The sequence below is a fragment of the Dreissena polymorpha genome, chromosome 2 (genome assembly GCF_020536995.1).
Source record: "Dreissena polymorpha isolate Duluth1 chromosome 2, UMN_Dpol_1.0, whole genome shotgun sequence".
Classification (NCBI taxonomy): Eukaryota; Metazoa; Mollusca; class Bivalvia; order Myida; family Dreissenidae; genus Dreissena; species Dreissena polymorpha.
In genome coordinates this window covers 72,483,361-72,544,308 of record NC_068356.1, presented here as the reverse complement: position 1 = coordinate 72,544,308, position 60,948 = coordinate 72,483,361, and the positions used below count along the sequence as shown (strand labels likewise).

Here is a 60,948-nt window from a genome sequence, read left to right as displayed (position 1 = left end):
ACATACATTTGAACACAAAATTCATTGTTCCGCGTTTAATGGATGTTTATTGATGCATTATTTTAACTGTATATATATATATATATATATATATATATATATATATATATATATATATATATATATATATATATATATATATATATATATATATATAATTGGCAAGCTTCATATTTTTTTTACATTGAAACAAATTCCTGATATCAGATTGCATTTCTTTAATTTATGGTAATGAAATACATAATAGAACCTTGGCAATTATTTTTTGCAAAAAATCTGAATAACAATTATGTTTTTTACCTTCTGTTCACTAAACCTAAATATAATTTTTAAATAGAAGTATTAGTAAATAGTAAATACGCCTCCGAATGTCTCTCAAAAGGCAAAGTATTAGTAGTTAGACCGGTATTCACAACGCTACCCGGAAAATCTTAAGTTGCACTTTAAGTGAAAATTTCCGATCTCATCGATCAGATGTTAAACAATCTGTTTTCAAAAGTATATAATTATAATCATTTTACTTAAAAGTTACTTTTATAGAAATGCAAATGCAATAAGACCTTAAAATGGACCAGCAGGATATTAGGGAATTATATAATATATATTATATTTAACACCCTGGTTGTCTTCACCAAGTCATCTTTGGAATGAAAAGAACTTAGACTATAAAAACCGCATTAGGGCGCACTTCGCTAGTGCCGACATCATCTTCATCATTCATTTTGCTGTCGGAGAGAAACGAGTAACGATGTCACAGAGATCGTCCGCCAGTCAAGTCCATTGAGAAGCACTGCGCTGCTGACGTTTAAGTTATGTTCTTGTTTGACTTTAACCAGCCCTTTGTCCATGTTGAATCCTAGCAGAGCCTACAATAGGTCACCAATCCACACATAGTCGATATAATTCTTAAAGTCAATGAGGTTTTTGAAGAGCTCACGTTGGTGTTGAATGACATCATGCATTAATGAACTGCTATATTTGAATTTTGAACAGAAATTTATGTAAAACAAACTATGGACGCTTAGAAAGATGAATACACCACTTTGAACGAGAATAATACAGAGATTTCATCAAATCTAAAGATAATAACCTGCTTCATGATTAGTTGAGTCGCTGCCAGATATCATTCTATACATAGATGGAGACGTCACTACGTTAGTGTCACCTCTATGTTAAGACGCATCACACACCTCCACTTTTGAAATTAATATAAATGTAAATTTTCCATTTTTCAATTCACCAATTGACCCTATTTAATTGGATTAAAAACAACAAATAACTAGTTCCACAACCCAGCCAAAGTTTACTTAAACTGAAATAATTCATCAATTGATCCTATTTAATTGGATTTAAAGCAACAACATGTATAAGATACCCAGTAAGATTTTGAGAATATTCCATTTATTCCACTAGTTCACCAACGTGCACTTACTAATGATTTACATGCATTCCTTAAACAGTTTAACACAATAAAATGAATTATTAATCCAAAGAAAACAACAAAGAAGCTGCATCATAGATAAAGTTAATTAAAGATTTCATAAGCAAAATAATCATTTTTATAATAAATCAAGATTATACTTATCAACCAAACAATTATAAATTTATTTGGGGGGGGGGACGTCAGCACTAAAACTAAAATGGGGGAGGGGAACGTCTGTGGAGGAAACGTCGTGGGGGGGGGGGAATGTCTGGGGAGGAAACATCTTGGGGGGGGGACGTCAGGAATTCCTGCTAAGGTCGAAAGTGATGTTAATGTGCCTTCAGAAGAAATAATTGAAGGAAAGTACTCATTGGTGTATGCCCATACAGAAGCATTTCTGAGCACAACAATTGGAACAGCAATATTAAGAGCATTTGAAAGAGATAAAACTGTTTCGTGCATTTCTGTTGATGAAGCCCACATGATCCTTGAATGGTAACTTTCCCAATATTATACTTAGTTTATACTCTATAAACTAGCTCTTTTGTCATAAAATGAGAGGTTGTATTATCCAGCAGGTTTCGTGTTTGAACTTACACATTTTCTTATACCCAAGTACCATCATATAATCATCAGCACAATCAGCAGCAGCATTATCATATTCATCATCATCATCATCATTAGCAGCTGCATCATTGTGTTGTATGACCAGAATTCAATACAAATACAAATAAAAACACAACCATTACAACTACTACTACTGCTACTACAACTAATTATTTAACTACTACTACAACAAGAATAACAAAAACAGCAACTACTACTAAGACTTCTACTACTACAACTACTACTACTTGGAACACCAGTACTTGGTGTCCATGGAGAAGAGAATGAGAACACTCCCAGAGTATGGATCGAACCCACGCATTCCCATTTGCAAGGCGGACAACATCCTCTACACCACAGCGACCATAAATTAATATGTTGATGTTACGATTAGCACATTTAGCATTTTCAGAATCTTCTGATAAATAAATATACGAAAGTGCCAAAATAATCCAAGATACCATGACGTCCTCCTTCAAATGTAAAATCCTTCGAACTCCATTTTATTTCATCCCTGAATAATCCTCTCACACATTACATGTAAGATTCATTGCAATGTTCCCAGCGTTTATTTTGAATCGTTGACGTCCTCAAAATTCAGCAGGTATTAAATTATAAATGTTTATTTATGATTTCGATTTATGTATTATTTCGAAGATAACAGTCATTGCAACGTGTTAAGTGAATATTACAACAATAGACTGGCATGAATAGTGGCTCTTTTTGAAGCACATACTGCATCCAAGAATATATTATAGCTGACCCGGTTTGATGGGGCCTGTTTTTGATAATAATTAATTACCATTTTTCACTTCCGTGTTTATTATGTTTACCAGCGCCATGCTGGAAATAGTCTGTTTCCCACAATGCTTAGCGCCCATTTACACAGATCTGAAAGATCGTTTGTTGACACATTGTGCCAGAAATAGCTTAAACTTTACCAAAAAGCATCGCGACAAAATGGCTGCAACTGAATCAGAAATGTGAGTGATCTGACAATAACATACGAAAAATGTACTAATGTATGAATATTAAAATAGACATGTAGCTAATAGGAAAAGGTATAGTCACTAAACGTTATAAGAAGCGTACAGTGTGCACAAACATCGTAACATGAAATTGAAGTTAAAACACCGTAAGAACAACAACACCAACGAATTTCAAAGTGGAATTTGCAATTGATGTTCGCAATGTTTTTAAACGGCTTTGTCTTTTGTTTGTATGATGTTCTGTGAAATTAACAAGTTCGCGTGCAAATGAAATCATGGCTGTTTAAATAGTGAATCAATGAGTTGTAATGAAACAGGTAAGTACATTTTCAATCACAGCCAAATTACAGATCTTTTAATGTTTCTATATGCAGGGCATATCAATATAATATAAATAATGCAATATAGTTAATGTCAAAAATATTTCTTTTATATTAAATGTATAATGTGATTTAATAATGAATTATTACAATTTTAATATGCCTTATTCTACGTTGCACTTAGAAGATTATAACAATTTAACTAAGCAATATATGTTGATGGTAATTTTCTGTTCATGCAAATGATACCAGAATATTACAACCAATTTTAACACATGTGTTTGGTTTAATATGTTTGTTTAAATGTAATTATATTTATATGTTTGTCCTTATGTTTGCTTTTACATATTTAAACTACACAATATTATTTGTATTTTTAAATAAATGTTTATTTGAGGTATGTTTAATTAATGATTCATATTCATGTTTAACATTGCAAATAAATACTTATTGTTTTTTTCTGGAAATAATATAGCTCAATTCCCCAAAATGAAACGTCCCTATCCTCTACAGCAAGGACAAGAGTTCAGGTATGTTACTTTTTTACATCTTATTAGTTCGACTCTTCATCAATTTTTCGTCCTCCACCACTATAGTGGGGGACATATTGGGTTTGCCCTGTCTGTTGGTCTGTTGGTTGGTCTGTTTGCGCCAACTTCAACATTTTGCCATAACGTTTGCTATATTGAAGATAACAACTTCATATTTGGCATGCATGTGTATCTCATAGAGCTGCATATTTTGAGTGGTAAAAGGTCAAGGTAATCCTTTAAGGTCAAAGGCCAAAAAAACTAAAAAAACTAAATCAAAACCGCACAGAAGGGGACATAGTGTTTCTGACAAACATATTTCTTGTTTAACGTTAAGACTATTCAGCTAAGAAAACCCGAGGTATTGTCTTAGCCATCTCGTCATTGTCTTGTCGTTGTTGTGCCGTGTGGTCCACTGGCGTCGTGCTAAACCTTAACATTTTGCTCAAAAATCAAAATGCTTCTACCTACATGTACAACTTTGAAACTTCATATGTAGATGCACCTTGATGAGTTCTGCATACCACACCAATTTTGGGGTCACTAGGTCAAAGGTCACTGTCACCTCCAAAGAAATAATCAAAACATCTGACAAGCTTTCTCAGCCGAGCGTGCAACCCGTTGTGCGGTGCTCTTGTTTCCCTTCTTTATAAAGTACCCGTAAAAGGTACTTTCCTAATTGAAAAAAGCTACATTATTCCCAATCTTTCTGAATATTTCCCTAAGAGAAGAAAAATTTCGTGCAAAATGCCATTTTATTTCTAAAGTGCATTATCCGCAAGTTAATAAATAAAATAAGCACTAACACTGAACATTTCAAGCCAAAATGAATGGAAATCGAAATTTGAGTTGATTTATGCTATGGATACCAAGCAATTAAAATAGTAAAAAATTCCCATTTGGAAGGTTTCATGACGCGAATTTTCCCAATTTTAGTTTTTTTTAACGCTAATTGTCCAAATTGGTATGGTAAAGGTATTTTTACCGATTGAGAATGAAAAATCACTGTGATCAGTCCATATGTGAAACGTCTTGGCTATTCTACTTGCCCTATCATCAACATTACAATGTATACTGCTCATGTTGCATATTGTCAACGTTTTCTCACCAGTTTTGTCATTATGAAAATACTTTGTTCTATTTCATTCCTTTTAAACAGCCTAAATAAATTCAAACAAGTAATTAGGTATTTAAATAAGTAACTTGTATGGAAACGTGTTTATTTGATTAAGCCCCTATTTTCGTATAAGTACTTAGTGACATAGTACATCACAAACACAATTTTTATGTCCCTCACTCAGTCTACTGGGGGACATTGTTTTTGCCCTGTCTGTCTGTTGGTTTGTGTAAAACTGTAACATTGGCTATAACTTTTGCAATATTGAAAACAGCAATTTGATACTTGGCATCCATGTTTATGTAATGGAGCTGCACATTTTGAGTGGTGAAAGGTCATGGTCATACTTCAATGTCAAATATATGGGTCAAAATTGCTAATTTTATGTAAACTTCAATTTTTTCGCAAGTTCAGGGTTTAAAACACGCGATATTCTGCGTTACATACACTTAAAATGCCAGTCAGAACCTGTCATATTTGCATCCCATGGAATGCACAATGATTTAAACGCATAAGTTCTCTTCATATCGACACGAAACTTTGAAAGAAAAGTGCAGTAAATAATTTTCTACAAGGATGTACTAGTTGTCTCGTTTGTTGATTTATCTACCGATAGATAGATCTACGACACCTGCTGTTTCTAGATGCAGAATCCCGAATTGAGGTTACATTGCATTAATGTGAGCTATTTATGTCGCTATGAAAGAAAAGTTCCCTGAAGTTATGATAGCTTATAATCTGGCAAGCAAGATTAAAACTATCAATAAATTTATACAATCTTTACTTTAAACAAATAAATACATTTTTTAATAATTTTATAGGTTTTGTGCTATAGTTTACGTAAATAATATATAACTTTACTTTTAGCTAATTGACTTTGACACAGCCAGCATATTAAGCATGCATTCACTGCTTGTAACTCAAATGGCGTGCATTTAAATATCCCCCTTTTTCGTTTGCACAAATGTCAAAACCAGGTCACCTTCTAGCATTCTTTCAAACAAGTTTACAGATTATTTCTTGTTTATTTATATATATATATATCTGTAGTATTCACACATTAAACAGTATCATGTTTCAAATGTAGTATGCTGAAAACAACAAATTCAGTATTCACAGCAAAAACGATCGAACAATACTTGCCATGAATAATATGCCATGCAAGTGTCAATGACGGGAGTGCTATACTACTAAAATATCACCGAATTGTATTGGGACACCCGTTTTAATTGACCGGACCCCTGAGAATTACTAACTAGAGTCTTAGGAATCCCTAAAATTTGACGTGACTGTTAAACCCTGTAAGTTCTTTCATAAATTTCATATTTGCTATACATATGTATCTCATGCATCTGAATGTTTGAAATATTGAATAGACCCTTTTCACAATAGGCCGAAATTGATAAGAGTGTGAAGTCACGTGACTCGCAGAATTCAAGAACGAGGCGAAACGTGATGCCATTTCTGATAGTGTCAGACGACGCCGCATCGGATTTCGACCCTTCACGCTTTTGAAGGCGATAATTCGGCGACGTAACGATATTGTCAACACAAATCGACATCGTCAGAATTAGCAGTAAATATTTACTTCCCATTTTCAGTCGTTCATTTCCTGTCAATAGTTTATACTATATCTAAAATTAACAAAGACGCGGAAGTTATGATTTAGTAAGGAAAAAATAGTGTACGAATTCGGAAATTAATTGTGTGTGGATTGAGTCATCAAAAAGCGTATTAGGTAAACATTTATGTGTTTATTTGATATGTGCATAACCCTGGACAAATGTTTTCGTTTTGTTAGTCCAATTGAGTTAAACCTGAAATGTCAACTGAATTTTTCTTCGTCTTCTTCATATAAGGTGCCAGTCTAATGATATGTATCATATTGGTTAACTGTTTTCTTCCTTAAGTTCAACTTTATGCATTTAATTGCAACTACTGTTAAACCATATAAGGCCCATTAATATTAGAATATTTATGTCCATTTAAATTTAGAAAGTAAAAATCGAACTAGATCTATCTAACATATTACTTACTTAAGGTTTTTTTCTTCAGAACATGGCTCAGTCAAGAAGAAGAGGCCAGATGTGTTGTGTCTACGGATGTGTAAATTGCCGCTATGACAAGGAGAATGCATTGTCTGATAATCATTTTTTTAACATTCCAAAACATGTTCTAGAAAACAGAAAACAAAAGCAACGTTGGTGCGCATTAATAAAAAGACAAGATGGGCTTGATGGGTTCAACATGACTCCAAGAACTGTGATTTGCCACGAACATTTTCTTGAGTCAGATTTTAAGAAAGCCTTAGGTAGTAAGCGATGGACTTTAGAACCTGGATTAGAGCCATCAGTTTTCAACTGGTCAAAAGTCAGTGAACGAAAGCCTCCAAAGAACCGCCTGCCATTGTCGCCCAGCAAGGACCAAGCAAATCTGATGGTGGATGCACCTGTGTCGCCAGACAATCATCCAGAGTTTGTAAGTTAACAAATAACATAACGTTAAATAAGTCTTTTGGTGATTATATTTGCTTTCCAATTCTTGCACTTCCTGCTTCTGAGCTTTGCTTAATAAACTTGTTCAACGCGAACCTAGTATTCTCTTTATTAGTCTGTATTATCTTGAGTGGTTAACCAGAAATAAATTCCATAACATGTCCGTTTTATATGGGCATGGCACGCAACAAGACTCAGTTAAGTAATTACCTTAAATAGGGTCACATGTCCAGTTTAAAGGCAAAGCAGTAAACAAAACCTTTTCAAAAAAATTAAGAGGATATTTTTTGGATTCGGTGGAATATCGATTTTATTTCACGAGTGATCATAAAAAATATAATGTTCACGCGTGGCGCAGCCACGAGTGAATATATATTGTTTCTATGATCACGAGTGAATTAAAATCGATATTCCAACAAATCCAACACATTTTCTTTTTATATTGTGCTTTTTTCACATTGTTAAGAGTTTAATGGGAGACTTTTGCTGGAATAATGACATCATTTCGTCCAAAAATGCAGCCATTTCGTAAAAAATGACGTCATTTTACAGTAAAACAGTGAAAAAAATATCGATATTTTCACTGTTATTTTTCACTATTTCAAACGGTGAAATATCAGTTTTATTTCACTGATAATTCTCTATAAACCACCGGAAAGAATAATAATAAGATAGTATAACTGTTACAGATATGTAGTATTCTGTTGTATTTAATTGTGCCTTTTCTATTCTTCAGACAGCAGTCAAGTTGCCTCAAATGGCAGATAAAGCATGCAAAACGGAAACAGAAGATTTAATTGCAGAGGTTAGTGTGCAACCAGTATCATCTACACACTGTGACCATGAATATTCCACATTGAAGTCGTTCACAGACGTGGAACTTCTTAGCGAACAGTTAAAAGCGTGTCAGGCAAAGTGTGATTATTTGGAAAAGACAATTGATGAATTAAATGCAACCATCAGTGAATTTGAAGCCAATAGGTTTTCCTTAGAAAAAATAAGTGATGACAAGCATGCAGTGATGTTCTACACAGGCTTTCCAAACATTGAAACATTTAATGCTTTTTTTAAATATTTAGAGACAAAAAGTGAGAAACTTAATTATTGGAGAGGGCGCAGTGAGTCAGGGGAAGATGCTCCAAAACACCAAACACACAGTACAAGCAGACCTGGGAAAAAACGGGCATTATCAACAAAAGAAGAATTGTTTATGGTGCTTGTAAGGTTAAAGGTTGGGTTGTTTGTAAGGGACATTTCTGAACGTTTTGGCATTTCTCAAGGACATTTTTCAAAAATCTTCACGACTTGGATTATTTTCTTGTCTCATGAACTTCCGGACTTATTTCCATTTCTTTCCCAGAAGTCTGTCAGAAAAAATATGCCGTTAGAATTCAACCAGTACCCAACAACACGAATCATCATTGATTGTACAGGAATCTTTATTGAAGTTTCAAGCGTAATGGCAACCCAAAGTCAAACATGGTCGAACTACAAGCACCATAACACTTTGAAAGTGTTAGTGGGAGTAAGTCCAAATGGTACCTTAACTTTTATATCCGGTTTGTGGGGTGGAAAAATCTCAGACAAGGCAATTACCCCAAAATCAGGTCTTCTTGATCTTTTTGAAAAGGGAGACAACATCATGGCTGATAGAGGGTTCGACATTAAGGACATCCTTCCGGAAGGAGTTGGCCTCAACATTCCGCCATTTCTAAATTGACGAAGCCAATTGTCAGCCAGTGTTGTACGTGAAACCATGGACATTGCTTCTGTGCGAATACATGTTGAACGTGAGATTGGGAGAATCAAGAACTACCACATAATTGATGGGCTGATGCCACTGAGTTTAAGCCACATTGCTGAGCACATTGTGAAGGTGGTTGCTTATTTAACCAACTTTTTGCCACCTTTACTTCCACCAGCTCACAAAATTATGAAGTAACCAGTTACCTGGCTGTTAAATGTTCTTACTTGACTTGATTATCTATCTGCATTGTGATGGTGTTTAAGATGTATTCTATGTTTTAAATGTTACATATTTTGTGTTTTGTGTATTTTTATTGTATGCTCATTAAATTTATTCTATTGGACATGGTGTTTTCTTTACTTTGAGTGATATATGGAATCCCTTTATGTAATTTACAGATGAGGATTATTTCAAAATGAACTTATTTTTAAGCATGTATGCATCAATGGTTTGGCAACAAAAAAAAAGTTATTTTAATCCTCTTATTTACTTATTATTAAGAACTAATGTGTGAATCAGGAAAAAGCTATAAAAAGTACAAATATATTTCAACTTATAAATAACTTAGGCTTTAGCCTGGATCACCAAAATAATAATATTGTGTGCTTGTCAACTTCTAAGCAATTTTGAGAAATTAAATGTGCTGCTCAAAAATAAATATGTAAAATTACTTATACTAATATTAAAACCAAATAATATGAATTCTGTTTGCTAACACCATAAAGTATGTTATATTGAACTATTAATTGCAATATTAATATGCTAAGGGTATTGTGCATGGGTCATAATTATAAGTATTGATTTCATGCATGAACAATGAACACCTTGGCATTTCTTGGTAATCCTATTTGGATTCAATTTTACGAATGTCACAAAGAGGATAGCTTTCTTATTTTCTTAATTGTCACAAATATCCAAGGAAACCAGCCAAGAAGATCTCAAATTGACACCAGTTCTGTGTATTACTTAACGCAGATATGCCAACTGTGTCATGCACTTTATGGCAATTTGGGTGGTGTCTTATCAGTGGATATTATCTCAGGGTGATTATGGCAGACACAGTATGGTACCAGATTAGACACTAGTACCCCCCAATTAAACTTTGCATCATAAACATTTATTACTATGACTTTTGTATTAATAAGCATGACCTTTCTACTTTAAAAAATAGTATTCCATAATGTGAACAATGGGCATTAAAAGAAAGATGGCAATGTAATATCCATTATCCTTATTGGTATATGCACTTCCAAATAAATAAAAACTCCTGTATCCAGTTGCTCAAAATAATATACCTTGGCATTTAGATATAATGATGAAACGTATTGAATGATAATATAAAAAATCATTTATTTTGCTCATTAAACATCACAAGACCCTAATCCCTTTCTGAGCATCTAGGGCCAGAAGTATTGATTTGTGTACATAACAAGAAAAATTCAGAGTTTCATCATTTTATTAAGCACTTAAAACATGTAACAAAAAGGTACCATAATACTGCATATTCATTTAATATAAGCTATTAACCTTTATAAAATTAAGAAATGCGTATGATGTTATTACTGTTAAAAAATAAAGCAAGCAGCTCTTCTTAGTTTCTTTTTAAATATCAATATAATTAAAAATAAATATCAATATAATAACAAGAGCACATAATTAATTCATAAGTACATATATATACACTAGAAGTGACTTTAAATTCAGATGTTATTACTCAATGAAACAGTAAGATGGAAATTCTTAACAAATTAAACATAACATATAATAACAAGAATACTGTTTAACCCTTTGCATGCTGGGAAATTTGTCGTCTGCTAAAATGTCGTCTGCTGAATTTCTAAATTTAGCATTTTCTTCGATTTTTTTCAAAAAATACTATCAGACTAGCAAACAGTTTGGATCCTGATGAGACGCCACGTTTTGTGGCGTCTCATCTGGATCCAAACTGTTTGCACAGGCCGGCTTTCAAAATCTGGTTCCTGCACTGAAAGGATTAACATAAATGCTTGATATTTGCAGTTCATGAATATATACATTTTTACATATATACAAGAGATGGAAGCTATTTCTCAACAATACGGCTTACATGTAGTTATTAACTAAGTCGTGAACTCGTCTAGTGAACATCTCAGGCACAAAAACTGTCTTGTAAAATGTTTGCAAGGCTGGCAGCCATCGAGAATCCCAGGAAGCTTGGTCAAACTGGATGCGCTCGATAAATACTACACCATTTCCAATTCACACAACAAAGTCAGTCCATGAAAGCCCAGTTACAAACATTTGCCCTTGAACTTGAAAGTAATAGTCATGATTTCTACTCAACTTGACGTCACCTCTGTCAGTTTTTCTAAGACAAAATGGCTGCTTTTCAACCGCTTCGTTCACACTTAAGCCGCCACGCGACATGGGGCATTTTACTTCAAGACATCCGAAGCTATCTTAAGTGGTGTCATGTATTATCCCATCGACTGAAGCACCCAGCCACGTATATTGCTTATGCAGTAATAGTCCCATTTTTGTAACGACCACATTTGTTCCACTTGTCGCCATTTTGTTCATGTACTCCTTCACCGCAATATCTTCATTTTTCCTCCCATATTCTGTTGCTTTCGAAGTAAAGTTGGAGTAAAGCATCTGCTTCAACAAACCATCAGGGTTCTTCTTGCGCTTAATAATTTTGCCAAAATTTGAAGCAGTTAACTTGCACTTGCGCACATTGTTCCACAAGTCTGAATCACTTTGTGCCTTGGTTCGTCCTTCCAATGTGTTGATTATTTCAGGATCAACATGATCGTTATCAATGTATTGTGACACTGCTGACTGAATTTCACAGTGGTTTCCGGAGTAATCAATGTCCTGCATGTTCACAGTACAAAGTTTAAACACATTTATGTCCGATAATTCACTGCTTTTATCAATATTGCGTCTAACTTCATTGATGGAAGTGTTCACCTCAACTTGGTCAGCAACATGAAAGCTTTCATCAAGCAGAACCTCAACCTCCTCACTACCGGTATTGGTTTCCGAAAGGTCTTCATGAAACAAAAAAAATCCAGAAGCAGGCATACACTTTTCCAAGTCGGTGTACAGTGTTCCCAACGCTGCAAAATCCACACATCTGTCAGCAGGAGCGCGAGGATCATAATTAGTGGAAATTGGGGATTGATCATGAAGTTTTCCATGAGCTACCTTACGAATTTTTAGTTTAGCAAGGGAAGCAGAGTCCATTTTGAGATCTCGTGGAACATTCCAGTTGCTTAGCCTTGATGTGCAGGTCACAACTTCTGGTGCCTTCGGCATGTCATTCCGTGCGAAGTCCTCCACACAGAACAACAGTCCTCCAACATGGTTACACTTGCCTTCTCCTCAAGGACCGAGTCTGAAATTCATCATAAGAGAAATATAGAGACAATAAGAAACAATTTTAAAAGTAGTGCTTGTATTCTTACACTGCAAACTTTGTAAATAAACAAACTATTATTCATTTTAATTGACAATATTCCCGCATTATTATCCAGCTCTCTTGTAAACAAGAACAACTAAAATTTCTAAAAAAACAAACTGTAATAGCATCACTTTGTAATGAAAAGATAAGTTTCAAGAAATACATGTTGCTGGTGTTTACAGTAATTTATATTATCTACTTTCCAAAGACCCGTGTGATTCTTGTGTACATATATACATACATAATTGTACATACATGTTCATAATGTACTGTACATATTGATTAAATGATATTTCAATAAACAATTATATGGATACATGGCTGTTGTGTAGCAAACTAAACAAATCATGGTTATGTGCAGTGCCAATGAAAAGAAATGAAAAGTAAGACATGCACCAATTAATTACAATAAAGATAACTATGTAATTATCCGGCTGGACAGTCACAGGCAGCATACATCACATCCCCATTGTTCTTCAAGACAACTACAACCTTGTATTTCATTTTTTTCATGGAGGCAATTACTTTAGCTCTGACTAGGGTCAAGTTTTCGTTAACAGCAACTTTAATGTCATTAATATGACGCTATACGCTCTTTCTTTCTTAAACACAGTGCCTTTCATGATTTGATCACCGTATTTTCTTGTCCTTTCTACCAGATACTGGTACAACTGGTGAAAGTTCACATTTGGTAGCAATCGCAGGTCATTAGTCCACCCTGCTTCGTCGGCAAGAACGATTAAATCGTCGAACGTACATTGTTCAGGAATAGTAATGTCCACTGTTAGTGTTAATCCTTGGTTTATGTCTAGATTTTCCTGTTTCTGTGCGTTTACACGACAAATGTACGCATACAGACGAGACACTAATGAAGCTTTCTTGCCAGTAACTTGTTCAGACACATTTTTTAACACTTGCTTCAAATGATTCACAGTCAAAGTCTCTAAATTCTCCACAGAGTAACACAAATATTCGTCGATGCTCTCCGCCATTTTCAATACAAATGAAGAGAAAGTTGTCACGTTTCGCCTCGTTCCGAAATTCTACGCACCACGTGATATCTAAAAATAGCAGCAGTGGTAGTATTGTGAAACTGGTCAATTGGTAAGGTCAAGGTCCCCAATTAAGGTCTAAGCTTAAGCTCTTCTAAAAGCTCAAATACTTCAACATTGACCAAAACTTTTCAACCATTTAAGATAGCAAATGTATATTTGGCATGCATGTGTATCTCATGGAACTGAACATTTTTATTGGTGGCAGATTACGGTCATCCTTCACGGTCAAAGGTTAATTATTTTAGCATAAGCCATAACTTTTGAACTAATGCAAATAGCACCTTGATATTTGGTTTGTATGTGTAACTCGTGGAGCTGCACACTCCTTAAAATGTTATGTTAAAGGTCATCATGAAAGGTCAAAGGTCAAAATGTGTTATTTCAAATGTGCCAAAACGTTTGTACCACTTGATACAGATACTTTTTATTTAAGATGCATTTGTAACTCATACAGCTGAAGCATTTATCTATGACATTTTTATCAGGTTGAAATTGTTTTTAGGAAAATACAACAACATTAAATAATCAATTAATGGCAAAATAAAAGAGATATTGAAGAAAAATCACACAATCTGAGTGAGGGTGAAGTATTAGTTGTATCAAACTATAACTGCTTTTATGTCACACCATAAAAACAAGGCGTCATTTAATTAAAAGTAAGACAAGCATTTTCTTTCACATATTTAGGAATCAGATGCTCCCTTACAAGAGACGCGGATTGTTGTGATCGGGGTCAGTCTGGAAGGCGGAATTGCAGACTTGCTGCTAGATAATGAAAAGATTGTGACAGTGCCCGCTGAACTCTTGATACTTGCACTGCCTAGTGAGACACATGACGTGGATCAGTTGACGGTAGGTGGTCCGGTCATATTTAACCTCAAGCAGACAGGGAGTGAAATCACCAGTGTGTCTCTTGCTGAGTGATGAGACAGGACAAACTTACCAAAATCTTGTAGAACCAGTATAACAAGATTCCTATAGCCATTTTACTATTTTCTTTAAACCCCCAAAAACAAAGTTTAGGAGGTATATAGGAGTTAGCTTGTCGGTTGGTCTGTCAGTCAGTCTGTCTGTTTGTCCGTATTCAGTGTTCGCTCTCTAATTCAAGTAGTTTTCATCTGTTCTTCACCAAACTTGGTTAGATGTTGTATCTAAATGATATCTAGGTCAAGTTCGTATATTAGTAATGTCGGGTTTAAAACTAGGTCACGGGGTCACTAAGTGCGTTTTAAACATTGAGCTTGTCCACTCTTTAATTCAAGTAGTTTTAATCCGATCTTCACCAAACTTGGTTAGATCTTGTATCTAGATGATGTCTAGGTAAAGTGTGAATATTTGTCATATCGAGTCAAAAAAAAGGTCACAGGGTCACTTAGTGCGTGTTAAACATTGAGCATGGTGTCCGTTCTCTTATTCAAGTAGTTTACATCCGATCTGCCCCGCAATTGGTCAAAAGTTGTATATAGATGTGTAGGTCATGTTCGAACATGGGCCATTTTCGGTCGAAAACAAGGTCACGGGGTCACTTAGTGCATTTTAAAAATTGAGCATGATGTCAACTGTTTTTGTAAAAACATGCAAAATATTCTGTGTCAATGCAGCATGTGGGGGTATTCGTCACCTCTGCTACAAAGCTCTAGTTTATGTAAGGTGAGGCTTTCACAATTAATTTGTTGTTACTTTTGGAAGTAAATGCAAAGTAATTTAAACTCTGTTTACAAAAAAAATACTTTTGTTTTGAGTTTCAAATTATTACTTAAGCATGCAATTTCCTATGTATGCATTATTTGTGTCTTACTAAGCAAATGCTCTTCTCAGTACTGTTCGTATGCATTACATGCCTTCCATGTGTATTCATTTTTAGCTCACCTGAACACTGTGCTCATGGAAAGCTTTTGTGATCGCCTTGTGTCTGTCGCCCATCATGCATAAACATTTGCCTTGTTAATACTCTATAGAGGCAACTTTTTTTGTTCAATCTTCATGACCTTTGGTCAGAAGATTGGTTTCAATGATATCTTGGATGAGTTCGAAAATAATTATGTTTGCTTGAAAAACATGGCTGAAAAGGGGCGGAGCATTTTTCCTTTTATGGCTGTAGTAAAATCTTGTTAACACTCTAGAGGCAACAATTATTGTCCAAACTTCATGAAACTTGTTCAGAAGATTCAACACTATAATATATCGGACGAGTTTGAAGATGGTGCCGGTTGGTTGAAAAACATGGCCGCAAGGGGCGGGGCATTTTTTCTTATATGCCTATAGTTAAACCTTGTTAACACTCTAGAGGCCACTTTTATTTTCTGATCTTCATCTCGGATGAGTACGAAAATGGTTTTGCTTTAAAAACATGGCCACCAGGGGGCAGGGCATTTTTATGTCCCCCACTATAGTAGTGGGGGACATATTATTTTTGCCCTGTCTGTTGGTTGGTTTGCGCCAACTTTAACATTTTGCAATAACTTTTGGTATATTGAAGATAACAACTTTATATTAGGCATGCATGTGTATCTCATGAAGCTTCACATTTTGAGTCGTAAAATGTCAAGGTCATTCTTCAAGGTCAAAGGTTAAATATATGTGTCAAAATCTCTCATTTTATTGTATACTTTTGCAATATTGAAGATAGCTTCTTGACATTTGGCATGCATTTGTATCTTATAGTGCTGCACGTGTTGAGTGGTAAAAGGTCAAGGTCATCCTTTAAGGTCAGAGGTCAAATATATGTGGCCAAAATCGCTTATTTATGAATTCTTGTGCAACATTGAAGATAGCAACTTGATATTTGGCATGCATTTATATCTCATGGAGCTGCACATTTTGAGTGGTGAAAGGTCAAGGTCATCCTTCAAGGTAAAATATTTGGGTCAAAATTGCTCATGTAATGTCACTGCTGCAATATTGAAGCTATCAATTTTATATTTGACATGCATGTGTATCTCATGGAGCTGCACATTTTGAGTGTTGAATCTTAAATCGCAGTTGTGGCTTTTAATTATTTGCTACTAAAAATAGAGATTTTTGGAGACAAGTACTTTCAAGGGTAGTAATTTATTTAATTATAAATCTCATAATATATATTTCCTTACCAAGAATTGAAGTTCTTTTCACCATTACTGTACAGATTTATTATTTAAAATATTTATAACTCAAATGATTGATTTGTCAAAAAGTTTTTTTTAAATGATATTATTAACATGTCTTTGATGTTCATTACATACCTATGGACTTGTGTCCATAGATACATGATCAACTCTGGCTATGATCTCTTTTAAACCACAGGCCTTGGTTGTCAGTGATGTCTGACATGGATATAATTGACTGTGAGACCCCCCCCCACCCCCTCAGGTTGGATTGGGTAAAATTCAAGGGAAGTAATACGCTTTTAAGGGAGATGATTTGTATACCTGACAAATGATAAATAGAAAATTTATTGCAAAGCGGCGTAGTAGGGGGCATTGTGTTTCTGACAAACACATCTCTTGTTGAGTAACTAGGTCAAAGGTCAAGGTCACTGTGACCTCTTCGCAGCCGAGCACGGCACCCGTTATGCGGTGCTCTTGTTTTGATCAACATTGTTGTTTTTATGTCACCGGATGGAAAATTTGCTATCATTTTATTTATACGTACATGTTTCTATAGCCATTTTACCATTGACTATTATTATTAAGTGAAGCTTTCACAATTTTGATGCTAGTTCTGAAAGTAAATGCAAAGTAATCACAACTCTGTTCACAAAAAGTTAACTTTTGTCTCGAGTTTCAAATTAAAACATGCAATTTCCAACTTTTGCATATTGTGTGTTTTACTTAGCAAATGCCCTTCTCAGTACTGTTCTTATGCATTACCTGCCTTCCATATGTGTTCATTTTTCGCTAACCTGAGCACAACTTGCTCATGGTGAGCTTTTGTGATCGCTTTTTATCTGTTGTGCGGCCTCAACATTTGCCTTGTTAATTCTCTAGAGTCCACAATCATTTCGAATCTTCTTGAAATTTGGTCAGAAGATTGATCTCAATGATTTCCTGGATGAGTTCGAAAATGGTTAAATTTCATGATAAACATGGCTGCCAAGGGGCGGGGCATTTTTCCTTATATGACTATAGTAAAATCTTGTTAACAATCTAGAGGCCACATTTATTGTCCAATCATCATGAAACTTGGTCGACCCAATAATATCTTAGATGAGTTAAAAAAATGATGCCGGTTGGTTGAAAAACATGGCCGCCAGGGAGGGGGGGGGGTGGGGCATTTTTTCCTTTTATGGCTTTAGTAAAACCTTGTTAACACTCTAGAGGCCACATTTATTGTCCAATCTTGATGAACTATGGTCAGAAGATTAGTCTTAATGACATCTTGGATGAGTTCCAAAATGGTTGTTTGCTTGGAAAACATGGCTGCCAATGGGCGGGGCGGGGCATTTTTCCTAATATGGCTATACAATGCTATAGTAAAATCTTGTTAACACTCTGACGGCCACATTTATAGTCCAATCTTCATGAAACTCGATCAAAAGATTCATCCCAATAATATCTTAGACGTGTTAAAAAATTATGCCGGTTTGTTGAAATACATGGCCACCACGGGGGCAGGGCTATTTTCCTAATATGGCTTCAATAAAACTTTGTTAACACTCTTGATGTCACATTTATTTTCCGATCATCATGATACTTGGTCAGAAGATATGTCCCAATGATATCTTGGATGAGTTCGAAAATGGTTTTGGTTGCTTTAAAAACATGGCCACCCGGGGTGGGGAATTTTTTTTATGGCAAAAGTTAAACCTTGTTAACACTCTAGCAGCCACATTTATTTTCCGATCTTCATGAAACTTGGTCAATTTTGTTCCAAAATATCTTGTCATCAAAGGTGAGCAACCATGGGCCTTTCAGGCCCTATTGTTTGATTGTTTTAGTCTGACCAAAGAAACATAAGTATTTTGGTTTAGATGTTGAGGTCGATTTTGATGCATTTATGTTGTTCCATTTTCATGTGTGTTCAGTTTGAGATTTTTGTTCATTATAATACAGTATACGTGATATATTATTATACCCCACAAACGAAGTTTAGGGGGTCTATAGGAATGAGCTTTTCTGTCGGTCCGTATTTAGTGTCCACTCTCTTATTCAAGTTGTTTTCATCCTTTCTCCATTGAACTTGGTCAGATGTTTTATCTACATGATGTCTAGGTCAAGTTGGAATATGGGTCATACCAGGTCAAAAACTAGGTCATGGGGTCACTTGGTGTGTTTTTAACATTGTGCATGGTGTCCCCTCTCTTATTCAAGTAGTTTCATACGAGCTTTACCAAAATTGGTCAGAAGTTGTATCTAGACTTTTTGTGTAGATAACATGCAAAAATATTGTGTCTCAATGCGGCATGTGGGGGTGTTTGTCATATCTGTGACAAAGATCGAGTGTTTTTATTTATAGGTTGTTTTATTTTCTTAGCATGGTAGCTCTTATTTTTAAAAAAAGGTTATGGCATAATATTTGATAAGTTGCTGTTCTGTTTGCATCAAGATAGAGTGGTCAATATGAGCCATTGACATAACAGACAATCTTCTTTCATTGTTTTCATTTAATACTACCAGTCACATTGAGTATTCACGTCCATGCAATTATATTAAAGAAATAACCAATATGAGAAGCCTTGTATAACTCGACATGCATGACTGTGTTTCTGAAAATATCTGTCAACTGCCATTACATGCATGTTCCTGTGATAAATGCCATAACGCATACCAGTATTTAAAGATTCATTGTTTTGATCAACACTGTTATTTCTAATGTCACTTGAATGAAAGTTTGCAATCTTTATATATATATATATATATATATATATATATATATATATATATATATATATATATATATATATATATATATATAATATATATACATGTTTCTGTAGCAATTTTACATTTGAATATTAATGAAAGTTTAGATTTCACTTTTTTTAAATGCGTGTTCAGAAGGTAAATGCTAAGTTACCAAAACTCTGTTTACACAGTATATCCCTTGTGTTTATTTTCTTATTGTTTGTATGTTAGTTGAATAATCTCATCTAAATTCATTGTTGATAATCTGAGATAGAAAATCAGTGAGCCAAGCACCTTCCTGATCTTAACATTAGTTTCTTTAAAACTTGCTCAGTGCACTTTTTTGGCCCTCTTATAGTTGACCTTAAACGGACTTGTCACTGGAGTATTATATTTTCATCCTTGAATGATGGTCAACACAGTTTTATCTATCAATTCCAGCAATGTTTGCATGCGCATTTAAAGAAATGACAAGCTCTAGCAGCTCAGGGCATTGTCAACATCCACGACTGACTTTATGAACTCAGTCATGTGCTGGAAGAGCAAAGAAACTTCGTACTTGTCAGCAAGAATTAGTAATGGATGAACGTTGGACTGGGTAACTTCAGCGTCATTCAAGTAAAACAACCTTAAATATATGTATATACATTGATTATTATTCATGGTGAAAATAGTATTTTTATCCCTTCTAGTTTCAGTGTTGATAATCTGAGATAGTAAATCGGTGAGCCAAGCACCTTCCCGATGTTAACACCAGTTTCATTCAAACCTTGCCCAGTGCACTTTTTTTTGGCCCTCTTATAGGTGACCTCAAACGGATTTGTCCCTAGAGCATTAAATGTTTATCCTTGAATGATGGTCAACACAGTTCTCTGATTCAGCCTAAGAAATGCATCAGAATTCAATAGCATTCTGCATTGATATCTATCAATTCCAGCAGTGTTTTCATGCACAAATTTGCATTTAAAGTAATGACAAGCTCCAGCAGCTCAGGGAATTGTCAACACCCATGTCACAAAGCCTGACAAAGGTATAAGATGAGAGTAGCTTTGCTAGTTTAGCATAGTATTGCACTTAGGGCAAGTTGGGTCAAGGTCGTTATTACTAAAATAGAAAAAAATAATACAAACACTTGTTTGGAAAGAGGTTAATTCCCGTTACACAAAATTTATCTTTAAACTCGTTGTTTGCTGTTCAGTTTAAAAATTCAATATCACATAACCTACAGTGAAATGCATGACCTGCAGTGAAAAATAATTGTTACAACACACGGGGGAAGTCGTTTCATTACCCACTTATGTACATTTTGAAAATAGATTAATTTTTTCCTCACAAACTGTTTATTAAGTTATCATATTTTGCTGGTATGATCTAAAGCAATTGTTTCTGTTACGTATTGTCCGCAATGTTCTTATAAGAGAACCCCCCAAAAAATATTGTTGGTTGTATTGCTCGTTTGGTTTGCAGATAGCTATCCCCGTTGATTCCTGGAACATACCGTTCCACAACCTTTTACAAGAGCGACTGTTGTTATTGTTATGCCCCAAAGGAGGGCACATAGTCAGTCTGTCTGTCTCTCCGTCACACTTTGCATTTAGGTTTCGTATTTACATATCAAAAATTGCTTATAACTTCTATATCACTAAACATAGCAACTTCATGTTTGGCATGTCTGTGTATCTAATGAAGCTGCACATTTTGAGTAATGTAAGGTCAAGGTCAAATATATGGCTTCAAAAGGGCGCAGAAGGGGGCATTGTGTTTCTGACAAACATCTCTTCGTTGAGTTTTTTTAAAGCGAAGTCAACTATTAAGTCATGCTTATGCTACATGTTTGTGGTTCATGATTGAGTCTTCTTCGAGTTGAATTATATCATTAATCTTGAATTGTTTATGATAAGCATAGCGGTTCTGTGTTTGAAAAAGAAATCAACTTCAGGTGACAAAATAACAAAAAGCTTCTGTTAAATATACCATAAAGACAGAATAACTTAAGTCTTCGCTGTTGTGTTTAATGTATGGTTACTATATAAGCCTCTTCCCAATGTTTCTGTTCAAAAGCCTGCATATCTATTATTGTTCCAATTTTGATCTCACAATTCTATACATTCTTTATCCTGTTATATATGTTATTTAAATAAGTTGGACATGTTTCTTAAAAATAGTTATAAAAATTAAGAACTGTTTGTGCATGACTTGTCTTCATTATAATCAAATCATTACATCAAGGAATGTCAGAAATTCTTGTTTTGAATATCATTTCCTGTTAATTAGTCCCCTACCGGTTTCACCGGAGGGGACTTACGGATTTCGCTTCGTCTGTCATTCAGTCTGTCACACTTTTCTAGATCCTGCGATAACTTTTAAAGTTCTTAATGTTTTTTCATGTAATTTGAAACCTGCATAGATGACAATATGGACCTTATGCACGTCATTTCAGTTCGTTCCTTCGTCAAACATGATGGTTGCTATGGCATCAAATAGACTAGAAATACTGCTTAAAATGGTGGTTTTCTTGATCTTGCGATTACTTTTGAAAGTTCTTATCATTATTTCATGAAACTTTGTTCCTACGTCAAAAATTATGGTTGCTATTGCAACAAATATATTTTAAAACATTATGTAAACAGTGGAATTATGACAATGGTGGAGCCGGTAGGGGAATTATATTGCTTGGCTTCGAGAATAATCATGAAAGTATTGCCATACTTAATGAACAAACATGCCTATGCGTATTCAACTTAAATTAAAGGGGCCGTCCAACAGATTTTGGCATGTATCAAAGATTTAAATGCTTTATATTGATAAATTTAAACATTTGAACTAAAAATCTCCAGTAAAATTAATAATACAATTTAAAAAAAAGAAGAAAAAACGTTAACCTCCACAGGGCTCGAACCACTGACCCCTAGAGTCATGGAAGCTTGGAGTAAAATGTCTCCCAACTCTACCACTCGACCATCCACGCTCACGTCAAATGCGGAGGGTTTTTTTAGCTATATAAGGAATCCTCGTAGTTTCCCAAAATATCGATTCGCGTCGAACGACGCTTTAATCTGTTGGACAGTCCCTTTAACAAACAATATTCAATCCATGTCCATGGACATGTCAAATCACGTTCGTACATATAACATTATTAAATAAAGCACGTAAACAACGACATTAAGGTAGGGTATAATGTGCATGTGTTATACTTTTAATAAACCACAAACATTTTATTGTTATAGAAAGTTTTTACGAAAAGTGGTACAGAAAAATACCCAAATTGTGTTTCGTTCCCAAAATGTTCGTACCAAAATACACAATTGCGGTGATATAGATAAACTTAAATTCATGTTTTATATCCGACCTCTTCAAAAGCATCGTCATACCAGTACTGTCAGTACTTTGATTGTATCATACTCTCTATCAAAAGCCGGAACGTATGGTGACTTAATCAGCCATATCGTTCTGCATGAAAGAAAAACGGGTTAAGCAGTGAACATTAGCGATGATATTCGCTGTTAGTGTTCACGGGTTGAAGGTTCTCCACATTTTTTATAAAAATCACAGAAATTTTTTTTCAAAAATATTATATTTTTTCCGGATAATTAGCTATTTTAATTCACGAGTTAAGTTTTTTTCATTTGATATGACAACGATAGGAAAAAAAGTCTACATAGTATATGCTTTTTCACCATTTGTTCACATTTTGTGTGTTCAACTTGAGCATTGTTCGAACATAATAAGGTCGTAACGCTACAAAATGACGACACTACACGTGTCGTTTTATAAAGCGTAATTATTCGGAAACCAGAACTATGAAAACATGAATATATCGATAGTTTTCCCATTTTTGCAGATTTATTTCAAACAGTGATCTACCCGTTTAAAATCACTAATTACCCATTTCCATATAAAATATACGAAAGCATATTATGAATGGCATGTTCACAACAAGTATATATTTTTTTATGAGATTCCTTGAAATGACACTGAAATGTGAACAAAACAGAAATGACAAAATTGATCCGGATATATTTTCCACTATTGTAGTGGTCAATTTAACGTTACTACGATATATTAAAAAATGTTAAAACAAAACCATTCGTAAGTACATCAAACAATATTCATATCTGAGTCCGATCACATTAGATACATACGCATATTTGAACATGTCAGATAATGTAACATAAGATCAATATACACACTGGAACTAATTCTTTCGTGAGTTTACTTAACACTAGATTTGTGACAATATCCCAGAATTAAATAAGATAAAAATTAATTTTACGGAATACCGGGTGTGCTTAGAAACCTTGGCTTGAATTCACCAAATTTTTAAACTGAATTATAGACGAAGACTAAAGAAAAGAATCGAAATATCGTTTTATCCATAATTCTTGTTATAAAACAATCACATTTAATATAAAGAGAACTGCACACTGATCACATTTAATTCATTCAAAATTATTTGATATCTCTAACAAAATATTTTTTAAATTTGGAAATATAAGTCTGAATTTATAGTCTGGATTTAGATTTAAATCGTTTGTGAACACATTCCCTGAATTGTAGCAGCTTCTTTGCGTCATAAATATTTCCCAAGCATTTCCCAACAGTGTGCGGACGCATTCAGTGAATTCAGTAAAAAGGAGGCCAGCAGAGCATATGTAATTACTATTTCTGAGACCAATTGGAAATATGTTTGCTTCCGCATATTTAGGAAGTGTATTGTTAAACGAGTATACGATGTATTTTCAATAGGATAATTATACTTAAACACTCGTTTCTTCTTAAATAAAAGCACAGCAATTGTCCTCTTATTAAAAGTGTCCATATCCGTTTTATAAATGTTCGAAGTATTACTATTAAACAAAGACATTCATATGTCAGTGGAAAGCCAACATCTAAGTACAATACTTATCATAGCGTTATATTACTTACGAATATTTTGTAAATTCTAAGTGATCTGGAACAAACTATTTTAGTATTTTTGTACCTTGGTTGTTTGAAATAAAACACCATTTTGTGGACGTAAACAGATGCGATTATTATTCAAAGTTATTTAAGGGAATACAAAATACAAGCTATGTGGACACCAGTTCCTGTTGTGTATATAATCTGTATTCTTCGGGTGGCTCCTTCAGCTAGTGGTAAGCAAAATGTGTACATTGTTTACATAAGTATTAACATATTTACTCTGACTGTCCGAATTCGAAAACGCAGACACGTACATGCTCAAATGTTTTATGTTCACGTCAAGCGTTCGGTAACAAACGCCCGTCTTTACTTTCCCCTTATTTCTTGTACGGAGTAAAGCTCAAAATGGATTGAAGTGACTCAAACGATAATTTGTCTATTGACATATTTCTTTGAGACCGAGTGCAGAGTACAACGACTCTCTTTTAGATGTTTACGGTGCTATTCCATTGTATACATAGAGGTATGATGAAAATCATTTCGTCGATTAACCATTATTTTTGGCTGAATGTACACACGCTTCAATAGAGTCAACTAAGTTATTCTTAAAATAGATATGAACTATGGTTTTATATTAACTTAAAGTGATATTAGACGCATTTTTCACTGTTGAATTGAGCTGAAAAGAATTAACAGGTCAAAAGAGTTAGTTAAAATGTGGTAACTGACTAATTATCTGCAACTCATTTTGTTTATTAAGATATATTTTATAATCGATATTTTACATAACTCACCTAGTCCTCTAAGCCGTAAAACAAAATTGTGTCTTTGTGTCGTATGAACGAATCTGCACTAAAACTAAATTTAGGTTCACATCGTACATGCATGATCAGTTGTCAAACGAAAGTACGGTTGATATTCAAATGCATTATTTTTCACTTTCCGGGATATTGTTTTAGTATGTTGATGCTGCATTAACAAATATACGTGTATATGAAGTGAAAACACCACAAATAAACAACGGTTGCGATAGACACTTATTAACATAGCAGTTGCGTATAATACAACTTTTCAAAACTAGAACAGTGTGTATTTTTATGTTAGTGCAATAAAATATGTGTACCTGTGTGGTCATGTTGTTGAACGTTCACTTCTTACTTCGTATACAAGCTTACATGTCGCGCTGAAAATGTTTGTTTATTTAAAACATTCCTGCGAATATGCCTCTTTAAATGAGTTACATGAATTAAATGATGCACATTCTAAATCCATGTATAAAGATTCGTCATATACGACATAATAACGTGTTTTTATGTAAATGTTTACTGGAAGCGTCTCGTGCAAAAATACTGAAAATGAAAAAAGTAATTACCATCATACCCAGCGCCAATTAACACAGGTTATTAGAGAGGCAATCTGATTGTACACAATGGAGTATTTGCCCTTATGTTACTGTTCGTGTGTAGAGCACACGCCCATTAATATCTAAGTAGATTACAAAACAAACAGGGTATATCAATAAATAGATACATACTAGATAGAAAGAGAAAAAAACTGCAGTGTCAAAGAACTTTTTTTATTGTTAATATGTCTGAAGATATCACCCATGGATTACCGTTTTGTGCAGTATTTGAATAATAAATTGCATGTTATCGTGAGAAGCATATTTTGAACAATATCGAACAGATACATGCTGCTGGATGGCTTTAAGTCGCGGTTCAATGTTCATAAATCTGCCCCCAATATGTGCGAGTTCATCACCTTTTTTAAATGTTCTTGTGCGGAGAATAACTTCAACCATATTGAAGAGATTTAAAATTGACAGAGCTATTTTAGGGAAAGTGCAGAGGTAAGCCATCATAAATGTATCTTCAATACTTCAGAGTGTTTGCTCATGGCCTATTTCTCGTATGCAAATCTGAACTATAGGGAGCAATTTTTAAGCGAAGAGTACGGTAGAGTTCTGTAGCGATTCGTATACTACTTCATGTTAGTATATTGAGCTGAGATAATGTGTTTTTTCAAGGTTATTTTCAAGGAATGATAAAAGTTTGTTTAAACATAGTGGAAACCACTGGATAATGCCTTTAACTGAATTGTTAGAGATTATTCAATCCAGACTTGAAGTCTGTCATAAAATAATATAAAGATATTCGAAATTCTATATTATTTTGTTTTGTTTGCATCTGTTGTATGCATGTTTTTTGAATTCTACAACAAGTTGATAGCAAATTACACGATTAAGTAAAAAAAACAACTACCATCGGCGGCTTCGTCAATTTCAGTCAAATAAAAGTTTTGATGCTGTTATTGATATTAAGTTAAAATGCTTGATTAATTACTTGATTTTTTGGATCATTTGCAGTTTCATTCACTTAAGGAACGACGTTGTTAGAATTATTATTTTCACAATTATGCAATATTGCATTGTGGATTTTACGTTTCGCGAAAAGATGATTTTTTTATGAGTATATCACATGCATTTTGTTTTTTAAATGATTATCATATAACTTTCAGTTTGTGTTTATGATTCTTACAGAAAATAATCTTCATGATCATGGCTGTACTAACAACAACTACAATTGGCCGTTTTGTAATATGACCTGTCCCGAAACATGCTATAAGCCGATTTATACCAGTTTGACCACGGAGAGAACGTGTGACGTATCCAATGGCTCGTGCTCCCAAGGCTGTGCTAACAGCAGACACTATGGGCTTTTTTGTAATATGACGTGTCCAATAACATGCAAAGAGCCGATGTTAAGCCTAGGCAGAAGGTGTGACGAATTCAATGGCACGTGTTCCAACGGCTGTGCTAACAACACCATCTTTGGGCCTTTTTGTAATATGACGTGTCCCAAAACATGCAAAAGGCCGAGGTTTGGCATAGGCAGATGGTGTGACGTCTTCAATGGCTCGTGTTCTAACGGCTGTGCTGACAGCAATACCTATGGGCCTTTTTGTAATATGACATGTCCGGGTACATGCTACACGCCAGTTTTGCCATTATCTGATAGATTATGCGACGTCTTCAATGGCTCGTGCCCCAACGGTTGCACTAGCAACAGTTACTATGGGCCTTTTTGTAATTTGACGTGTCCACATACATGTAATAAGGCGAATGGCAGAGTATGTGACGTTATAGATGGCTCGTGTTACAACGGCTGTGATAACAACAGCTACTATGTACCTTTTTGTAATATGACGTGTCCGAATACATGCCTCAATGCGACTGAAAGAGTATGTGACGTCTTCAACGGCTCGTGTTCTCAAGGCTGCGCGCAGGGTTTTTATGGCTCTCATTGCGATATGATATGCCCGAACAATTGCAGAAACATTGTGGATATGCCGTCGTGTCATTTTGTAAATGGAACTTGCTTGGCGGTAAATATCAATGTCTGCATGACCTGTCTACACTGACCGGTTATACGTATGTCTTGGTACAGACTTGCTTACATATTTTGGAATTGGAACGTGACAGTATGCGTATAATAACAAGATCATTATAACTGAACAGAAATTAAAAAAAATAAAGTAACCATAGTGATTCAAACTTATATAGTATCATGTTTCATGTTTCATTAAAAGGTTATAGACAACCCATATTGTTATATTTCGAAATGCATTTTAAACTTAATATAAGTAATTGATGTGCTGTTCACAAGCTTAACGAAAACAACTGAAACATTCCGAAGTATTCATTTGTTTAATGTTTATAAAGCTACACAATTTATCAACTCCAAATTATATAAATGCACTTTCAGTTTCTGTCTTTGTGCTAAGTGTGTGTCTTTGCTAACTGGAGTAGAGAGTTCTTTCATATTTTAATATCTGATAAAAAGCTGGAAAATAGATTTTTTGTTAATATTTGAACAAACCCTTCTTTCTTTTATTTAACCTTTTAAAGCCCAAGAACACTCAAAATCAACGAATATTTCGTATCGTCGAGTATCCCAACATCGTGGGAGTTCTAACATCGTGGTATCCATTATTCTCGTGACCTCTGGTCGATTGCGTTATGCTTCCGCGTGCGACTTATATCAAAAGTGACAGCGGTTTGTTTACACAACGTCCGAGAAAAAATTTAACGAAAATGCGATTCTAACAGGTAAATAAGAATAAATGTATTACCACCTTTCTAAAAAATATTTTACTATTCAATTTTCATAGCACGTGAAAAATGACCGATATAACGCCCCAAAGTGTTGCCCCCATTTTTTTTCGTTTACAGAGCAGACGACGTGACCTTTCCAGGGGCACGTATGCAAATGAGTATGTCATTTTTAGGCCAAGCAAATTTTATTTTTCGGTAAAAGTGACTTGATATTTTAGCTGTTTTCTACATTTATTCAATGGTCTGCATACCTTGCAGTCAAGGAGGAAAAATTTGAGTGTCTATAAAGCCTCCAAAGTGTATAAAATACCGGAGCAAACACTTCGTGATCGAATGATAGGCAGAATCAACATCGATACAACAACCACTGGTCGCTTTCCTGTCCTTTCACTTGATGAAGAAGAAAAGTGAGCGTCCCATCTTCAAGTTATGGCCAAATATGGTTATGGATATATAAGACAGGAGGTATGTGACATTGCTACCGACTATGCCATCCAGCTTGGGAAAAGGACAAAGGAGAATCCTTTCACTCTAAATTGGTTCAACAAGTTTATCAAGCGATTGCCCCAACTGAAAGTATTGAAACCAAGAGGTTTAGAAAAAGTATGAGCTAAATGAGCCTCCAATTCTGTTGTCGCTGACTACTTTAAGGAACTTGAAGCCATAATAAATAAATATGATCTTAGCGACAAACCACATCTGATATACAACATCGACGAGAAAGGAGTTATGCAAAACCATACTCCACCTGCTATTGTTGCTGGCACTGACTTTCATCCCCCATCAGTTGTTTTCCAAAAGGGACAGACAACTACAATTATTGGATTTTGTTCTGCAAGTGGTGTAGCTGTTCCACCCTTTTTTGTCATTGCTGGTAAACGATGTATTCCAGATCTCATGAAGGGTGCATCACCAGGAACTGACTGCATGATGTCTGACTCAGGGTTGGTGAATGCAGATGTATTCAGATACCATATGCAGCAGCATCTGACAAAATTTCTACCACAAAGAGAAAATGAACAACACCTTCTACTAATTTTGGATGGTCATAAGTCCCATATATCGCTTGACCTTGTAGAATGGGCAAAGAAGCAAAACATCATTCTCTTCATTTTACCAGTTCATTGCTCCAACATTCTCCAGCCTCTTGACGTTGGCTGCTATGGACCGTTCCAGAGGATGTATAATTCCACCTGCCATAAGTTCATGCGAGAGACATCTGCAAGTATTACCAGATACAACATATGTGAGCTTTCATGTAAAGTTTATTCTAAAGCTCTTTCAGCGGAGAACTTGCACTCTGCATTTAAGAAGACTGGGATATATCCTTTAGATAGCACAACAATAAACAAAGAAAGTTTAATACCTGCTGAAGTATTTTGTGCTACAAGTGAAACTGAAAGTGACAAAGAAGATTTCAATGCAAAGGATGAAAACCATATGCCTGCTTCTTCAGATAGGCAGGTAAATGAAGATGCAGATGGTGATTGGGATGAGGATATTTCCGCGTCAAAAGTGAAGGATTTATTTGAAATCAAAGGGAGAAAGGATGAGAATATAAGAAAAAGGAGAAATGTGAGTGATATAATAGCAGGGAAACCCATCACAGAAAGCCCACTTCAATCAAAATTGATTACTTATAAAGAGCATCCAACATCAACACAAAAAAGAGAAAATGTCAAAAGAAGGAAAGTGCCTTGTGCCACAAATAAAGGGAAAGCTCCAAAATCAAGCCAAAAGCCTAGGTCGGCCTCATCTCAGAACAAATCTATTACAACAAGGACTCCAGCTCATGACCCACAAAGGCCTGGTACATCTCATGAATACATAAGTGAAAGTTCCCAAAGTGAATTTGATGAAGAGATGCCCGAATCTGAAAAGTGTGGCGTCTGCAAGCGATTCCAGCCTAAAGAATTGGTCAATTGTGTATCCTTTGTTTTTACCAAGTGGGTTAAGTGTACAGTTTGCTCTCATTGGGTGCACCTAATATACTGCAGTGACAAAAGAGTTGTAAGGATTGGGGATCCCTTTTACTGCATCCATTGCTCCCCTGGTTCCGAGGAATAAGTTCTGTTTTAATGAGACATGTAGATAGTGTTTTTGTTGTTTTCAGTGTTCAAAAGTTAGAACTTGTTAATCCCACATAAAAAAATTATCAGCTAAATGAAAGTTAATTAGTTACAGTAAACAATTGTTTTGATTGGCCTAATGCAAAAAAATAACATTTTGAAACCTGAAGTTGATCAATTTCAACCTGGAAGGTTTACCACGAACTTAGGATACACAGGGACCGAGACGCTGAGCAATGGGTTTGAAATGAAAAGGTTAATTATGTAATATTTTGCTGCATATTTTTTGTTTTATCTACCGTAGTTAACATTAACCGATAACCGACGTAATATTTAAGTGTTGAACCGCCAAGATCTCCTGACAATTTACGTCGCGCGAGGCCGACTTTCGTTATTACCACGATGTTAGGATACTCGAGGATATGATATTTCAAAAAACGTGAAGACATAAAAAAAATCAATGTTCCTTGTGGCAATAGCCAAAATTTCAACGCTAGATGTGGTCTTGTAACATAACTATAACGCGATACAAAAGCTCGTTTTATTTTTTTTTCTTATACAAATTGCATATGAATTTCAGGCTAGATATTCAAACAATTACGAGCGATCGCGAAATTGACTTCGGGCAGCAGCTGAAGCACTACGCTGTTCTCATGAAGACGTCGTTCTGCCGACGCTGCCTGATGCCAGTCTCGCGTTTGCTTTTAAATGTTTGGAACTCGTGGCGGAAAATTAACATGGAGTATATTGTGTTACCATACCACATCTCGCGTTGAAATTTTGGCTATTGCTATAAGGAATGATGTTTTATGAGGGCTAACTTTATTTTACAAAATATTTTGCGAAATATTCATTGATTTTGAGTATTTATGTTGTTTTAACATAAATATGTTATGTGACTTTAATTTTGCGCTTCTAGCGTTTATTTTGTTGACAGCATAGAGTTAGCAATAATAGGTTAGTAATAAATGCAGATAATTTATTTTAGCGACGTACAAACAAGCCGGACAGAGTATTTTATATACTTAGTACCTAATAATGATTGCTCTTTATTTTGTAAACAAACAAAAGAGAATTGCTGAAACAAAACACCGTTACTAGAACAAAGTGTTAAGGTCATAAACGTGTGTTGTTTGTTGTTGTGAATGTTGCAGGGATGTCTGGATGGATTCTATGGACAAAAATGCTTAGACGTGTGCGATTATTGTGTAAATAATACATGTAACCAAGAAGACGGTGTCTGCATTCAAGGATGCGCTGAGGGACACAGACATGACGGTGAAGTTTTAAAGTGCTTACATGGTAATGTATTGCTATGTTATTGCTTTATTATTACCGGAAAAGTGTTGTTTCAGTGATCACTAACGGAGCGTTATCTCGATCGTTAATGTAATGTTATGTCTTCTATTATGGAATTATTGTTGTGTATTGTATTTTCGCACATGTCAACAAACATTGCTTCACGTTGGTTTCTGATTTATTTAGTAAATATAAGTGTAACATTATACAACACACAATGTATTTAAAATAATTTATTGAACGTATACTACTATTTTTGCTGGTCAATATTGGTACCTATAGATACATGTAAATTAGAATCTACGCGTTCATATTAATGTTTGTGGCTTACATGCTTGGATTCAAATACTGGCAATAAATAATAAAATAGATGTGTGTTAGAGTTTGTTAATACGTTTTGCTACGCTTGTCCTTATACGGCATGATGTTTATTTAAACCGAAACAATAGATTGTGTATGCAAACAATAACAAACCATAACTTGTATACTACGCAGTAATATGGTAAAAACATTTTTGGATATTGAAGGATGTCGTAAAATAGTCTATTATTTCACCGTTAAACAATGTGTCAGATTGTTATAAACGCTCTACTCATGGACCAATAACATTGCTTTTTCGAACAATTATGACTTATTTTCCGATGGTTGGGTAACTAAACATTCAAACAAATTAACGTGTCAAGCTGCCTGATCAGGGACTTATTTCTTGTTTATGTAAACTAGATCCACTACACTTGAGGGATGAAACTAATGACAAAAGTGGTGCTTACAAGCCATTTCCCGTACCTACACTAGTTGGAATGATTGGCGGAGTAGTTGGAGTGGTTGTAGTGGTAGTTGGGGCCGCGGCATTCATCGTTCATCGAAACAGAAGGTAGGTGGACTCAATCAATGTTTTAGTTGAGCCGTGCTCAGTGAAAAGGGGGTTTAATGCATGTTCGTTGAGTGTCGTCCCAGATTAGCCTGTGCAGTCCGAACAAGCTAATCAGGGACGACAGATTCCGCTTTTAAGATATTTTCTGTTTATAGAAAGTCTCTTCTTAGCAAAAATCCAGTTTCGACGGTAAGTGTCTTCCCTGATTAGCCTGTGCGGACTGCACAGGCTTATCCCGAATGAGACTTTATTCACATTTATTTAACCCCCTTTTCACAGAGCATGGCCCAATTAGATGTGTTTTATTTATATGCATGGAATATTTTTTAAAGATTTGAATTATTAAGACGCAGCATACAAATTCTATTTAGAAATAATACAACTTATTTTGTCACATATGACATCGCTTCGATTAAACGTGTTATTATTACAAAATGTAATCAATGTTATTTAAAGCCACACACCTTATGTGGCATAGTTAATTTAAGTATAAATAAGAAACATATTTTATCTATGCCGAAGCGAATATATCTGGTGGTAACAAGGTCTGTCCTATTTGCGCGTTAAAACTTAAAAATAATCGCGTTTGTCGAAATGAACGTATACGTCTAGAAATCCTTCCGGTTTTAAAAGCGGAACCGTTTGAAAAAATAATAGATTACTTGCTAACTAGGCTATATATTTAATTTATCGATGCAAATTAGTATATATCTGGTGGTTCCAAGATACAAAACCGTCGTTTTTGGGCTTTAAAACTTTAAATAATCACGTTTGTCGAAATGGAGGGATACGTATAGAAATCCTACTTTCGGTTTTGAAAGTAAAAAAATATCTTGCTTACTAGGCTATATATTTAATGACAATTTTGCACACTTTTAAATTGCATCTATATGTATTGATTAACATGTAATTCATTTCAAGGTGTGTGGCTTACATATGAAACATCATCAAAAGAAGAATGTTAATTTGTTAAAAGAATTTAGGCATACAAGCGGTATTTACCATTTGTTAATTCAATTCGGTCTGGTATGGGTGTGCTACTCTGAAAAACATGCGCCTGTATATACTACCAAATAAAACAACAAATGATGTATTACTTATACTTTCAGAAGAAATGCGTCGAGAACGCCTAAAGGATTACAAATGCAAGCAATGATAAATTCAACCAACGTGACTTGTAAGTCTTATCTTTAAAAAATATATATATATATATATATATATATATATATATATATATATATATATATATATATATATATATATATATATCGCTCGCTTCTGGTGTCTACTTATATACATATAGGTATATATACATTAAATACTAGAAAGATGTCTAGACAGTTGCTAAATTATCTTGTAAATTTGCTACGATTTTTGTCGTAAAGGTGCGATATTATAACATAATAATACTTTTCGAATTATTTTCGACTTTTTCTTACATGCACTGTAGCTGGCGAACCATTGCGACCAAAAGAAAAATGTATTATTAAACGCTTACAATTTGCATTTATATTTCATCAACCAGCTGTCGACATAAATAACATAATTAACGGTTCAGACGAAGTGAAATCAGTCGAATTGAAACGACCTGACAGCGTTATGTATGGTTCAGACGAGGTGAAATCGGTCGAATCGAAACGACCTGACAGCATTATGTATGGTTCAGACGAAGTGGAATAAGTCGAGTCGAAACGAATTGAAAACACCATGGATGGTTCAGACGAAGAGAAATCGGGAAAGACGACACAAACATGTGTGATTATCTAATGGCATGGACAATTGGAAAACTCTGTTTGTAAGGAAGAGAAAAAGACAAAATATTATCGAACGCTTGGTTGAAGATTAAAATATGATAGCGATAGTCACATTTAAAAGCTTGCCAAAGATCAGGCAGGGTACACCTCGCCCATTGCAGAGATCAAGCAGGGTGCACCTCGCCCATTGCAGAGATCAAGCAGGTTACACCTCGCCCATTGCAGAGACCTACATTATTCTACATGCATCATTAAAACTAAATTAAATGATGCAACAACAACAATAAAAATATGATCCAGTCACATGACCATGTCTTCACAGTTCAAAACAGTGGCACTTTTTTTCGAATGTGTGCTTCGAATGTGCGCATTTTTGTTTTGTAATTGTGTTTCAATTTTGTTAATAAGGCAACGATTGGGAAATTATATCAGTAATAATTTAAGTTGCTGATCGCCATAATGCAAATATTTCTAAAATGGCCTGAAATGCATTTTTAGCTCGAAAGTGTTTAATCTTAAATACTATTGATTTCGTAAAAATAGCTTTTAACTGCAGAGTTTATCAACGAACGTTCGAATAACCGAAACAAGAATTCAACCCATCGTTTTAGCTAATGTGTGTGACGTCATAAATATGTCTATTCAGCAAGTGAATTGACGTTTATTTTTATTTAGAAAAGCAGGGTTGGAAGTGGTTTAAAGCGGGTATATACGATTTTTATATGTGCTGAATTGTAAAATATTGATATAAATATGTTATAATAACACACAATATGCAAGAAAAATGATACATTTAAGACGAATTTTATAAAATACAGCAAATACAAATTAGCGCCCCGAGCCGGTTGTGACGAAGATAATTCGTAATTATTTTCCTACAATAACCGATGCATTCGTCTTTTTAGTAAGTGTTCGTGTGTCGTATGAATCGATATAGCTGCAGGAATTTCAAATGAACCGTTAAACTAAATTTAGATTCACATCGTACATGCATGATATACATGCTGGCGAATTCGGCTGTACAGCCTTTTTCGATTTCAGAATTAAATATCTGGCTTATTTAGCATTTTTCGACACATGTTCTTCTTTACTTTTATTTTAGTTTATATTGAAATATATGTATAACAAGTTTTTTACACATTTTATATTTATTAACAAATATTTGACAAGATCGTATATACCCGCTTTAACGTTGAAAACCAAATATTCGTATTTTGTTTTAATTTGTCAATTGAAAACACATAGAGGATAACAGTTTACTGCATAATGGATATGTAATATATCAGGCGAGGCTTAGAATAAAATTAATGGCGAGGCTTACCGAGTCGAAATTGTATTGTGCCGATCCTTTTGTATTACACAACGATCAGGCTGTGATCTGTTTTTCTGGTAATCATACCTCTACGTCCCACATTTTATAAGAAATTGTGAAAAATAATCACTACGACGCTGCATTGTTTGCGGTAATACATATGAACTTTGACGTTTGATGTGTAAATAATGATGTCATCAGTGCTTGCGCTTATTATTTGTTAAATATGTTTTTTTCTGTTTGTGTTGTTTTTGTGTATAAAATATATAACATCTTGATGTGTTATTGTTTGTTTTGTTGAATCCGATTCTATGTTACAAAACGTTTAATGTCCGGACTGCACTTGCTAATCTGGAACGACACCGTACGCACATGCATTAAGCCCCGTTTCCTCAGAGGGAGGCTCAAATGAAAACTTCCCTTCTAGGAACCAGATGCCCCATGAATACCGCACAAGGAAGTTGTATTAGATGATTCATGTGTGAAGTGCTTCCAATTAATGTAGATGTCATACCAATAAGTGTGTCTTTATGTTATTGGTAATTGTATATCCATAGCAAGAGAACGCACTAGTACATTATTCATTATGTACAGTAAATATTACATTTGTTTGATTGAACATTATTTAAAATTGTTAAACGGGTGTCTTAAACATAGTTGTATTTTGTTGAGTATATATTGCATATACAGATAAAATGTAATTACGTGAATACATATGCACTTTAAGGTTCTAAACATTTGGATTATTTCATGGCAAAATCCGGACTATTTAAAATATAAAATAATTAACAACTGCAGATTACACAGTTTATCAGTTGATTCACATTAGTTTATTAAACCCTTTCCCCCACAAGAAGCGATGTTAAAATGGCTTTTGCAACCAGCATAAAACCATAGTTGCTCCCAGGCTGTTTAGGTTTTATGCCGTTTGCTTCTTATCAGTATCTAAGGGTTAGCATTGAAGCCTTTAAAACTTGAATCTAGTAGAAAAGGTCCTTAATTAAATGTAACTTTCTAAGAGACCACATATCCGTCAAAATACGTATCTAAGTGGTAAAGGTTTAACTTCAGACACTAAATAAATGACATAATCTGTAGATGAGCTGCTTAATCCCGGTGAGTCTCGTTAGTTTACTAATTGGTAATTAAATGTTCATGTATGATATGACCAGAAGATGGCCAACCCATCTGAGTTTGCATGTCCATCTCATAAATTATTAACATAGTACCTATAACCGGTTTTTCATTTACTTTTGTTGCACTACGATTAGACCATACTTTTTAAATGTTTCGATCGTCATGAATTATACAAACATATCAAAGGCCATGCTTTGTCTTGATTTAGTTAAAGTCATTAGTTTTTAGAGTTCCACGATCATTGGAATTTTGCCTTTCTAATTTGAATGTTGTACATGGTAACAAAGAATGAGTTTTAACAACACTTAACGATTATTGCATTTTAATTTGTCAATTAGCTACGCATTCGTGAAAAAGTCAAATATATCTGCAATGTTATCATAAAATGGGTATTTATAATGTTATAATGGTGCTAGTTTAATCCTATTTATTTTAGCTCGATTGCATATAAAGCCTAAGGCCTATTTGAAATGCTCTCGAGTCCGTATCTTGAACTAGAACGAGTATTTGTCCATGGTGAATATCTTTAGAACGCTCCCACAGAGGGTTCAAACCTGTGACAACCCGTTCGCCAGGCGAACAACATATCGACTACACCACTGCGGCATTTTGATTGTGCTATTGTGTAAGAGGTAATTGTTTACACTGACGAGATCTACGTTCCATCTTTACAAGATTGCTTTTCGACCATTACTTCCCTGCATCTTTAGTTTTCAAATTCCAAATTTAGGTTTGCTCACATATATAATACTTGATTGAATATAATAAACATGAATAAGTATCATGACTTAATTTATTTTGTTTAAGTATAATGCACATTTATTGTATTATAGTTCTATAGGAATTTCGAAAGTATTTTTTCTTTCATGTCGGTGTCCTACAAAATAATGTCCGCATGAAGCAAATTTATTTATACACAATGTGCATACACATTAATAATTTTATAGTTTACAAAATATGTCAATGTCATCGTTATGATATTGGTGTTAAAGTGCCGTTTTCCTGTTTATGAAGATGTATGAAGTGTCAACAATAAGAATGAGGAAACAACATAAACAATCGAACGCAAGTGGAAAAACTTTTTTTGATGAATAAAATGTATCTTCTTCTTTTGACTAGCGTTTATTTCGTGAATTGGTTTCCTGAAAACAATATTTTGTCAAGTTTGTAAACACACACTGTGAAAACTGTTTGTGGATATAAAACTTCGATCTTAATCAAATGGAAATAAAGAAACAAACAATGTTGGCAGAAGTGTTCTTTGTTAATGTAATTCGTCGATATATGCACGCAATCGCGAAAACGCGAAAACACGATTCAAAATTACAAAATAACGGCGCGATTACGCGAGATCATCAATCAAATTGGCAAAATAATAATAGGTTAAATATCTCATTATGTTCCAAAAGTTTCGACCATTGTGTTTAAACGGTCTAAAACGCGAGATTACACCTAATAGAGAGAAAGAGAGGAGTGGAGAAAGTACAAGAGAGTGAAATGGACTTTCTCACAAAGACTTTATCCCAAAATCATCGCCTTTAAAAATGTTATCATATTCGGTTAATGTATGTGACGTTCGCATCAGCTTCGGTTATTGTTTCGCATTTGTTAAAAATAACGTACTGTTTAAAGCTAAAATTCCAATTAAACAACGATTATAATACGTGATTAGTAATTATAAGACAACACGACGTACACAAGCAATACTTTTCCAGAAAACATTTCATCTACCTCAATTCACCTGTTTCCGTCGATGTAACAAATACTCGACAAGATGAAATTCAATAATAATAAAAAATAGGCGACACAAATACAGTAAGACTGATCCGTAGTCTCTTAATAATGTATGGATATCGATTAATCCCCTGCCCCCTTTCTCGTAACACCATATACCCGCAACGACATTAAAAGAGCTTAGTTGTGTATTGCGTCAACTGTTTCGGTTGACTGACTCAAGACCACAATATTTTGGCGAGGATTGTCATTTAAAACAGACATTTAAAATAAAAAAAGAAGCAATTAAAAAAAACAAATCTGTAACCAGCCAACAGTGTGGGAGGATCTCGATGTCTGTGTGTTAGTCCTCAGTGGAAGGAATGTGCCCAGTCGGACACAAAAGTACATGTATTTAAATATCCGTCTTTATTGTCAAATATCATAGAATAACCAAACTAATTATTCTAAAAAATCAATAACAGGCAGTGATTTATAATACATATTCATAAAAGGACATTTTTTATATTCTTTAAATACATGTTGTGTATGATGTCCTCAGACACTCGCGTTTCTCATAGCACCAACATTTGAGATAAGACCATAGTAAGAAGTGGATTATAGGTGCAAAACATAAACCTTATACTCTAAACTTTAGAATTTTGATCTTGCACATTTGAAGCAGGATGTAAGAATATCTGAAAGAAATGAGCAATACCAGTTTTGCGGAAGAAGACTAAACACACAATGAAGAAAGCGGGCGATGATAAGTGCAGATCCGAAGGATAAAGCAAGTTTTCGGAGAAAGTTGACATAGTGTATTGATCCGTTTAATCCAATCAAGCATACATCCAGTCTATTGAACATTGTTCCTGGAACAATCGCACCAAAGTCTGCTTACGTTGATCAAGCAATAGATATTGGTTAAACTAAAATGTCAGCATTTCAAACTAATGCCCGGATAATTTGTATGGTTCAATATCTGCAAATTTAAAAACTTGTGATGTGTCTAGAAAGTGCATTAGGATTGCAGACATCAAAGTGTATGATATCAATCTGCTTGTTTAGAGTGATTGGCTCACACGTTAGTTCTAGTTAAGTTTTCATAAACCCATATATTAAGCTATGAATTAGGTCCAGTACCTACGAATTAGTTTACTGAAACAACGAAACAGGAACACAATTAAAAGTATAAGTGCCTGAGCGGAAAATTATTAACCAGATTAAATGTTCTGTAATAGATAAATATGCAGTCATATAAGAAGCAACGATAAATGACTACTTCGTCAAATTTAAGCCTAATATTAGACAAAAACTGACAAAATGCGATTAATTTTCAGTGTTTGACAGTTACATGGAGTTCAAAACCAAAAGTATGGCGAGTTCAGTAAGACAATAAAATGTTTCAAGATAGTACAAACTAACCGGTGACTTGTCATATCCAGCACAGAATGTGTCGCTGAGGACAAACAAAAGCTTAGCTATATGATGTGTAAAGCTTTATGAACGGATACAAACCTTTAAATCTTGTGTCCCATACCGAAAGTTAGTTGTTACAAAATATAACGATGCGCTAATAAATATATAATGGTGCCGTAATCAACATACCTTCCTTAAAAAACATCAAAAACTGACGTTTTATAATAAGGCAAATGCGTGATGCTGTAGAAGCAGAACACTTCTGTTCTGATGATATAGAGGTTTTTGTTTTGTTGTTACATTTCAATGTTGTCCAGAAACTATTCTTATTGATTATCATAGAGAAACCACTGACGAAAAGTGCGGTTAAAATATTCGCAAAACTGCCCAAAGCATAGAAATATCGAGACCGAATTCCTCTCAGTTCATACTATCTCTGGATGCGACACTTTGGCTGGATAATTTTTATCATTAAGGATACAGTTATAAAAGCCCGTAACGAAGGCAATTGTATAACACATTCAGGCGATACGACAGCCAGGTTTGTCTCAGCGCTTGGTTAAAAGCCTTATACAAAGACTTTTTACAAGACAAAACCTTTGGGCAGCAAGGGTAGGCAAGTTGGCGTTTGCTTTGCCATCGCTAGCAAGCTTGCCACGAACCCCGAATAAAATTTTAAAAAAGGCATATTTATGGAAACAAACATAAGATGCAGACCCACAGATCTGATACACTTGATTACTGTTTGCGAAAGGACGAGCCGTCAAACACCCTTTTACCCATTAATGTAACATATAGATGTTGCTTTAGCTCTACCCAATGTGCTTTAAATAATTGCATGTGGGTGAACAATCGTTAGCTAATGTTCAACACTTTGGTGCTCATGTAATCAAGCGCGCCTAACATCTTCCGCGCTTGTTGAAAAGTTCAGGTTGACATAATACAATGTAACAATGATCAGACAAAACATACCCGGTATATAACTTACTTTGTCGATGAAAAAAGGAAAGATGGTTAATAATAGTGTATTCAGAAGAGCACACAAAGCATGTCCGTAATAATACTTACTTTGTGGACGAAGTAGGAATGATAGAGACTTTTAGTGTATTGTGTTATGTCATTGTTGGTATGAAATACCAAATATGTGAAATGAAGTAATACTTACATTCGAACATCTCTCCATGTTAGACACTTCACAGCATTAGCTAAACTCGTACATATACTACTTTAAACTATGATGTTTTTAGAAAGTGACCTGATCTTGACCTTTGTGAACAAAGATTGAATATTGTATGGTTATGGTATTTTAATTGAAATATAATGTTCTATACGATATTACAGCGGTGTATTTTCATACAACATATCATACAGGTTCAGAAGATGTGTACACAAAGATATTATCGTTTTCTCCAAATTTTCATGTTTAGGTCGATATATGCATGTTAAGCGACACTATGCAAAGGTATTATTGAAATACATTTAATAAGACAATAATTAAGCACTTAATAGCTACTGAATTGGGGTTTTTGTACATATTTATTATTCTTATGCACGATTAGAAAATGATACTTGACTTAGTAGCCATTTTTGTAGTAGCCATCTTGATTGTGGCAGCCATTTTGGACGTCATCTTCATATATTTTTAATATAACATTCGTTTTCTCTCGTTTATTCATAGATAATATGTAAAACACTATTACAAGGACATAACAACACATAAAAAACGAATTTCTGTGCGTTAAACCAAACAAGACGGCCATATTGGACGCCATCTTGAATTTCTCAAAATCCTCAATAGTACCAGCCCGGCATCATTTGGATTCTCCATAAGAAACATGTCTCCTAACATTTTTCCTTTACATAAACTACCCACCTTAATGCCGGGTTACGTGCAAGATGGTGACTGTCCTGCCGGACTATTACCGTTCTGTTAACATGTTACAAAAAAGCGTTAACACAATGTAGGTTAAATCCAGCGCCGCCTTCTTGACTATTTATGAAGAACAGAAAGCAACCGGGTATTCACGATTGTCATTCTGAAACCATAACCTTTTGTGCCAAAGGCAAACAAACATTTTGTTGACCTGTTTTTTTAAATATTTTTGCACGAAATATTAAAGCTAAAGTCTATTTAATGGTGAACTGACGTAATAGAGTAAATTGATATTCGCATACACTTCATTCACTGAATCAAACGCTCTTTAATCTGACTTAAGTAGTCACCTTCAACTTGGAAGCTTCTAGTTTTACCCATTAGTGTACCACACTATCAAAAGCTGGAACTTATGGTGGCTTTATCAGCCATAACGTTCTGCATACAAGTAAAACACGGTTTCTACAGTTAATTCCAGCGATTATATTCGCTGTTAGAGTTCATGGTTTTAAGGTTCCTTACAAGTTTTTTTATCTTCGATAGTGTTTTTTTTATAAAAATCACAGGAAACAAATACAGAGTGTATTTATTATTTTTTTCCGGATAATGACCGATTTTTATTCACGAGAGAATTTTTTCATTTGATATGACCACTATTGGAAACAGTCTACATAGTATATGGTTTTTCACCATTTGTTGACAATTTGAGTGTTCAACTTGAGAGTGTTTCAAAAATAATAACGTCGTAATGTTAAAATAATGAAGAAACTCCAAGTGTCGTTTAATTAAACGTATTTATTCGGGAACCAGTAATATGAAAAAATGAAAATATTGATAGTTTTCATTTCTGTTAAGAACGTTTTCAAACATCCAGCTGTCCGTTTGAAATCACTAATTACACATTTTCATATAACATATACGAAAGCATATAAAGTAATTTCAAGTAATGTAATATTCCAGTCGTGATATTTTAATCAATATAAACTAATACTTGTAAAACATACGGTATTTTAGAATTGTTCCTTCTTCGTCAATTGCGGTTGACGGTCCCTTTAAATGACCCTGAAATGTGAAAAAGACAGGAAAGACGAAATTGATCCGGATATATTTTCCAATATTGTAGTCAGAGGGGGTAATCACGTGATAGTCAAGATGAACGTCGCCATCTTGGCTATCACGTGATTACCCCCTCTGGCCAATAGAATTTTCATACGATGGATTCAAAAGAAAATGTTTTAATAAAACCATTCTTAAGTAGATCCTGCAACATTCTTCTCTGATTCCGATCACATCAGATCCATACGCATATTTGAACAGAACAGATCATGTAACAAAATATCAATATACACATTCGAACTAATTCTTTCGAAAGATTATTTAACACTCGAAATGTTACAATATCCCCGAATTAAGTTTGCAAAAAAGGTATTTTCACGGAATACCGGGCATGCCTAGAAACTTGGACTGGAATTCACCAACGTTCTAAGTCTAAATTTTAGACGCAAACTAAAGAAAAGAATCTCAATATCGTTTTATCCATAATTCGTATTATAAAACAAACACATTCAATGTATAGAGAACTTTACTCTTATCTCTTTTCATTCATTAAACATGAGTTGATATCTCTAAAAATTGATTTTTAAATTTGGGAAATGTTAGTCTGAATCTATAGTTCAGATTTTAAATGTTTGTGAATACGGGCCCTGAATTGTAGTGGCATTTGAGTGCAAATAGCAGCTTTTGTTGCGTCATCAATATTTCTCAAACATTACCAACCCTGTGTGGACGCATTCAGCAAAAAGTAAAAAGGAGGCCGGCAGAGTATATGTCATTACTATTTCTACGAACAAAGAAATATGTTTCCTTCCGCATATTAAGGCAGTGTTTTGTTAAACACTTATTTCTATTAGGCAAAAGCAGAATAATTGCCTTCCAATTCAAAGTGTCCATTTCCGCTCCTTTAAATGTTTCGAGTATTACCGTTAAACAAAGAACTCAAAAACTCAATAAAATAGAACGTTTTTTTCAACACTTGTTCCTCGAACAATCATGTCAGTGGAAAGCCAAAACCTGAATAACATACATGTCATAACGTTACATTACTAACGGAGATTTTGTGAATCGTAAAGGATCTTGTACAAAATATTGAAGTATTTTTGTACATTGGTTGTTTGAAATAAAACACTCTTTTGTGGACGTAAATAGATGCGATTGTTATTCAACGGATTACTATATACAAGCTATGTGGACACCAGTTCATGCTGTTTATATAATCTGCATTCTCCTCGTGGCTCCTTCAGCTAGTGGTAAGCAAAATGTTTAAATTGTTTACTTACTTATAAACATATGTACTCTGACTGCCCGATTTGCAACAAACAAAAACGTGATCGCATTGTCCGTCTATCTGTACTTCGGCCTCATTTCTTGTGCGGAGTAAAGCTCAACATGGATTGAAGTGACACAAAGATAATTTGTCTATTGACACGTGGCTTTGAGACGGAGTGCAGAGTATAACGACTCTCTTTCAGATATTTACAGTGCTATTTTATTCTATACATAGAGGTATAATGCCAATGCTTTCGTCGATTAACAATTTTACTAGAACTGTGTGAATTTACATATCAGTGCAATAAAATGTGTGTACCTGTGTGGTCATGTTGTTTCACGTTCATTTCAATGTATACAAGCATACACGTCGCGCTGTAAACATTTGTTTATTCAACACAAACCTGCGAATAAGCCTCTTTAAATCAGTTAAGTGATTAAATAATGCACATTTTGAATTCAGATTCGTACTATACGATATAACAACGTTGTTTTTTGCAAATGTTTACTGGAAGCGTTTCATGCGAACAATACGGAAAATAAAAAAGCGTTTACCATCACATACAGCGCCAATTCACATATGTATCTAGACAGGCAATCTGATTGAACACAATGGAGTTATTGCCCTTTTGTTGCTTTTTGGGTGTAGAGCAAAGCTCTATTAATAACTTAGTACATAACAGGACAAAGGTTGTATATCAATAAATCGATAAATAAAAAGAAAGATAAATAAAAAAGTGCAGAGAACAAGGACGGTATTTGTGTGTGTGTTTGGAGATATCACCCATGGCTTATATTTGTGTGGCATTAAGTGGCATTAATTAACTATTAAGATGCATTTTATTGTTCAAATCATAACTCGAACAATATCGAATTGATTCAACTGATACATGCTGCTGGATGGCTTCAAGTCGTGGTTCAATGATCATAATTCTGTCCTCAATATGTACGGAGCCATCACCTTTTGTAAAATGTTCTTGTGCGGAGAGTAACTCCAATCCAAATTGAAGAGATTTAAAATTGATAGAGCTATTTTTGGGGAAGTGCAGAGCTACACATCATAAATTTCAATAGTTTAGATTCTGCTCATAGTCCCTTTTTCTCGTGAGCAAATCGGAACGATAGGGTGTAATTTTTAAGCGAATGGTACGGTAGAGTTCTGTAGCGATTCATGTGATACTTCATGTAAGTATATTGGGCTGAGATAGTGTTTTATTTCAAGGTCCTTATGTGTCACATATTATTATCAGAGTATGGGCCCTAGGCAGCAAAGGTTCGCGCAGTTGTTAATAAGTGATGCGTGAATAACCCCATGTCAATATCAGTCGATAATTTCAGTGGCATTGTGTGTGTGTGTGTTTTTCTAATACCAAGCATACTCATAGGTCCGTAATGGTTACTCCTGCATGATAAAATTGTTGACAGTTACTTAGCAGACTTAGCATTATACCGAGCGTAATCCTCGTGAAAATTGTTCATTTCATACATACAACACTAGTATCAAAACATTTTATTTCTACACAAAATTTAATTTAAAAAATGGTTTATTTTTATCGTTATGTTATTTTAGATAAGTAAGTATTGGACATTAGATTTTAACGTTTTATTTGTACCGGCGGATTGGTTCAGTGACGTAACGTCAATTTGTAACGTAACGTTATAGACGTGACGTCGTTACCTAGTACTTAACTAGATCGATACAAGGATTGAATATATTGTGAACATCGATAATACATTTTCATACCAAAAGCGGGTATTTTGGCATTTATATTGTTCCCACTATCGGGTAAAGAGTAATATACAGAAATTCCCATTATCGGGGAAACTTCTCAGTAAATAGTAAATACGGAAATTCCCATTATCGGGGAAACTTCTTAACAAGTTTTAAAACAATAATTAAACCCGTATACTAATTAAACAAAATGCGAATCGCGAATTATTCGGGCATATACGATTTTACGTTGCTATGCGCAATTGTCGCTTACAACATTTTAACGATATGGCGGACAATAGAGAAAACAATGTGTGCCTCTTGGCAAAATGTAAATACCAATCGAATAAACAATGGAGATCATACAGTTAGAAGGGATTATTGAAATGCCTGTGATTATTAACGATAAATTAAACGTTTTATATAACATCATCATATTTATTCGTAATGAACTTAGTGTATGTATGTACCGGAAATTAGTGTTTGTAAATATGCGTTCAGTTTACTCGCAAAGTAAAAACATCTAACAAGTTTATCGTTAGAAAATGGGAGTTACATGGTTTCATTTATATGTTAGTGAATCTGTGTATAATCAGATTTATATGCATATATCGCTTAATGATGATTGTCATGCTCTACAGTTTACTGAAACAGCATGGAACTTAAATGGAAGATATATTAAGGTAAATTTATTAATATGAATTCAAGTTAGTTAAATACATTAATTTCCATCAAGTGTGCTTGTTTATATTTTGTATGTTTTCCCACAACTCAGCCTGAGAGGAAACACAGGCCATACACTGTTTGATATTTCGTTAATTTTCTCTTGCGGATATATATGCAGTCCCATAATGCGTCAGAAAGCGGATATATATCAAGTCCCATAATGCGTCAGAAAGCGGATATATATCAAGTCCCATAATGCGTCAGAAAGCGGATATATATCAAGTCCCATAATGCATCAGAGAGAGATGCGTCTTAAGGTTCCTAACTTCCTACATTTCTTGGATTTTTCGACAGCAAACCAAACTCGTCCTCAACAGAAACACACATATGCATGAATACGCTATTTCATTAATATTTATCAGATATAAGTTTGCTCAAGCATAGTGGCAACGACTTGAATTAGGTCTCAAACTGAATTAGTGTTCGTTAGAGATATTTCAATTCAGACCTTAAGTCTTTCATAAAATATTATAAAGATATTCGAAATTCTATAAAATTCTAAAATGAAATATTTAGTTTGTATCTGTTGTATGTAATTATTCTTATTCTTCAACTAAATGATAGCAAAATGAATCAATTGGCGGCTTTCGTCACTTTGCAGTAAAATGCAAGTTTTGATGTTGCTATTGATAATAAGTTTGAATGTTTTAGTCGATAGCAAAATGAAACAATAAATTAAAAAAAATAGTCGGCAGCTTTTGTCTCTTGCAGTGGAATAAAAGTTTTGATGTGGACATTGATAATAAGTTTGAATGTTGTTGTTGATAGCAAAATGAAACAATTAAGTAAAAAAAGAGTCGGCGGTTTTCGTCACTTGCAGTGAAATACAAGTTTGATGTTGTTATTGATAATAAGTTTGAATGTTTGATTAATTATTTGCTTTGTTGAAACATTTGCAGTTTCATGCACTTAATGAACAACAAAGTATAAAATTTTCTTTACACTGTTACGCAATAATGAATTGTAAATTTAACTTTTCGCGAAAATGTTAGTGTACTAATTACTGATTATATCACACGCATTTTGTTTCTAAATGATAATCATACTACTTTGAGTTTGTTTACGTTTCTTACAGAAAACGATCTCAACGATCATAACTACAATTGCAATGCTGATCACTATGGATCTTTCTGTAATATGACATGCTCGGATACATGCCTATAATTTTGCCATTCTTTGGAAGAGTTTGCGACGTCTTCAATGGCTCGTGTACCTACGGATGTGATGACAGAAAAATCTATGGGCCTTTTTGTAATATGACATGTCCGGGTACATGCTTCCCGCCATTGTTTCCATCATTTCAAAGATTTTGCGACGTCCTGAATGGCTCGTGTTCCAATGGCTGTACTAACGACAGACGCTATGGGCCTTTTTGTAATATATGGTGTCCAAAAACATGCAAAGAGGCGAAATCCAGCAGAAAGTGTGACGTCTTTGATTGCTCGTGCTCCAAAGGCTGTGCTAAAAACAACGCCTATGGTCCTTTTTGTAATATGACGTGCCCAAATACATGCAAAGAGCCAATTTTTGGCACAGACAGAATATGTTAGGTCTTCAGTGGCTCGTGTTCCAACGGCTGTACTGACAACAATAATTATGGGCCTTTTTGTAATATGACGTGTCCTAAAGCATGCAAAGAGTCGAATGTTGACATAGGCAGAAGTTGTGAGGTAGACAATGGCACGTGTTCCAACGGCTGTGCTAACACCACCTTCTTTGGGCCTTTTTGTAATATGTCGTGTCCCAAAACATGCAAAGAGCCGACGTTTGGCATAAGAAGATGGTGTGACGTTATCAATGGCTCGTGTGTCAACGGATGTGCTGTCAGCAATAACTATGGGCCTTTTTGTAATATTACGTGTCCGGATACGTGCAATAAGGCAAATGGCAGAGTATGTGACGTAATAGATGGCTCATGTTCCAACGGCTGTGCTAACAACAGCTACTATCTGCCTTTTTGTAATATGACTTGTCCGGAGACGTGTAATGTGGCGATTGGCAGAGTATGTGACGTAAAAGATGGCTCATGTTCCAACGGCTGTGCTAACAACAGCTACTATCTGCCTTTTTGTAATATGACTTGTCCGGATACGTGCAAGGAGGCGAGTGGCAGAGTATGTGACGTAAAAGATGGCTCATGTTCCAACGGCTGTGCTAACAACAGCTATTCTCTGCCTTTTTGTAATATGACTTGTCCGAATACGTGCAATAAGGTGATTGGCAGAGTATGCGACGTAACAGATGGCTCATGCTCCAGCGGCTGTGCTAACAACATTTACTATGCGCCTTTTTGTAATATGACTTGTCCGGATACGTGCAATGATGCGATTGGAAGAGTATGTGACGTAAAAGATGGCTCATGTTCCAATGGCTGTGCTAACAACAGCTACTATCTTCCTTTTTGTAATATGACTTGTCCGGATACGTGCAATGAGGCAAACGGCAGAGTATGTGACGTAATAGATGGCTCATGTTCCAACGGCTGTGCTAACAACAGCTTCTTTATGCCTTTTTGTAATATGACTTGTCCGGATACGTGCAAAAAGGCGATTGGCAGAGTATGCGACGTAACAGATGGCTCATGTTCCAACGGCTGTGCTAACAACATTTACTATGGGCCTTTTTGTAATATTACGTGTCCGGATGCGTGCAATAAGGCAAACGGCAGAGTATGTGACGTAATAGATGGCTCATGTTCCAACGGCTGTGCTAGCAACAGCTACTGTCTGCCTTTTTGTAATATGACTTGTCCGGATACGTGCAATGAGGCGATTGGCAGAGTATGTGACGTAACAGATGGCTCATGTTCCAACGGCTGTGCTAACAACAGCTACTATATGCCTTTTGTAATATGACTTGTCCGGATACGTGCAAAAAGACGAGTGGCAGAGTATGTGACGTAATAGATGGCTTGTGTTTGAACGGATGTGTCGATAGCTTTTATGGGACTTATTGCAATATGACTTGTCCGAATACATGCTTCAATGCGACTGAAAGAGTATGTTACGTCTTTAACGGCTCGTGTTCGCAAGGCTGTGCACACGGTTTTTATGGCTCTCACTGCGATATGATGTGCCCAAAAAATTGCAGAAACATGGCAGATATGCCCTCTTGTCATTTTGAAGATGGAAGTTGCCTGGCGGTAAGAATCAATGTCTGCATGAAACCTTTACACTAACCTGTTGCGCGTATGTCTTAAAAGAGATTTGCTAACAGCCTAACATATTTTGGAATCAGATCTTCAAGGGGCTTTTCACAGATTTTAGCATGTATTGAAGTTTGTCAATAAATGCTTTATATTGAATAATGTTAAACGCTCCAGTAAAAAAGCAAGAATAAAAATCAAAAAATAAAAAACTAACCCTCAGCTGGGCTTACCCCTGGAGTAAAGGTCTATCGCTTAGACCACTTGGCCATCCATGCTCATAAAATGAGTAATGCATTTTATACATTATATAAGCAATCCTCATAGTTTCCAAAAATATAACGACACCAACAGAACTCTCAAAATTATTCAATCGTTTGTCGTTACAATGCTTTATAATTTCCAGGTTTTTAAATCGTCAAAAGATGCATATAATGGATATTTTAGAGCATGATAAATGTGCCGCATTACTGATTCCTCACAAATGTCACAACTACAACGAAAAAGTGCGAATTTGAAACATTTCTTTTTTCAATTTTGTCAATATACCAAAACGTGAAAAGGCCCCTTTAAGCGTTTGCGTATAGTAACAAGATCATAATTAATGAACAGAAATAATGAAAAAAAAAGTTACACTTATGTTGTATCATGTTTCATGTTTCCATAAAAGGTTATAGACAATCCACATTGTTATATTGCGAAATGCATTGCAAACTTACTAAATAATTAGTTTACGTGCTGTACACAAATTTCACGAAAAAATTAACACATAAAACAATCAATGTTCCTTATAGCAATAGCTAAAATATTTTAACTCCAGATGTGGTCTTGTAACATAGATTTAACGCGAAACAAGGGCTCGTTTTTTATTTTTTGTGTCATAATATATTCCATGTGAATTCCGGCTACGATATCCAAACATGTACGACCGATCGTGAGCGTGACTTTGGGCAGCTGCGGATGCACGACGTAGTTCTATTGAATACGTATTCCGACGCTGCCCGAAGACAGTCTCGCGTTCGCTTGTAAATGTTCGGATATCGTGGCGGAGTATACTGTGTTACCATACCACATTTAGACATAAGACATACTGTATTTTTATGAGGGTTAAGTTTATTTTGCGAAATATTCGATGATTTTGAGTATTTATGTTATTTTCACATAAATATGCTATGCTACTTTAATTTTGCGCCTATACCATTTATTTTATTGACAGCATAGAGTTAGCAAAAATAGGTTAGTAATGCATGCAGATAAGTTATTTTATCGAGGTAAGAACAACCTGGAGGAGTATTGTATAGACCTCATTATGATTGCTCTTTATTTTGTAAATAGATGATAGAGAAAATTGCTGATCAAAACACTAAATCAATACAAAGTGTTAAGGCAATACACGTAAGTTATTTGTTGTGAATGTTGCAGGGATGTCTGGATGGATTCTATGGACTAAAATGTTTAGATGTGCTGCGATTATTGTGTAAATAATACATGTTACCAAGAAGACGGTGTCTGCTTTGAAGGATGCGTTGAGGGACACAGATATAACGTTGATGTTTTAAAGTGCTTACATGGTAATGTATTGATATGTTATTTGGACCGGGAAAGTATTTGTAAAGTGATCACGAACGGAGCGTTATCTCGAACTTAAATGAAATGTTATGTCTTCTGTTATTGAAATATTGTTGTGTATTGTATGTTTGTATTGTACATGCCAACACATGCCAAAAGAAATTGCTAAGAAGAAGGTTTCCGACTTATTAAGAAAATATGATTGTGGCATTTTTATGATACAAAACATTTAATATATTTATAACAATTTATTGAACATAACGTATACGACTATATTTGCATCTCAATACTGGTATCTATAAATAAATAAAAATCATAATCCACGCGTCTATATTAATGTGTTTGGCTTAAAGGTTTCGATTCAAATACTGGCAATTAATGCTTAAATGGATCAGTGTAAGGGATAGTTGATACGTGTCGCTTAGCTTGTACGTATACGGCATGATGTTTATTTAACACGTATGCATTGATTTTGTATTCAAACAATAACAAACAATAACAACAATAGTACGGAGTTTCATGGTAAATACATATTTGAAAAGTGTAGGATGTCGTAAACTGGTCTATTATTTCACCGTTCAACAATCAGTCAGTCTACTATGAACGCCCTACATATTGACCAATCACATTGCTTTGAACAATTATGCCTTATTTTCCGATGGTTGGGTAATGTAACATTCAAACAAATTAACGTTTGTAGTTGCCTGATCAGAGTCTTATTTCTTGTTTATGTAAAATAGATCCAATACACTTGAAAGAGGAAAATAATAAGAAAAGTGGTGCTTCCAATCCATTCCCCGTTCCTACACTAGTTGGAATCATTGGCGGAGTAGTTGGAGTGGTTGGAGTAGTGGTAGTTTTTGGCGCGTTATTCGTCGTCGATCGAAACAGAAGGTGGGTTGACTCAATTAATGTTTTAATTGAGCCATGCTCCCTGAAAAGGAGGACTGCACAGGCTAATCCGGGACGACTCTTTACGCACATGCATTAAAAACCCTTTTCACAGAGCACGGCCCAATTAGATGTGTTTCATTTATATGCAAGAAACATTTTCAAGGCTTAAATTATTAAGGCGCAGCATAAAAATTCTATTCAGAAATAATATTAAATATTTTGTCACCGATTGCATTGCTTCTATCAAACGTTTTATTATTAGAAAATGTAATCACTGTAATTTAATGTAAAACATCATCAAAAGAAAAAAGTTAATTTGTTGATTAAGGCATATAAGCGGTATTTACTATATGACAATAAAAAATATCCTAGTATGGGTGCAAATACTGTGAAAAACATTCGACTGTATACATAACCAAATTGAACAACAGATTATGTATTACTTATACTTTCAGAAAAAATGCGTCGCGAACGTCTGAATTATTAAAAATGCAAGCAAGGATAAATTCAACCGAAGTGACGTGTAAGTCTCATGTTATATATATATTTATATTTATATTATTTCGCTCGCTTCTGGTGTCTAACTATATGCATATAGGTATATATACATTAAATACTACAAAAATGTCTAGACAGTTGCTAATTTTTCTTTTAAACTTGCTACGATGCTCGTCGTAAAGGTGCGAACATATTACATAACAATACTTTTCGACTCATTTTCGATTTTTTCGTACATGCATTTTAGCTGTCAAACCTACGGTGGCATAGAGGTGACATTCACTCCTCTTTTTTAAATTGCACTCCTATTCACTCCTCTTTTTTAAAGTGCATTCCTCTTTTTTTCCTATCTCTTTTTATAAAGATCAACATGAACGACCATATGGAAAATTTTGATTGGCTGACTAACTCGTGGCCACGAGTTAGCTAAGTCGGGATCTCGAGATCTCGAAATTCTCTCCTCTTTTGTTTAATGCACCATTCCTTTATTTAATGCACTGCTCTTTTTTTAATTGCACTCCATGAGTTACTAAGTCATGGCCACGAGATAGAAAAAAAGAGGAGTGCAATTTAAAAAAAAGAGGAGTGAATGTCACCTCTATGCCACCGTACAAACCATTTCAACTTAAAGCAAATTCAATATTAAATGCTTACAATTTGTATTTATATTTCATCAACCACCTTCCGACATTAACAACACAATTCACGGTTCAGACGAAGTGGAATCAGTCAAAAGGAAACGACCTGACAGCATCATGTATGGTTCAGACGAAGTGAAATCGGTCGAATCGGAACGACCTGACAGCATCATGTATGGTTCAGACGAAGTGAAATCGGTCGAGTCGAAATAAATTGAAAACACCATAGATGGTTCAGATAAAGTGAAATCGGGAAAGATGACACAAACATGTATGATTATCTAATTTCATGGACATTTTGCAAAACTCTGTTAAGAAGGAAGCGAAAAAGACAAAATATTATAGAAAGCTCTGTTGAAGATTGAAATATGATAGCGATGGGTCCCACAATGAAAGTCTTGCTATATAGATCAAGCAGGGAACACCTCGCCAATTTCAGTGCTACATTATTGTACATGTACTATTAACAATAAATTAAATAATGCATTAATTCTAAGGATAAACCAAGAACTTAACCATGTCTTCACAGTTCAAAACAGTGGTACTTTTCTTCGAATGTGTGCTTCGAATGTTTGCTTTAATGTTTGCTTGAATGTTTTGTAATTTTTGTTAAATTTTTTGATATGACAACGACTTGGAAAAGATACATGTATCGGTAATGATATTAGTTGCTGATCGCCATTATGCAAGTATTTTTCAAATGGCTTTAAAGACATTTTAGCTTGAATGTGATTTATTTTAAATACGATTGTTTTCGTATAAATAGCATTAAATTGTAGAATTTATTCCTGAACGTTTGAATAACCAAAACAAGAATTCAACCCTTCGTTTTAGTAAAATTATGCGTGACGCAATACAAATTTATATTCAACTAGTGAAAGGGGCGTTCATTTTTATTCTGAAAAGCAGGGTTGAAAGTTGAACGTTGAAACCAAAATATAACAAAACTATACCAGTCAATGTTATATCAAGTCGTTTGAAGTTGCTTGCTAAACATATTTATGCTGGTTTTATATTATATTTTATATAGATCTATGATAAAACGAACCATGACCAACTCAAAGGGACTTCGCTTTTACTTTTTTGTTTTCATTACATCTTTTGTATATTTCGATTCTGAATTATTGAGTAAGGCTATGACTTGTAGAATGAGAAACATACATTATACGAGGTGTATTTTGTTTAATTAAAATTGATAAATTACGCATTTTGCTTAAACATGATTAAGGATGAATCAAGATGGTACACCACACGGCTAATGGTTTGTGTGTATTTATTTATTTATTGAATTTGCAACGTTTTACACATCTTTGCTTTTTTTTTATTTTTTGTGTTCATGAAATAAAAATTTAAATAAAGACTTAATTAAGAAGCCGTTCCTGTTGAATTAAAATGCTTTAGAAGCATTAATAAAAAAAAAAACTCATCCGCTAAAACAGGAACAGTATCAGGATCATTAAAATAAATGAGCCGCGCTCTGTGAAAAGGGTGTTTAATGCATGTGCGGAAAGTGTCGTCCCAGCCTGTTCAGTCCGCACAGGCTAATCACTGACGACACTTGCCGGTTCTTTGATATTTTTCGTTTCTATGAAGTCTCTTCTTGGAAATAATCAAGTTGAGGCGGAAAATGTTGTCCGTAATTTGCCTGTGCGGAATGCACAGGCAGATCTGGCACGACACTTTACACACATGCTTTAAACCCCCTTTTCACAGAGCGCGGCTCAGATATTGAAACTTGGAATGATGGATTAACAGATTAACGCATTTAATTCTTAAATACGGTAAGGTAATGATTTTCTTCAGTCTCTTTGTTCTTGGATGTTATTTCTTTTCGATTGGATAGTGATTCAAGCAGACTCCGAGACGCCATCTTGAAAGTAAGGTTGCACGTGCGCGCATTTATTCAACTCTTATGCATAGTGGTCGACATCGCATTCTACTGGAAGAGTGTGCATCATGTATAGATTATCTTTGTAGATTATCTATCACTTTTGTAACTGTATATAGTGACACATATATTATCAAAAAATATAATGTTCAAATAAGCTTATGTTTTCCAAATGTATTGTGAAAAAACAAGTGCTTTAGTGCTGGCTGATATATGTGTATAATTGTTTAAATTCCACAAAATTGAATAGTCGATAGCAGGACGTGTTTGTAAAAAATAACGCACATTGTATATTAAGTTTCAATTGTTAAAATCAGATTGACGCTGTCTCTCTATGGTAGATAAGTGCGAACGGAAGATGTTATAAGTCCATTAATGGTTCGCGCACTTGGTTCGTCAAAAATGGTGTGATATACAGCTCATATAGCTCATCAACTTTAAATCGTGGCTATGCCTAAGTTGAGACCGTGTCATCGATCAACAGCCCACACTATGAACTTAGAAAAATGACCATATTCAACAACTCTTATGTGTCCTATGGAAAATTAGCTGTGACTGATGCATGTGCGACAAGTATCGTCCCAGATTAGCTTGTGCAGTCCGCACATGAGAATCAAGGACGACACTTTCAGCCTTAACTAGATTTTCTCATAAATGAGACTTCCTTTAAACGAAAAACACAATAAAAACGGAAAGTGTCGTCCCTAATTAGCCTGTGCGGACTGCATATGCTTATCTTGGACGACACTTTACGCACATGAATTAAGCCCCGTTTTTCCCACAGAGAGGCTCAAATGGAAAGTTTTCTATTAGGGACTAGATGCTCCAGGAAAACCACACAAGGACATTGTGTGATATGATACATGTGTGAAGTGCTTCTAATTAATGTAGAAGTCATAACCATAAGTGTGTCTTTATATCATTGGTAAATGAATATCCATAGTTGCAACAGAACGAACGAGAACCCGTGATCATAAAACAAATATATTTTCACTCGTAGATGCGCCACTCGTGAAAATATCATTTTCAATGATCACCTTTGAATTTAAATCGATATTTAACCAAATCCAACAAATATCCTATATGTTTTTACTTTTTTGACAAACGGATATTTCTCGAAATGTAGGTTTCCTGAAAACAATTCATGTCTTTTGTCCAATTTGTAAACACACACTGTGAAAACTGTTTGCGGAAATAAATTCAGATTTTAATTGAGTGGTTACAAAGAAACAATGTCGAAAGAAGTGTTCTTTGTAAATGTCATTTGTCGATATCAGCATGCAGGCGCGAAAATGCGAATACAATAACGGCGCGATTACGCGAGATCATAATTCAAATTCGCCAGAGAATAAAAGGTTATTATCGCAATCTCTCATAATGTTCTCAAAGTTTCGACTTTGTGTTTAAAAGGTCTGAAACGCGAGATTACATCGTATAGAGAGAAAGAGGGGAGTGGTGAAAGGGGCTTCATCAGAAGAACTTAACCCCAAAATCATCGCGGTAAAAATGATAATGTTATCATATTCGGTTAACATATGTGACGTTCGCAGCGACTGTAGTTATTGTTTCGATTATGTTGAAAAAACGTGATTTTTTAAAATCAACTTCCATGTTCTTAAGGAGAAACAGCATACTATTTTTAAGCTGCAATTTCAATGAAAACAACAATTTAATACGTGATAAGTTATTATAAGACAACACATACACAATAATTTTCCAGAAGACAGTTCATTAAGCTCAAGGCACCTGTTTCGGTCGATGTAACACATAATCGACAAATTGAGATTCAAAACTAATAACGACAAAAATACAGTCCGATTGATCCATAGTCTATTCATTGATGTATTGATATCAATCAATTCCTTTCCCCTTTTCCCGTTACACCCAATACCCGCAACGACATTATACGAGGTAAGTTGTGTATAGCGTTAACTGCTTCAGTAGACTAATTCGAGACCTCAATATTTTGCGAGGATTGTCATTGAAAACGGACATTTGAATTAAAAATAAACGCAATGTTATTTAAAAAATGTGTCCCCAGACAGCCGTGTGGAAGGTTCTCGATGTCTGTGTGTTAGTCCTCAGAGGTATGACTGTGCACAGTTGGACACAAAAGTACATGTACTAAAATATCCGAAATATTTGGGAAGTCTTTATTGTCAAATATCAAATAATACTATAACTTTTAATAATCAATTATTATTTATTCCATAACAGGCAGTGATTGATAATACGTCTTTATTAAAAGACATTTTTAAATTATTTTAATACATTATGTGTATAATATCCTCAGATAATGGTGTTGCTCATAGCAACAACATTTGAGATATGACCGTAGTAAGAAGTAGATTATAGGTGCAAAACTTAAACCTAATACTCTCAAAGTTAAGATTTTGAGCTTGCATATTTGCAGCAGGATGGACGAATATCTGAGAGAAATGAGCAGTACCAGTTTTGCGGACGCAGATAAATAACACAAAGCGGGCGATGATAAGTGCAGATGCGAAGGATAAAGCAAGATTTCGGAGATAGTTGACATTATGTATTGATCCGTTTAATCCAATCAAGCATACATCCAGTCTATTGAACATTGTTCCTTGAACAATTGCACCAAAGTCTGCTTTTGTTGATCAAGCAACAGATATTGGATAAACTCAAATGTCAGCATTTCAAACTAATGCCGGGATAATTTGTATGGTTCAATATCTGCAAAGGTTAAAACCTATGATGTGTCTAGAAAAAACATAAGGATTGCAGACATCAAAGAGTATAACATCAATCTTCTTTTTTAGAGTGATTGGCTCACACGTTAGTTCTAGTTAAGTTGTCATCAACCCATATATTAAACTATGAATTGTCTCCAGTACCTTCGGATGTGTTTACTGAAACAACGAACAGGAACACAATTAAAAGTATAAGTGTCTGAGCGCAAAATTGATAACCATATTAAATGGATCAGCATTCGTTTTAAAAGTGTTGCGGCGAATGCTGAGCCAGCTCAGCACTCCAGCGCCACATTCTAGATCAGCATTCGTTTTAAATTTATTGCGGCGAATGCTGAGCCAGCTATGCACTCCAGCGCGACATTCTAGATCAGCATTCGTTTTAAAATCATTGCGGCGAATGCTGAGCCAGCTCAGCACTCCAGCGCGACATTCTAGATCAGCATTCGTTTTAAAATTATAACGGCGAATGCTGAGCCAGCTCAGCACTCCAGCGCGACATTCTAGATTAGCATTCGTTTTAAAAGTGTTGCGGCGAATGCTGAGCAAGCTCAGCACTCCAGCGCGACATTCCAGATCAGCATTCGTTGCAAAAGCGTTAAGGCGAATGTTGAACCATCTCAGCACCACAGCACGACATTCTAGATCAGCACTCGTTTTTAAATTATAACGGCGAGTGCTTAGCCAGCTCAGCACCTTAGCGCGACATTCTAGATCAGCATTCGTTTTAAAAGTGTTACTGTGAATGCTGAGCCAGCTCAGCACTCCAGCGCGACATTCCAGATCAGCATTCATTTCAAAAGCATTAAGTCGAATGCTGAGCCAGCTCAGCACTCCAGCGCGACATTGTAGATCAGCATTCGTTTTAAAAATATTACAGCGAATGCTGAGCCAGCTCAGCACTTCAGCGCGACAATCTAGATCAGCATTCGTTTTAAAAATATTACAGCGAATGCTGAGCCAGCTCAGCACTCCAGCGCGACATTGTAGATCAGCATTCGTTTTAAAAATATTACAGCGAATGCTGAGCCAGCTCAGCACTCCAGCGCGACAATCTAGATCAGCATTCGTTTTAAAAATATTACGGCGAATGCTGAGCAAGCTCAGCACTGCAGCGCGATATTCTAGATCAGCATTCGTGTCAAAAGCGTTAACGCAAAATGCTGAGTCAGCTCAGCACTCCAGCGCGACATTCCAGATCCGCATTCGTTTTAAAAGTGTTACGGCGAATGCATTTCCAGCTTAAAGGCGTTAAGATGAATGCTGAAACAGCTAAACACCCCAGCGCGGCATTCCAGATCAGCATTCGTCTTATAAGAGTTATGGCGAATGCTGAGCCAGCTCAGCACTCTAGCGCGACATTCTAGATCAGCATTCGTTTTAAAAGTATTACGGCGAATGCTGAGCCAGCTCAGCACTCTAGCGCGACATTCTAGATCAGCATGTCATTTTAAAAGTATTACGGCGAATGCTGAGCCAGCTCAGCACTCAAGCGCGATTTTCGAGATCAGCATTTGTTTCAAAAGCGTTAAAGCGAATGCTGAGCCCGCTCAGCACTCCAGCGCGACATTCCAGACCAGCATTCGTTTTAATGTATTACGGCGAATGCTGAGCCAGCTCAGCACTCCAGCTCGACATTCTAGATCAGCATTCGTCTTATAAAGATTATGGCGAATGCTGAGCCAGCTCACCACTCTAGCGCGACATGATACTGATGATAATGATTATGATGATTATAAAGATGATGATAATGATAATGATGATGAGAATAATTATAATGGTAATGCCGATGTTGATAATAATAATGATTATGATAATACTGATAATGAATAAAATGATAATGCTTGTGATGATATTGATGATAATGATGATAACGATGATGATGGTAATGAAGATAATATTAGTGATCATTATTGTAATGATTATGATAATGATTATGATAATGATGATGATGATGAATATGATGATTATGGTGATAATGGTGATAATAATGATGATAATTATAATGATAATAATGATAATTATGATGGTTATGCCGATGTTGATAATGATAATTATTATGATAATAATTATAATGATGATTATTATATTACTGGTGATGATCATGATGATAATATTGATTATAATGAATATAATAATAGTGCTAATTATGATAATAAGTATAATGATGATAATAATAATAATAATGATGATCATCATGATAATATTAATGATAGTTTTGATGATAACGTCGATGATGATAATGTCGATGATGATAATGATAATACTTATGATAATGATAATGATGCTAATTATCATGCTGTTGCTGATTATAATGATAATAATGATTAAAGTGATAATGATAATGATGATGATAATAATAATGCTAATGATAATGATAACAGTGATAATGATAATAATGATAATAATGATAATACTAATAATGATAATGATGATGATGATGATGATGATGATGATGATGATGGTGGTGATGATGATGATGATGATGATGATGATGATGATGATGATGATGATGATGATGATGATGATGATGATGATGATGATGATGATGATGATGATGATGATGATGATGATGATGATGATAATGCAGACTATGATAATGATGATGATATTTATATTTATGATAATGACGATGATAACGATGTTGATAATGATTCTGGTAATACTAATAATGATGGTGATAATGATGGTGATGATGATGATAATGATGATGATAATGATATGCATTGTGATGCTTGATAGTCCGGCTTTATACGATGACAATCAACAGTATTCGAATACCTGGCGAATATCTGGTGAAGAGCTTTTCATTGTAA

The 60,948-nt window shown here is 34.8% G+C and overlaps 3 protein-coding genes across 8 annotated transcripts; all 3 read left to right on the top strand.

Moving 5' to 3' along the window:
* The first annotated feature begins 8,237 nt into the window (after window positions 1-8,237).
* On the top strand, window positions 8,238-9,200 carry LOC127869808 (uncharacterized). Its single transcript, XM_052412467.1, has one exon. It carries the CDS (start codon window positions 8,238-8,240, stop codon window positions 9,198-9,200), a length of 963 nt encoding a protein of 320 aa, XP_052268427.1.
* A 15,237-nt stretch (window positions 9,201-24,437) lies between these two features.
* Window positions 24,438-36,151, top strand: LOC127867585 (multiple epidermal growth factor-like domains protein 10). Of its 3 annotated transcripts, none has more exons than XM_052408860.1 (6): window positions 24,438-24,684; window positions 26,991-27,835; window positions 31,789-31,936; window positions 32,657-32,807; window positions 33,920-33,984; window positions 34,333-36,151. In XM_052408860.1, the coding sequence occupies exons 1-6, from the start codon at window positions 24,621-24,623 to the stop codon at window positions 34,485-34,487; spliced, it is 1,428 nt and encodes a 475-aa protein (XP_052264820.1). In that variant the 5' UTR covers window positions 24,438-24,620; the 3' UTR covers window positions 34,488-36,151. The 3 variants fall into 3 exon arrangements, 2 of the variants coding, with proteins under 2 accessions (XP_052264820.1, XP_052264819.1); XM_052408859.1 differs by having other exon boundaries at window positions 33,917-33,984; XR_008043572.1 differs by lacking the exon at window positions 26,991-27,835 and having other exon boundaries at window positions 33,917-33,984.
* A 7,901-nt stretch (window positions 36,152-44,052) lies between these two features.
* Window positions 44,053-54,886, top strand: LOC127867584 (uncharacterized). Of its 4 annotated transcripts, XR_008043570.1 has the most exons (6): window positions 44,053-44,321; window positions 47,853-49,919; window positions 51,345-51,493; window positions 52,232-52,385; window positions 52,841-52,908; window positions 53,598-54,886. XR_008043570.1 is itself a non-coding variant. In XM_052408858.1 (5 exons), exons 2-5 carry the CDS (start codon window positions 51,382-51,384, stop codon window positions 53,732-53,734), a joined length of 471 nt encoding a protein of 156 aa, XP_052264818.1. In that variant the 5' UTR covers window positions 46,376-46,734; window positions 51,345-51,381; the 3' UTR covers window positions 53,735-54,886. The 4 variants fall into 4 exon arrangements, 2 of the variants coding, with proteins under 2 accessions (XP_052264818.1, XP_052264816.1); XR_008043571.1 differs by lacking the exon at window positions 51,345-51,493; XM_052408858.1 differs by lacking the exons at window positions 44,053-44,321; window positions 47,853-49,919 and adding an exon at window positions 46,376-46,734.
* The last annotated feature ends 6,062 nt before the right edge of the window (window positions 54,887-60,948 follow it).

Excerpts from the sequence above, each read along its gene's own strand:
- LOC127867585 (XM_052408859.1), top strand. The coding sequence starts at position 24,621 with ATGTGGACACCAGTTCCTGTTGTGTATATAATCTGTATTCTTCGGGTG. Across the intron at positions 24,685-26,990 it reads GGTGGCTCCTTCAGCTAGTG|AAAATAATCTTCATGATCAT; the intron begins GTAAGCAAAATG and ends TGATTCTTACAG. Across the intron at positions 33,985-34,332 it reads AAATTCAACCAACGTGACTT|CTGTCGACATAAATAACATA; the intron begins GTAAGTCTTATC and ends TTCATCAACCAG.
- LOC127869808 (XM_052412467.1), top strand. The coding sequence starts at position 8,238 with ATGGCAGATAAAGCATGCAAAACGGAAACAGAAGATTTAATTGCAGAG.
- LOC127867584 (XM_052408858.1), top strand. The coding sequence starts at position 51,382 with ATGTGCTGCGATTATTGTGTAAATAATACATGTTACCAAGAAGACGGT. Across the intron at positions 51,494-52,231 it reads TGTTTTAAAGTGCTTACATG|ATCCAATACACTTGAAAGAG; the intron begins GTAATGTATTGA and ends TATGTAAAATAG. Across the intron at positions 52,386-52,840 it reads GTCGTCGATCGAAACAGAAG|AAAAAATGCGTCGCGAACGT; the intron begins GTGGGTTGACTC and ends TTATACTTTCAG.